At 35.0% G+C, this 72089-nt stretch overlaps 2 protein-coding genes, 1 long non-coding RNA gene and 3 pseudogenes across 3 annotated transcripts; 3 read left to right on the forward strand and 3 right to left on the reverse strand.

Moving 5' to 3' along the window:
• Positions 1-4332: 4332 nt before the first annotated feature.
• Positions 4333-5879, reverse strand: LOC120189513 (annotated as a pseudogene).
• A 13355-nt stretch (positions 5880-19234) lies between these two features.
• LOC120189645 (BUD13 homolog) lies at positions 19235-26194 on the forward strand (the record flags this gene model as incomplete). Its single annotated transcript, XM_039192865.1, has 10 exons — positions 19235-19325; positions 20040-20231; positions 20341-21271; positions 21846-21911; positions 22000-22063; positions 22231-22334; positions 22479-22551; positions 22623-22803; positions 23185-23296; positions 26096-26194. Coding segments are annotated over 9 exons (1788 nt in total), but the record flags the coding sequence as incomplete, so codon positions are not given.
• LOC120189572 (protein FANTASTIC FOUR 3-like) lies at positions 24117-25340 on the reverse strand. Its single transcript, XM_039192820.1, has one exon. It carries the CDS (start codon positions 25278-25280, stop codon positions 24441-24443), a length of 840 nt encoding a protein of 279 aa, XP_039048751.1. The 5' UTR covers positions 25281-25340; the 3' UTR covers positions 24117-24440.
• A 3537-nt stretch (positions 26195-29731) lies between the features above and the next one.
• LOC120189571 lies at positions 29732-33133 on the reverse strand (annotated as a pseudogene).
• Positions 33134-43678: 10545 nt separating this feature from the next.
• Positions 43679-45471, forward strand: LOC120189646 (annotated as a pseudogene).
• Positions 45472-45670: 199 nt separating this feature from the next.
• Positions 45671-46141, forward strand: LOC120189461. Its single transcript, XR_005522520.1, has 2 exons — positions 45671-45752; positions 45950-46141. It is a non-coding gene; the product is annotated as an uncharacterized LOC120189461 (long non-coding RNA).
• Positions 46142-72089: the final 25948 nt, after the last annotated feature.

The following is a 72089-nucleotide window of genomic DNA, read 5'->3' on the forward strand; positions in this document are numbered from 1 at the left end:
TCGGTCACGTGTTAATCGAGCTTTTTTCTAAACACGAACCAAATATTATTAATAATTTAATTTAAAACATTAAAAATTTAATATATTATTTTTTCGAGTTGCTCGAGAGTTTTTGAGTCGGGTATCAAGTAGCTTACTTTGACTCGTTAAGAACTCGAGTCGATTCAAGTGACAATCGAGTTTTGATTATATCGAGCTCAAGTAGCTTAATCTGTCTCATCTCCTTTACAACCCTAAAGCTAAAAGTTGAAAATCTCAATGGCTTACCTAATAAAAACAAAGCTTAAATATACATTTGGTACTTTGAAATTAATATTTGAAATAGAAACATTCTTGTAAGTTATTACTTTTAATAATTTTATACAATTTTTATTTTATCAAAAGTCGGCATTGTTAATAAAAGTATCAAAACAGTGAATTAAATTAAAGTTTGAGTATCAACTTGAGAACAAAATTTCTTTAGGTGCCAATTTGGTATATATTTAAGCCTAATATTAGTGACAAATTGTTTTATTAGTCCATGCGTTATGTTATGGATTTAATCTTTATAGTCTAATTTGATCGTTTTTAGTTCCAAGACTTTTAAATTTTTAAAAATTTTGGTTTTGATCAATAGAGTAACAATTAAATCTAAGTTCATGATTTAATTTGGTACCTGAATTTAATATTTTTATTCATGTATTAGGCTTAAATTATGAATTAAGTATTTAGGTAAACTTTAATTAAAAAAAAGTATCTAGGTACGCTATTTTTTCTTTTCAAAATCATATCTAATGTTATGTTTTAGTTTCAATTTGGTCACATGCCGTTAAAAAAACAGAATTACTGACGTGATCATTTTTTTCATGATGGTGACACGACAACATCACCGTTAATGTTTTTAATGATGAGTGACCAAAACGTAATGCTAGGTATGATTTTGAAAATAAAATAGTATGGTGACCAAATTGGAACCACTAGAATAGTTAGGTGATTAAATACATAGTTTATCCTAAGTATTTATACTCTAAATTCATTTCTTGCTCTCCACTTGGTCTATTTCAAGTGTGGACACTTTCCCTCCTTACCCCCATATATTTTTGGTGGGTGAAACTCCAAGTTTCAATCTCAACTTAGTACATGAAGAAGAAGAAGAAAAATTCTATGTGAGAATGAAGAGATATAATGTATGTTTCATGTAAACTATGCCGCAACAAGATTTATTCCTACAAAAAGAAAGTTGGTATCAATTCTTTCCCCATTTTTAAAAGGTGGCATTTGTTCTATGAATTTAACCAACTTATTAGGGACAACAATTTAACCCAATATCGACAAATTTTGACTTGAACTAATTTGATAGAGTCAATTTTTTTAAAAAAAGTCAAATTCGAATCGGATCGGGTCAGTTTCTTTAATAGAGTTAAGTCAGGTCGGGTTCAGGAGGAGGGTGAAAAAACTCCAACCTGACCCGACTCGGGGTAGTAGTGTAATTTCTTCTCTATTGTTTTTCCAATTAATTCCCTATTTTATATTGGGTTGGATTGAGTCGGATCGGATTTATACTCTAAAAATTTGAGTCGGGTCGAAGTCGGATGGACGATATATATTTTTCAGGTCGGGTAAGATCGAACGGAGAGTATATATTTTTTAAGTAGGGTCAAATCGGGTTTGGGTGGAGGATATATATTTCCAAGTCGGATCGGATGGACTAAAAAACCAACTCAACCCGATTCGTTGTCATTCCTAATTTTCCTAATTTAAAACCTTCCTTTTGCACATAGTTGCAATCTTCAATAGATCCTTGTATCTTTTTTAATACTCTGTGTAAGTATAAGATAATATCTGTTTAAAACAAAATTTTATTATTAATAACGTATATATATCCCGAAGATACATCTATTTAAACCTAAAATTTAAAAAGAATAATATTTTCTTCTATAACAGAATTCATGGGAGTTATATATAAACACTCAAATGAAGTGATCAAACGATGCATCAGATTTGAGAAATGGAAAGCCAGCAATGCAAGGTGTTTTCTCCTTTCTGATGCGTCGTTCGAGCAAGCAGCTGAAATACCTTGTGACTCTAACTTGGATCATATTCTGAATTCAGTGCAGGAACCTTTGTTGCAGTCAGCTTAGCAATGTTTGCACTGGTGTTAGTTGGAAGGGCAGCATTGTGTACCCACTAGCAAACTTCATGAACTGTACTAAGATACAGGATTGTTCGAATATCGAGTTCCCACAGCAGGTGCTAACAGAAACCATCCATGAATTTAACTGTTGTCAAATGGTTCTAATCCGAACTTTTTCTAAATCTTTGAATCCTCAGTTTGTAATGTGGTGGGCGGGCCTCATGAGAGGTGCTGTCACTATTGCACTGTCTTACAACCAGGTAAATGTTCATATTCCTAGTTCTGGTTTAATAACTTAAAGCTCTTATTTCTTAGTTGATATCAAGATCAAGAATACTTGAATGCAGTTTTTTTCGAATTCTGAGAATGAAAATACCGAAGATTCTGCATTGATGATCACTTGTACCATGATTCTAGTCATGTTTAGCACAGTGGTAAGCTAATTACTTCATAACTCCGCGATCTTGTTTCTGCAACTTGTTTAACCCGTCATGTCGGGAACATTGATACTATAACGTTGCTGTGGAACAGTTGATGGGTTCGATAACAAAACCATTGATCGAAGCATTAGCGCTATTAAGACATGCGAGACAAAATGTTTCAGACGCTACTGATATTTCCAGCCTCGAAGACTTGAGAATTCTGTTGATTGAAAGTGGTGCACCAAGTGACATGTTGGAGAATCAATTGGCTGCGGCATCCCGTAGAAGTAGTACAGTTCATCACTTGTGGAGGAAATTCGATGACAGATTCATGAGACCGGTTTTCGGTGGAAGGGAGTCTGTTCCATTTGTACCTGGTTCACCCACTGGTGCAGCTGATGAAACTTCAGGAACCTGAAGAACCATGTCTACCTACGTTGCTTCTACTCCGTATTTTTCTTGAAGTACTAGTGTCTGCCTGTCCGGTGCAAATCTTTTCATGGACATGAAGACATGACCATTTAGAGATCATCCAAAAACAAGATAAAACTAAGCATACCCATTCCGGAGACATACCCATTGGATATGTGATATGGGCCATATCGGATACTCACACTCGAATCCGGGTAGCATAGATCTACATGCATTAATATTTTCGACGATGTTATCAAATTTACCTGCTGAAAATCCTGCTAGCCTCTGATGCTTTGTATTTAAGAAATAGCCAATATAGGTGTCAGACGAAGGAAATCTATCAAGAAAAGTAAAGTATTGCCCCCCAAGTAATATTTTCTTGCATCAAAAGTAAAGCATCAATGAAATGAGTTAAATCTTCCCTCTGTTATCATTGGCTGATCAAATTTATAAAACAACCAAACGCCATTTTAGAACCATATCCCACAAAAATGGATCAAATCTTTCTCGGCCTTTGCCACAAGCTCTACAATTTCATCAGGAAATATCTAGCAACATATGCCAAGAAAAGAGTCACTTTAGGCCAAGGTTCTCATCAGAACTCAACTCATTTACCTTCTTCCGGTTCTGGATCGGTTATATCGAGCTCCATCACCGATCAAGCAATGCCTCCCGTGGCCGTTGAAACTTCGGTTGAAGATGCAAGTTTGCAGGCCAAAGTAGAGCCAGGGCCAATATGTAATCATAGTGAAAGCGGCATTTCTTCTGCAACACTGAATGAGGAGAAAAATGAGGATGAAGCACCAGCAACGTCTGCTATTCGACCAGAAGTTCGACCTCCGAGGAAAATGGTTAGCATAAATGATACAGTAGAGGAGATGACTGCAACAGCAAGCAAGAAGCAGAAAAGTAAGAAGAAAAGAACAGAAAAAGTGGGGTCGTTCGACCAAGAAATAATAGAAGAACCGAAACCTTTGAAATCGATTCTAAAAGTAGGGTCAAAGATAGATGAGAGCAGCAGTTTAGGGTCTAGCTGGAATTACCTAGCTGATTTGTTCTTTGTATACTATTGGCTAAAGCCTGGGCAGATGGTTCATTAGCTAAAATCGATTCGAATGAATTATTGCAGCCTTGATTCTCCATGCCAAAAGCAAACAAGGAGAACTCAACACAATTTGATTTAATTCTTTATCTTTAAACAAATCCATTTGATTTCTTATTGACATATAGTTTTCATCAATGATGATCTTGCTAACATATAGTTGCTATAAAAGAATTTTATTTAAAAAAAAAAAGTGAAAACGAAAATACATTTGCTAAATCCATCTATGTAAATGAACATTCCCATGGGGTATCATGAAATACAAGTTTCGCATTCAAAGTTTTTTTAAATTTTTTTGAGAATGGATATCAATTACTTTCAACATCATCTTCTGAGTCTAATTCGTCGAAAAATGACCTCAGATACCAGGTACAATGATCATTCCAATCAGTCTTTTTGCCGGTGATTCGCCATTTTTGGTCTTGTATCATATCCGGAGAGAGTCCCCATTCCAGCATCTCTTCATCTGTATGATTCATCGCCAAGCTATATTCTCCGCCCTGTCCCAACTCCATAACTCGGCACTCACAATTCTCGGGATTATTTAAGAACTCGAATTGCTCGACCGTCCATTTGAACCACTTCATTAGAAACACCCGTGATGCTAGACCGTGAGAGATTATCATGAGATTCAAGTCTCGACAAGGATCTTTGTGAAGTCTATTCAAGTCTATGTCTCTCCAGAGGGATTCAAGAAAATCTGCAAATTTCAAAGATTTTTCTTCGGTTTAGCAACCACAGGCACGAATTACATATCAAAACCGACCATTTCGATTCATTCTCTATAAAACATCAAACCACAGATTTGGGATCTCTTTCCAATATCATTGAAAAGATAAGTCATATGAAGTTCAATCTTAGGGGAAAACAACCTGAACTTATTTCCTTATCTTCTATCAGCATTTCTCTACGCGGAGATTCGAAAAATACACATATGTCAAAGAAATCTATGCTCATTACATGGTCAAGGAAGCAATTAAACAGATGCTTATATCACAGTAGAACCCAATTTTCATCCAAAAAGTCCATATCTTTCTAAGTTGCAAAGCAAGTCGTTACCAAACAGTATCACTTCAAACAAGAAACATATTGATTTCAACAATCTTCTTTAATTTTTGTTTTCCATATTGATTTCAAAATCAATGAAGAAACTTTCCCAGTCATTAGCTTCTTAGAAAACTACTTTAAATGTCCATGAACCAGTTCACAAATCACATTTCTTCTTAGAAACTCAATATCCCAAACAAAATTTACATACAAAATAATGCAAATTTTGTATATAACAAAACTTGACGATGAAGAACAACTTACTTGAAACACGATCAAAAACATCAGCAGCAGATTCACCTTCAGGGAACCTATAAAAGAACCTCCCGAACTTTTTCCCTCGTCTCCTTTATAACCTTCATCCTTTCCTCAACCTGAAAATTCCCAAAGTCCTGTTCTCGAATCCTGCACTCTTCCCTCACCCCAATCACCCTCTTCTTCGAAAACGACTTCCCTATCTCCCGCAGCGTGGATCGGGTGCGCTCGTAAGGGGAAACGTAGAAGTACACCCGCCAATCGGGGCGAGACCCATTACCGGAAATGAGGTCCCGGAGGTGCGAACCGGCGAGGCGGGCTTGAGCACGGCCTTCTTCGGTTAAGGAGATCTTGTAGTCTGGGGTCTTGGAGTAGGCCGAGGTGTCTAAGTTGCCTTCCGACTCACCGTGTCGGACTATGATTATCCGCTTCGGTAACACCTTCTTCTTGGCTGATTGGTGGCTGCTATGATTGTTGTTCTGCATTCTTGGTGATTTGGGTAAGTAAATTTTGTTTTTTTGTTGAAATTTGGAATGTGGGATGGATGTATATCTCGAATTTCTACCCTTTGAAAGCTCCTATAAGGCTTAGCTCAGTTGCTTGTTGAATTGGAGGCTAAAGACAGAGATGTTTTGGGATGATTCCTTTTATATTTGTGAACGTTCAAATTATTTTCTATTTTTCTTGAAATATGTTTTACGATATATAATTAAATATCTGATTATATTTTATTATTAATAATTCAGTTAATTGTATTTTACGTCCTCAAACTATGACCCATATTTTAAATTGGTCCTTTAACTTTTGAATATTCTAATTTCATACCCAAGCTATGACTCATTCTAAATTATTCCTTAAACTTTTTAACATTCTAATTTCATCCCCAACCTATGACCCTCATTTTAAATTAGTTCCCAAACTTTTGAATCTTTTAATTTCATTCCCAAATTCGTCCAAATATGTAATTAGATTCAACCATATTTTAACCTAGATTTAATTTTTTTTAACATATAATAATATAACTTGGCCTAATGATTTTATTAACAAGGGATGTGATTAGCATATACATATAGTTTTGGGATAAAATTGAAATGTTCAAAAAGTTTGAGGATTAATTTAGAATGAAAGTAATAGTATGGGAATGGAATTGAAATGTTCAAAAGTTTGTGGACTAATAAAGATGAAATTCAAATGTTTAAAAATTTAGACTAGTTTAGTATGAGAATCACAATTTGTGGACATCTCATACAATTAATTAACTCCTGATAATTTCGTTTTTTAGATTAATTTAAAATTTTCTTTTAGATTATTTAATTAAATTCATATTCTTCTATGTAAATAGAAGCAAGCCCTCAATTTCATTAAAAAAATATAAAATTTTAATGAAGATTTACAATTAAACTAAAATTTAACTCATAATTATGACATTTTTTTTAACTATTGATATAAGAAATTAACAGAGAATTACAATATAGATATGACTAAATCGATAAATGAATTCTAATAGGGGATTAAACACTAAAAGACCACCGACAATCGTAAATCAGAATCGAACATCGTGAGAAAATTATCTTTAATAATAAATTATGTATCTACATTCAATCCGAGAGTCTAAAGTAAGAAAACTAATATGATAATAAACAATAGTCATCTTGATCAGTTGAGGCGACGCTAAATCCAATCATGAAAAAATTAAACAAATATAATGACCAAAACGATCCTTAAACGTACTGAAGTTATGTCAAAAGATAGATAAAAACATATCATAAAGAAGAGTTATTAAAAATAAAATTAAGAAAAATAACGATGTAATATAAAAATAAAGGGAAAATAATAAATACGGGTTATCGATTGAGAGAATTTAACCATATACTCTAGAGATTAAACAATTAACAGATTCTTTTAAAGTTTAAGAGTTTTTTTATTAATCTAAAGTGATTACGATATATATATATTAAAGTTTTTCAACTATCTGACAATGAAAACTCATACTCTTATACCTTCTGATGTTTGAATCTAAAACCTTTAGAGATAATATCGTATTTTAATCACTAAATAGTTTGGTTTCTACAAAGAAAAGAAGAGAAAACTTTCATAATTTAATATTATGATCCGGATGCCTTGGAAACTGAATGTAACGTCACCACGTGCATCCATTTGTACTTAAAAACACATGCAAATTATTGGTACGTGAACGTAGATGTTTTGCATCTACAAGGAAGGATATTTATGTGTTCTTTTAATGGAAACGTGTAAGGTTGGTGGCTTGGTTTGAACAGCTTATTAGTAATTAGAAATCGTCGAGATATGAAATAGAAAGTCAGAAATGACAGTGCCACTTTCACGTTATTATATTATTTTAGTTTTGGGATGGAATAGTAGTAGAAGATGGCGACAAGTGTCTGATGTGTCCACTTGCTTTATTTTGCCAAAGTTGTTGGTTGAACGCAAGACTCTTAATCTTTTGGTCGTGAGATCGAGTATCACGGTGTGTAATTCATAATTTCTAACTGTCGGAGGTCTTCCACGAAAGCTGCTCTTAACCTGGCGTTGGGGACAACCTACTACCTTACTTCTCCCTCACCCCATTACATATTGAAATAGGGTCAGCTAATTTTTTGTTGGTGAAATGATCATGTGCGGTAGTTTTAATATACGGTTAAAAAAATATTTTCGGTTTTGTTATCATTTCAATAATAAAATTGGTAAAAAATTACCATAAATATTATTATTTCTATCTGTTTTGTTAACAAAACCGGTAAGCGCTATCTGTTTTGTTATTTTTTCTACCGGTTTTGTTATTGTTGAGCACTTTACCGGAAATGTTAAAAAACATTGATGTTTTAGGTTGAAATAATAATGTTTTAGGTAATTTTTTACCGGTTTTGTTATTTAAATAATAACAAAACCGATAACGTCTTTTTTTAGTTATATATTAAAGGTGCCGCACTATAGAACTTCCCAAACTGTTGTCTGTCTTCAATTAACGTATTAAAGCAGCCATGGGGTTCGTACTTTCAACAACTACCGGTGCCTCTCTTTTTCATATTGATGGAGTGAAGATTAAGAAAATCAAATTTACATATTATACCGTGAACGATTCTGAATGCATCAACAAATCACTATAAAAGAGTATCTAATTATACAAGATCGTCGATCTTTCCTGATCAGGAGATATATCGCAATGAATGTAACACGAAATACTAAACTATCATAACAATAGAAAAATATGTGCTTTTTTAAAGTAGATAAATAACCGTACCATAAAAGCAGAAAAAAATACTTTAAGAATATGTAACTAAAAGGAAGTAAAAAAGAGAAAGATATTTATTTAGATCTAAATAAATAAAGAAAAACATGTAAAAAGAGAGAGAGAGAAAGAGAAAAAAAAGCTCAACAACACTAAGTCGTTACCCTGCATGCATTATTATATTACATATATAGTCTTGAGTGCACCAAGAAACGTTCCATTTCTTAATGGATGTACGTCAACGATGATTGAAGCTAACTATTCACTACTGCTATCTGCTTCGTGTTCGCACATACCTTTTTCGTAAACAATTGTTGAACGGTGGCATATAAATCAACTTCCATGAACTATACTTCTTCACCGTTAGTTGATTGTGATCCATCCTCGGACAGCGTCTTATGATTACTTCTTCCAACGTAGGAAATAGCAAGGCATAGTTTCCTGAGCAGAAGCTTGATAGGTACGGGAGACTATCAAGTTCTAATGACTCCAGCTGGTTAAGAATGATGACATCTGTGACTTCATCAGCTGCAGAAGCTATGATTTCTTCAATCATATATTTGGCAATCAGTAACACTCATTATCCTTTGAGTTGCACCATGCAGCAATCAATCTTCATACAAACATCTCCATTTATTAAAGCCTTTGAAAAGATTTTATCCCCGAGCATAAGATCTCTAAGTCAACTATAATGCGTGGTCGAGATCTAGACAATACTTTTGACATGTCAATGTGAATTATTAGATCAAAATTAAAGCTTAGACGATCAAATCTGCCTAATATATCTACCTACATATAGTTATGATAATTTTATGACTGACACTCTCGTTAAATATCACTATATAAACTGTTGGTCAGTCTTAACGAAATCATGAATTGGTTTTTGGTTTCTACCTAAAATCTCTCATCTTCTTCCTTCTCTGTCATTTCTTAGACATTTTTTATCATGATCCTTGCTTTAGTGATATTCTAACCTGGTATCATTAGCTGAAGGTCCTGTGCTGATGCAGATTGGGGTAGCAGCGTGGATGACAGAAGGTCCATATCAGGGTAGCAGTGTGGATGACAGAAGGTCCATATCAGGGTATCGTGAAAAGCATTCATCTACGATGCACAAGGAATCAACTCAGAGATGGCCTCTCCAACTCTTCGATTGAAAGCTGATTGTCCATTAGTTTCTTTTCTCTGTTTCGTTACTCTTTCTGTGATAAAATACATTACTTTCTACTTCGTTTCATGAATATTTACTCCAGTTTTCTACTTTGGTTATTCACACAATCAAGTGAATTTTGCTCTTTTGTCGGTGGCATTACCTTGCTGTGGGAAATTAATAGGTAAACTACAATGGTAATCACTAAACTTTTAGAGCGCTTTCATTTTAATCATCAAACTTCTAAAACTTGTATTATAGTCAATAAATTTTTAATTCGCTTTAATTATGTCCACTGTCGTTAGTTGTAGAAAATAAATGCTAACATGATAAGATAAAGTCTATTTCCCAAGAAAATCCTAATTTTCAAGTTCACCTTCCTCGCAAAGATCGATTTTTCGATAAATGGAGCACTCGCTAATCAATTTTAACAATGGAAAGGCTTTGTTTAGTTAGAATATTAACATATTTATTTTAAGTTGATCCACTAGTGAGTCGTGGTGGATTGAAAAGTTTTAACTTTTAGTTTCTATTAGATTATCAACGTCTTTCGCATCATTTTTGCTAGTACCATTGGGTGGTTTCTTCAGTAAAAAAAGATCACCAAACTACTACTCTTTATTATTTCTTTCTTTCGGTTCAAAATCGTTGGAAAATCTTTCAATATCATCAAATTCCAATTAAATCCCTACTGATACTAAGAGTTAAATTTTTTTAGCATCATTCTCAACCGTCAGATTAACTTGAAACCGAATTATATTAATCATATGATGATCGTTGACTGCTCCAATCGTTGGAAATCTGGATTTTGCGACGGCTTCAAATTTGAAACCTTAAGGTTTTGTTTGGGGAGAAGACTTTAACGTATCAAATTAGTTTTTTTTAACATCAATAACCTTAATGAAAGCCAATTAAAAACTGTGACTGTAGGAAAAGTTTTAAAAGTTCAGTGACGAAAATAAAAGCATTCTAAAAGTTTAGTGATTACCAATGTAGTTTACCCTAAAACCATATGAATACTGTTTTCATTTATATATGAGCCTTTAAATCAGTATTTTTCCCATACTAGCTACATCCTCCTACTTTATAGGCTGTTCATGTTGAAGAGTTGCAGTTTCTATATAAAATTTGAAAAATAGAAAACATAAAGCATTGTTGAAATCGCGATCGTGTTTTCGGTCATTTTGAGTTTACCGTGATTGTGACCGTCACGGGCGCTATTATGGGTGTAGCGTGTAACTCAGACGACGGAAAAATCACTATTTCGCGGAAGAAATCACATTTTTGGACCGTGATTTGAAACCCTAGCAACAATATAATGATGATGTGTGAAAATTGGCGCTGCCAAAGAGAGCCACTGTTAACTGTCTAAAGCATGAACCCCATGGCTGCAATATGGTATTTGGAGAAAGACAACAGCTTCGATGAATTTAAGCTTTATCCCTACACCGAAGCAAGTGGATATATACATTTCCTTCGACGCTTGTCCTCACCCGGCCACCCTTCCTTCTATTACTATTCCATCCAAAAATTAAAATAATATAATAACATGAAAGTGGCACTGTCATTTCTGACTTTCCATTTCATATCTCGAAGATTTCTAATTACTAATTAGCTGTTCAAACCAAGCCATTAACCTATATGCTTTCATTAAAAAAAAATTGAATATCCTAAATAATAATCGCTTAGGGGAGGCTAATGGACTCTATTAACTTCCATCGGAGAGGCTATCTCTGATTTGATTCCCTGTGCACCGGAGATGAATGTTTTTTTTAGTGTGGGACAAGTTTCTATACCAAGACTTGTCAACAAGGGGAATTCAAAGTAATTTCCATGGCAGAATCTCGTCACTTTAGGAAGGTCTTTGAGCAGTAGGAATTCTAGTACACGGAACAATTTCTGGTTCATCATTTCTTCTTTGCCTGATCCTTCCACAAAGATCACACTTTCCAGATTCTCACAATTCTCAATGTTTAGCTTCTTGAGTTGCACGAAACTTTTCACCATAGAGGTCGGAAATAGGCAGTTCAAATTATGACAGCCCTCGATAGTCAAGCATGTTAAATTTCGGGCATAAGACTGTGTGGCCAGAAGCTTGTGGTTCCATGCTCGCTGAATGTTGATCGAAGATAACTCCAAATCCTCCTAGCTCGGGATACCCTGCATGCATTATATATATAGTCTTGAATGCATGAACAAACGTTTGGAAATTCTACATTTGGAAATAAGCTCCAAATGACTAGATTACTGATCTATTTAAAAAACTTCAAAAATAAACTTCTACATTTGGAAATTCTTAATACGTCGATCTCCTTGTGTTTGGATGATCGTTTGAGAACTAGATTATTGGAAGTGCGACACGCCACTGAAATATTTAAATGATGGATTATCATCAAGTTTTGAAATAACAAATGTGTCTGAACCCCAAATGACTAAAATAACCTCGAATACTGAGATGACCTAAATACTTTTATGCCTTGGATCAAGTGAATGTCTTTGGATAGACTATGGGAACACATATGAACCTAAATGATGTACTTCCTTTAAAGGTTATAAAGCACAACCCAAGTAGGCAGACATTTTGGATACTATTACAATGTGAAAATGAAATAAATACCAAAGGAATACCTATTCGTCTCCTCAAGAACTGATCAATGATGATTATGATATTGATCAAATCAATTGGTGCAGTCAGTAATAGTAAGTGAATCATAGTGAAGTATCACAGTCCAAATGCTTGAAAGTATAGCAGTATTAGGATCTGTAGTTCAATCAGACTCGGAATACTGATAATTCAATACATACTCTTGAATACCACAAAATCATCACTCTGTCCTTATTGAGTTAAATTACTGAGAATTCTCCAAGAATCAAAATGTCTGAAATACCCTGTTTGTTTGAATAATGGAATCACTCCTGTCATATTTGAAATCTTAAGTAACTCTGATACAAAAGATTATGAATACCTTCCTGATCACTAAGTAGCTCTGAAGAATATTTGGATCCTCTAGCGTGTTCCTTATGTGACATGTAAATATTTTACCTGTTTTAAAACGTGATTTTTCGAAATTTCAAATTTACTAATGTTTTGATTTACTTTTAACTAAACTATGGCTACCCAATATGTGTCCTCTGATTACCTGTTTTCACAAGAAAATATAATCGCTCCTGATTTATATATCATGGAATCTACAGGTTACTACTTGAACTGTTTTATTGGGACATTATTTGGATAGGCTAAAGTATGGAGGTTCAGCTCTGATCAAGTTGGTAAATCCTTATAGACCTAAGGTGATCATTGGGTAGGCTCGGAGGCCCCGAGTAACTTTCTTGGGTAGGCTCTCAGGCCCCAAAGCAATCCCTTGGATAAATCATGGGATTGCATATGGTGTACAAGAGCAGAGCAATTACGTGATTTATTTCATGGTCACTCTTACGAGATTTTACTGGATCATGATCCTGATATTACTGTTTACTATTAAATGTGATTTCTACTCGATACTGTATGGGTATGATTCTGGAGTATGGAGGTTCATCTCTGATCAAGCTGATAAATCCTTACGGACTTAAGGAGATCATTGGGTAGGCCCATAGGTCCCAAGGTACTCCCTTAGGGTGGATCCTTTGCTGTGTGCATAGGGTAAGTCTTTATGGATGCAGTTCTGAGGAACTGCAAACGGTGTTCGGTTGGAGGGTATTATTGTGTTTTTAAAATATGTTTTAAACTACAAACGTTTTTAAAGGATTTATATATGTTACTTTTTTTTGTTGGAACACACTAGACATCCTATTCTGATCTCCAGAACTTGGTTCTCTGAATGTTTCCTCTGGACTGAAATCTTCATGGCTTTTACTCGAAGAAATATCAGTGGAATCTCAGCTCATTATGAAAACCTGTAGACGGCTGAGTTAATAAGGAAAATTTATTGCTTTCCAATTATTTGCATGTCCTTCAGCATCACTTGGTAGTTCTGTATTACTGAGCTTTTCAAAGCTCATTCTTTTACTCTCTATTTTAGGTTAAAAGAATCGATCCAGCGTATCTATCAACTTCAGTATGGGGAGTTCCATTGGCTTGGGTTGAAAAGTACGGTACAAGGGAAAACTTGGGGGCATGTAGATCACATTTGACTTATTTTTTTTATAATGAGTTTGGAATTTGTATGTATTTATAAATTGTTTTACGATTTTACATGTTTTAACAAAAAATTTAAATTTTCCCAGATTTTTATTGTGGGTCGCTCCGGTGTCCCTAATGTGACACCTTAGATCGGATCAAGTCACCTTCATCGGTTTGTGGGTGTTACATAAATTTTATAAGTTCAAGTTCTCTCCTAACATAAAATTTTGTGTCCGTCCCTGCATGCATGTGTTATACTCCTGCCTATTATATATTCTCTTATTCATGCTTACGTTTATGATGCATATAAAGTATATCGGAGTAGAAATATGCTAATGAGCAAATAAAACTCAATGTTCAAATATTTCCATTCTTATGTTAATAAATTATGTTTGAGTTAGAGAAGAATCGTCTACACATAATTTTCGGCATTATTTCTTATGGTGAAATGTCCGATTACATTAGTGAGCATGTTTATTCAATAGAATCTTACCTTATTTTTTAGAGTTTGTAATTTTATTATACTTTAATATATTTATTTATAATATTTCTATTCGTACATAAAGTTGGAGCATCCAGTCTTTATTACTGGAGAAAATAAGTTTTTCTTAAGTCGGAATTGCAGGATATCCCTCTTTATTCGATGAATTGTTTTTTCTACCAAAACCTTTATGCTCAGAAATGGAATGCATTATGGCCAGATTTTGGTGGCAAAAGTAAGAGTCGAGAAGGGGTATCCACTGGTGTACTTGGCAAGCTTTGTGTGTTATGAATGACTAGGGTGGAATGAGTTTTCGGGACTTGGCTCGGTTTAACATCGGTTTGTTGGCTAAGAAGGGTTGGCGAATCCTCACAAACCCGATTAGTTTGGTCATCAAGATCCTTCGTGCTAAATATTTTCCAAATGGGGATTTTATGAGCTTTAGGTAGGGATCGTAACCTTCTTACATATGGAGAAGTATTTGGTGCTCTAGAGGACTACTGGAGAAAAGGCTTCGCTGAAAAGTGAGATCGGGGACCTCAATATCTATTTGGAAAAACTTTCGGCTACCAGAGGAAGAACCGTGTCGCATTAGCTCTCCCGAACAAACTTGGTTCATCGAGTATCTGACCTTATAGATGGGCACTCGAGGACATAGAATGAAAGCCTCATTGCCTCTATTTTCAATGATGACGAAGCAGAAAAGACATTGGCCATCCCAATTGCATAATTTAATCAAGAGAACTATCATGTCTGGTGTGGGGAAAAGTCATGAATCTACAGCATTAGAAGTGGGTATAGACTTCTAGTATCTAGCTCAGATTCCAACCCTTCTACTGTTGCATTTTGTAAACATTTATGGGTGTGTTCGTGTCAAAGAAAAATCAAGATCCAGGTTTGGAAGTTCATCTCTAATTTTATCCCAACCAAACTAATTAGTGCTTAAATTATATGTTATTTTGTGATTAATTACTCATTGGTTAGTTATTTTAAGTTGCTAACTTGGGCCTTTTCATTCATTTTCAATGCAGGAGAGTAGATTCCAAAAATGTTGCTAAAATTGATGGAATTGTGCAATTTTTTATTTTTTGGAATCATGATTGGATTAGTCGGCACGACTTCACTGATGTGGCATCCAGTCAGCAACTTCTAGAAGGTCCAGTAAGCAGTGCCGTGAAGACTAAAGACTCAACCGAATTTTCAAATTTAAATTAGGATTTTTTAGGAATTATCTTTTTAATTTTGAATGTGATTTCTTAGGGTTTTTGAGGACTATAAATATCCCATTATTGGGATCTTTGAATCATTTACTCTTGAACTCTTTGTTACTTTCTTTAGTTTTTATAAAAACTTTCTTTTTCTTTTTAAGTTTACTTTATTTTCTTTTAAAAATGCTAAGTATAGTTTTTGCCACGCTTAGCTAAGTTTTCCATAGCCAAAGGCTAAAGCAATGACTCGATTCTAAGTTGTGACAATCGAAAAATGCATTATAGCCTTAAAGGTTACATTTTCAATTCTAGGAAATCAAGGATCGGTAATCGACCATCCTTTTACAATCAAAACGATTTCATTTCAAAAAGTGCACGTTGGAATTGAATTTCGGTTTCGATTAATAGTTGGGAGGAATGATCGACCTGTAGCATGATCGACATCTTGTGACCACACTTAACGGTGATCCGCTAAGGAAAACTGAAATCGGGTTAGATTCTCAATTGAAACGGTACAATCCGAGTCGGGTTTTTCCAGGATTTAAAGGTGTTGAATTAATTAACAATTGTCGTAATTAATTCACAAAGAGTTGAGATCTGAAAATTAATTTTAGATTATCGATTCATTTGAGAGAAAAACAAGTTACGTGGGTTGGGTGTAATACCTCAAATTTTGGTTAGTGACTAAATATAAGTTTAGAAAGTTTAGTGGCCAAAGTATAAAAGTGGGAAAAGTTTAGGGACCTAAGTGGTAATTTTCCAAAAAAAATTATTCCATAAATAGGTAGTTTAATCTTGAGAGTGGGTTTTTATTAAAATCAGATTCTTGATCCAGAATTTATGTTGAAAACTAGAAAGTGTTAAAGTCCGATAAGAAATCAGTAAATCGGATCGAATAAAAATTTCGGAAAAAATTGAAGGATGATAAATTAGGCTTAAAAATATTATTTCTACATGTTAAAATGATGGAAAATAATATGGACCATTGGATTTGAGGATTTAATTCCATGTTAAATTTGGATTGTTGGATTAAAGTGGCAAGATTGTAATTTTTGGAAAGTTGCATGGACAAAATGGTAAAGGGTGAAATATTTTGTTCATCGATGATAAGGTTGACATGGCTTGGTTTAATGGTATATATGAAGTTTCATTAAGGGTAAATTGGTCTTTTCAATTTTTTAAGCAATTTCTTTTGGATTTTGGATTATGTCGTGAAATAGAAAATTATTCTACGTGAAAAACGCTATCTTTTGGTACCATTTATGCTTGGTCATGTTGCTTGATTTCAAAGATCCCAAATTTTAGGATTTATGGAATTGATGAATCTTGATGTTTTTCAGGTTGTAGATTCATTTCCAAGCTTGTTTGATGATTAAAACATGTTCAATCCTCCTAGAAATGCTTCTTTAAGTTTATGCCAAACCCTAAAGTTAGGAGAACATTGTGTTTTGGTGAATTTTGATTAGGAATTTGATTGTAGAGATTTTATAAGGTTGGATCGAGGTTGATTTCATGCTCGAATCGAATCAAAATCGAGTAAAATCATGAAAAACCCTAGCCTTGAACTTTTGAAGTATTCAGCCTTGGCTTAAATGAATGAGAAAATTTTTGGAAATGATTTAGGAAGTATTCTACAAGCTTTAGAAAAAATTGGGGACCATTTGGTAATTTTTGAAACGTTGAGATACTTATTCAGAATTTTTGAAAAGTTATGGGTTGAATGTGTTATTATCCAATAGATGATGTACAGTGCTAGAAATTATTGTTTGAGGGTTGAAATTAAAGTTAGAAAGTAAAATTTAGCTATTTTGGAAAGTTGAAAAATTTTAAGTACGAAATGACAAATATTGGAAAAAGTTAGTAACTTAAATGGTAAATATGACATTGTTGAGGTATTGGGCTGGAAATTAAATGCAAAAAATTTATTGGGTTTGAATTGAAGAATTAATGACAAGAGCCCAATATGAATAAAAATGAAAAGTTAAGATGAATTTTAGAAAAATTCGAAAACAATAGAACTTTTGGAGTATTTTTATTAAGTATGAAATGTTAGTAAGAATGCTAACATGTATTTTATATTTGCATATACTTTGTATGGATGTTCATGTAGATTGTGATCGAACTCATTATACGTTGTCGGTGATCATTGCTTCTAAAGAAGTGATCTCCTTAGGTGAAAGTTTAGGAAACATACCGCGTAAGGAAAAAGAGTCTGTCCTGTTGGCATCCTCCCGGTGAAGTTTGACAAAGAAAGCAGTTGCTTCCGAACGTAGGGTATCATCGTCAACACACCACTCACCATACTGAATTTGGAGAGCCTGAATATGGTTGAGGCGCCTTCTGCTAATCGCTCGGTTGTGGAAGTACTTAGTATTCCGATCATCATAATATATATTCACATCAAGCATTTATCCATAGTCAAAATGACATAATTACATGCCACCATCTTAGGAGTTTTGAAATAAAGAGGATTACATCCGGGACGAAGCCATGATTTTAGTTTAAGGGGACAAAGTATAATTAACAATAGAAAATAGAGAGACAAAATCAAAATTTAAAGACCTAAATAAGTAATTATCCATTAATGAATTATTCAATAATTTGGGTTTCCATATCTTTGGAGGTTCCCAACTTTTAGACTTCAAAATGAATTTTATACTTAATGATATATTTAGCACCAAAAATCATAATAATCAATGATATTTTTAAATTTTGATATTATTTATTTTTATTTTTGATATATTTATTTTTTGAGTATTTTAATATTTTAAATATTTTTTTAATTTGTTAGAAAATAAAACACGTCCTCAATTTTTTTTAAATTAAATTGGTTTTTAAACTAAACAAAAATATAATTTAAGTTTTCTTTCAATTATCTTTCTCCATAAATTGTTACATTAGCATCGTAATAATTAACATCTGTTAGTCAAAAAAATCAAATAGTGGAAAAAATAATTTCAACAATCATATTACTTTTTCAATAAAAGTTTGAGGGCCTCGTATACAATTAAACCTAAATTTTGTTCATAATGCTTTTATCACAATCTAATTATATATTAGAAAATGTTCTCCTGAAGTTCCTTTTCGAAATTCCGACCGCCAAACAAGCCTGAGCTCGCCACCGCTCTGTTCCAGCCTCGTCTTTCTATTCCTCCTATTTTATCCGCCTCCTCTCCCTCCTCCTCCAGTCGCCGGTCCAACCCCGCTTCTGCCTTCAAGTTTCCGACAGACCAGGATATTAAATAAGGTAAAATTTCAAAACCCTAAACTTAACCTGAACATTGATTCCTACTTGATTCATGAGAGAGATTTAAGTTACGTGCTCTATGCCTCTACATCATTCTGTTATATTTTTCGTTTATTTTAAATTACTCTGCTATTTGCGGCAGCCATCCGCTGCTATTGATGCGAAATTTGTTAACACCGATATTGAGGTCTTTTCCTGTGGCGGACGGTGCGGCTTCTGCAAAATAGCGGCCTTGCCACTGCTACGCACTGCTATTTGAACCCTAACTTAAGTTGGACACTGATTTCTGCTTAATTGATGAGAGAGATTTTGAGTTATCTGCTCTCCGCCCCTGCAGAATGGAAATCAGGAAATTCCGTTCTTTTTAGCAATATGGATATGTGAATCAGTAGTTATATTACAATTGATGATGATGATGTGTGACGTTTCGGGCTGTCGGGAGTCACAGGACAGAGCATGGAACCCTATCATTTGGAAAAGGGAAGCACTACCCTTTTGTGCAGCCTCTCCCGTCTTGTGCGCACACATGCACGCTATAGTATAAGTTGGTTTTTTCAGTAATTGAAACGATCTATATGATCAAAATGATAGAGTCCAGTGTTTGTTTTGTCCTTAAATTACTGTCAGACAACCATCACATGATTTGGCTTTCCTCAATAGAAGGTTTCTCTATTACAAGTGTTACTTTTATCCAGTATACCTACAGGTTTGAATTGTCTGTATCTGTTTCTTTCATTGACAGTTGATCCTAAAATGGCTTCATTTGATCTACTTACTAGTGCTATTAGTTCTGCCAATTTAAAAACTTCTTTTATTGATTGTTGTGGCTCTTCAGCTTGTTGGACTAAGCTTTAAGCACACAGGTTGCTAGGAGGTCTAGTGAACCTGTAGATTTGAAAGTCTAGATATCATGTCGGTAATTTTCTCTTCCTTCTATTATTCATCTAACTCTAGGCATCAACATGGTTAAGTTGTTAGGTCATTTAGAAGATTGATGGAAACAAGGTGATAGTTATAGAATTATGGGGTCAGTTACTGTTTGAAATTGTGTTATTCGTAGTTTTGTAACAAAATATGCTTAGCCCTCTAAGACTTTTTCTTCACGTAAAATTATTCAATTGTTGAGGTGCACATGGCAGGAATCCAAAGGCTCAAAGTAGTGAAAGATTACAGAATTTGCGTTTTGCTCGCAGTATTTGAAACCCTAATAATCTTATTGAATTTGTGTAGTGAAGGCAACTTCAAGCTTGAAGGAATATCTAAAAAGATACGAGACCAAAAATGAAGAAGAGGATCAGAAGAAGAAAAGGAAGAAAAAGAAGAAAACCAAACTCGAATCCTCAGGCGTGTTGGTTGTTGATCAAGATCCGGTCTGGCAAAAACCTGTTAAGGCTGAAGACGATGATGGCAATGATTCACCTGGTTGGTTCAATTTTTTTCCTCTTCTTTTTATATTGTAATTATTATTTATTTTCAGTTTAATGAATTTATAGTTGATAGTTATTGATTATGAACTTTGTTATTTTCCTAGATGAGACACCCGTAGTAGATGAAGATATCGAAGTGAAAAGAATGAAAAAGCTAGAGCAGATTAGGTTGAGGAGGGGATACAATACTATTGCTGAAGACGGTAGTGGATGGGTCTCGCTATCTCCTAAACGTGCTAACGCAGTGGATCCTAATTCTGATAGTTCCCCTCGTAGGCAGCGGACACGAAATGACACACCTTCTCCAGAACCTGGGTTGAGGCATTCAAACTCTGAAATAGAAGTTAAGGATTTGTCACCAACACGGAGAAGTAGGGATGATTTATCACCTTCTTGTAGGAGGGCAACTAGGACTGATTTACCAGAACCTCGAGTCAAGGCATCTAGAGATGATACTGATTTATGTCCTCTGCGAAAATGGAGGGTTCAGAATGACACACCATCACCTGAACCTTTAGTAAACAGTGCAGATGGTACTGATTTATCTCCTCCACGGAAACGGAGGGTTCGGAATGATACACAATCACCAGAACCTTTAGTAAACAGAGCAGATGTTAATGATTTATCTCCTCCACGGAAACGGAGGGCTCGGAATGGTACACCTTCACCAAAACCTTTAGTAAACAGAGCAGATGCTGATTTATCACCACCTCGGAAACGGAGGGTGAGAAATGATACACCTTCACCGAAACGGAGGTTGAAGCCTTTGAGAGAAGGTACTGATAGTGATATGTCACCGCCACGGCAAAGGTCAAGACGTCAACATACACAATCACCGGAGCCTGATATGCCACCTCCTAGACAATCTCGTCGTCAAACATCTGAGTTAGTTCATGATTCAGATCTTTCCCCTCCAAGGAAAAGTAGGGAATCAACCGGTCCTGCTTCTTTGAAACAAAAACCAAAAACTGGTTTAATTTCTGGCAGTGAGATCGGAGAACAAATTTCCAAAACAAAGAAGGATGATTGGTTAAGGTACCTATTCTGTTTGGCCATCTAGATATAGTTCATCTTTTAGAAAATGGCTCTGTTAGCTTTTTGCATTTTTCATCCTTGCAATGTTATATAAATAGGATAAAATAGGTACTCAGCAATAGATGAGTAGTTTTGAGTTCAATGTAGGCTTCAGTCAATAATGTTTTTAGACCAACATCAGAAGCTGCTTTTTCTTTGGTTGAAACAATTTTTACATGTGGCTGCCGTTATGTAGTGATCTGCTGTAGGGACACTTGGCTTTTTCCATGAGGACATTGGTAAAATACATCTGTTGATGAAATGAGAGAGTTAAAGTATTCTCCTGTATTTTTCTTTTGCTCTGGATGATAGCATGAAGCAGTGCTTTTAGTTTGACTGCATATATCTGATTACAAATTTGAAAACATTTAAAACCAACTTTATGTAATTTCCAATTTGATTCTATCATGTGTGCTTGCATACTTGAGTTCTGTTTTCTAGTGGAGGGAAGCCCTTGGGTTTTATTTATTTTTTTCGGTTTTAGTTGGTTTGGCTTATGCGCTTCATTTAATTTCTTTGGTCTATTTTGTGTCAGGTTTAAGGATATGGATCCATCTGTGAGCGGACGAGGTGCTGAACCTGTATTTCGTGATAAGATAAAGGTGAATGACAAGTCATTATTAAGTAATATCTAGTTGAAAACTTATGTACATTTGCATCCGGCTCACGCATACCTCGTGAATCCCCGTAGGAGAACGCATGTCAAAAGAAGAGTACCTCAAGTCAAAACGAAAAGGAGAAGATAAGCCCAAGGTACACGGAAAAGTTACCTGTAGAGTTTAGAATTGCATCATTTTTCCTTCTCAGTTATGATCATTGTAGCCAATTCTGGTGCGGTGTTCATGGTCAATGTGAACTTTATTGTTTACTTTGTTCTTAGTGAGCAAGAATTAATGGTTGCTTTTAATGTTCTTTATCAGGAGAAAGAGTTGGAATGGGGCAAAGGCTTGGCCCAGAAACGGGAAGCCGAGGCTAGGTTGCAAGAATTAGAACTCGAGAAGAATAAACCATTTGCTCGAACCAGGTAAGATAACAAATTATAAACAATGTCGAGTTGTAATTCTTGTATTTGTTACTTCATTGTATCATCCTAGGCGATTCAGATTATTTTTCCTCTCCTATATTGGTGCATGTTGCAATTTTCATATTTTACGGCTTCAACTTGCAGGGATGACCCAGAGCTTTTCAATATGTTGAAGGATAGACTAAGATGGGGTGATCCTGTGGCGCATTTGGTCAAGGTAATTAACTGCTTTGATGCTAACAAGAATTTGGGTAGTTTAGTACTAAGCGTGTTTATGAAATAATGTAGAAAAAGCAACCTGAGCCAGTTCTTAAAGACCTAGGGGATACTGAGAAGATGAAGGAATCGGGGTTTATAGTTCCTCAAGATATTCCTCCACATAGTTGGATAGTAAGAAAATTAGATGCCATACCAAATCAATATGGTATAAGACCAGGAAGACATTGGGACGGAGTTGATCATAGTAATGGTAAAGTCATTTTTGTTATTGGTTCACAAAGTGTTTCATCATTATTTAAGTCTTAGGGGTTGTTTGTTTGCCTCTTAATGGAATCATTCAACGTTTGTTTCGCACCTCTGAATGATTCAGTGCTGACTGATTCAACAAAACAGTGATGAATGATTCAACAAAACATTACTGAATGATTTAGCACAGAAATACATTCTGAATGATTCAGAGCCATTATCAAACAGCATGTCACATTCAGAGCTAATTCATACAGAGTCTCTGAATCATTCAGCATTTGAATCATTCAGCATTTGAATCATTCAACGCTTAATCATTCTGAAGTAAACAAACAGTCCCTTAGTTTGACAAATGCTAATCGGCTACTGCTGGGCATCTATGTAGGTTTTGAGAAGAAAATGTTCACCAAATTGAACGAGAAACGGGTAACGGAAAGGGAAGCATACCTCTGGTCCGTGTCGGACATGTAATCCGAGGCATCGATATTAGCTCTCTGGTTCGTGTCAGGTTCATAATTGCCTCATTTCTTTCGATTATGATTATTGACTCTTGGGTCTTGACCTTGGGTATCATCATCTCAAATTAGTTTTCATATACTTTTAAATGCCAATTTTATAGGTTTCTTGCTTCCATGAGCTATGATTTTGGCATCTATATTATTTGGTTCTGTTTTAATGTCTATCCAGAAAGAGTCACTATCAGTTTCTTTATCTTTTTTCATAAATTGACTGATTATTTAATAGGATCAATTTATAAAAGTTCTTTCCATCGTTTCCTGAAACTATGCCTAGGTATGGCAATTTTACCCGAGGCGATTGGATATTTTTTTAATTTATTTATTTTGAAAATTTGAGTTTGAGTTGGGTCAAGTTAGGTTTTTCTAAGATCAGATTGGGGTTTAGGTTTAGGATAAAAAATCCGATCCAACTTGACAAAATATTATAATTTTCTATTATATTTAGGGATAATTATAGTAATATCGATCAAGTTGGGTTTTACATAATAAAAATGAACTTTATATATATATATATATATATTTAGGTCAGGAGTGTGGGTTTTAGTTTAAAAAGTTGGGTTAGGTGGAGTTCTCTTACACCCGAATTGGATTGGATTTGAGTGGAGGGTTTCAAATTTTAACTCAGATTTAAGTAAGTCAAAATTCGACCTGGTCCATTGCAATCTCCTAGTGTGCCCAAATCTTATGTCTCCCAAAAAAAGAGGAAATTATTGTAACTTCTATTCCGAATCTTCTGTGTAATACAACAACAATAGCCTTATTTTACTATATATGTACACATAAAATTGTACCCGTGATTACACTGGAGTAAACTTTCACAACCTAAATTCTACTAATTTAGGCAAAAAGATAATAACAAAATTGTTGGGTATTTTTGGTATTCAACATCTTTATTGGAAAATCAAAGATAAATCTCCAGAATTTTTTTAAAAATCTTTTTTTAACAGTGTTGACGTTTGGAGATTCCCCATCTTTAACCTCCAAAATTAGCATATACACATCATACTTATCATGTCTCAGACGAAGACATCCATCTTCTCCCAAAACAAAACACAGACCATTAGTCGAGCTCGTCTTTTTTTCCTTTATTTTCACCGTCCTACATTTGCTAATTTATTAGTATTCACCTTATTGACACACTTGGCTGCCTCCACACATGCATGCTATGATGTCCATTGATTCCATGATGTCGATGATAATCTACCATCTCATGAAATCTACTGGGACCTCCACCTTCCACTCTAATAGTCCACAATTCTTCAACTTTTATCCCCCCTGCTTTTTCTTCTTCATGCAAGTCATGTACTTGTCCTTCATGTTCTCTCTCTTCATCTTCCTCTTCCTCATTGAATTTACAGCAAGCATCGCTACTAACAAGATGCAATCTCAATCGTCCATTTTCCCTAACAGCACATAAAATCTCTGGTCTATGTATCTTAACCTCGGTTAACTCCAACCTCCCATTTGCCCTTACAGGCTTTAGGTAAAAACAAGGCTTACCGTTTTGGTTCAATGAAGAAAGTGGTGGTGGAAACTTCTTATTCCTTTTATCCTCCAATCTCTTCTCTTCAACCCTCTTCTTATCCCTCCATCTACCCCTAATCTCCTCTTCACAAAACCCATTATATTCACCACCACGACCATCATCATCATCGATCTGTCTTTCGTTACAACTCTCAAACCCTAAACTCTCAGTGCATAAGTCCATATCATCCATAAATCTTATTACACCAGGGTCTTTCTTTGACGATGAAGACATAGGGTTAGTATTGAGCAATGGTAATGAGGAGGACTCGAAAATATTGGGATTGTTTTCAGTGCTAAAAATCAACCCTAAACCACATTTGGAATGAGGGTGAGAAGGCTTGTTTTGTAACCCTAAAAAGGAGTGAACAGTTTTCTTACCAAAGCAGTACTTGTTCAACATGGATTGTGCATAGTGATAGAGGTAAGAGTAAGGCATTATGAGTCTCAATGCCAAGAGGAAGACGGCTAAATAGATAAGACAAAAAAGTGAGAGAAACAAAGGGTCATAGGAAAAGTTTTAAGGAAAAGTTGGGATTTGGTTGTTGTTGTTGATATGATTGATTTGATAAAGAAGAATAATGGAAAGTGAAGAAGGGGGAGGAGAGGGTATTAATAAAAAAATTTACATGTTGAAGCCAAAGATAGGGGAAAGAGAATAAACAAAAGAAAAGGAAAGGAGGCGTGAGCGCTACTGCAAGAGCAAACGGTGCCGGATAGTTATTTGATCTTTAAGTGGTAATTAAATAGATGATTTTATAATAATATATGTTGATAAGATAAATTGTCTCGTTGATTGTTGGTGCCTTTCTTTTCTAATTAGGGTGAAGAGTTACGTCGTCGATTGATATTTTTCTGTATGAGAGAATGGTCATAAAAAAGGAGGATACTGAGTCTAGATTAATGAAGGTGTTGCGTCCTTATTAATGAAGGTGTTTCCACCTTAATCTTGACTGAGAATATTTATATATGCTTTTAGCAAGGTAACTATGTTTATTTATTAGTTAAAAGATTGATTAAAGCATTAATTTGGAGATCATAAGAGATGACAGTTTCTAAAATTTATTCTTCAAAAAATAATAATATACTCGGAGGGATATACTGCAATATTCCAAGAGATTATGATGGATGTATAAGAAGAATGATTTTTTTCATCTGTCCTTATATTTATAAAGACAAAATGTGCATGATTGTTTATATGAAAACAAAATGAGATAATTGAATTTAGTAAGCAGAAGCAACAAATCGGTGCAGGTTGAGGAAATGGAAGATGAAGACAATGATCTCATCTAATGTTTTACTAAAACGAACCACGTGTGCTGCAAGATTCTTGTCCTAGAGTGTTTGTGCTGATCCTCTGACACACAAAAAAGATCTTCTGATACTTTGTATGTTCTCTATGTGCCACCAAAGATTTGTACAATTTTAGTTTTAAACCAATCTCAAAAGCTACGTGGACCGCCCTTTCTCATATTATATATGATACATATCCAAAAAGCAAGGAAAAACCGTTCAACTGATAATGACATTTTCAAGTGTATATGTAGGGGAAATTGAGCCAGTTGGAAAATGTGGATTTTGCAGGCTAAAGTCTTCGAAGTAGGGCCAGGTTAAATGGATCTTTGCTTGGATTTTTCTTTTGGGATTTTGTGCAAAAAATAGGACAGAAATTATTACATAATTATGTGGTCTAGTTGTTAAGTTATATATATAAATATGTGTGTGTATCTGGTTTTGCCAATATCACTTTGAAGTTTAAACCAAAAGCTTAAGCAAAAAATATCTATTTAGTCTGTAATATTGATACTGCCTTGTGCATTCTTATCAGCCAAGCATTGAAAGATTCTATAAGATTAACAAGAATATATAGTAGAAGTTATTTGATGCATACTTGGTTTAGAATTTATACTCTACAGGTTTATCTATCATATTTGAATTATCTCTATTGATGGAAATAAATGAGTTACGATAAATATAGACAATTTATCTCTCTTGATTTGGACAGAGAATCGCAGTCAGCGATCAAATTATCACTAGCCGGTATCAAAATATTATTTTCCATGAGGATGTAGGAAAAAGATGAATGAGTGTGAGGTGGCTCCATCTGTTCTCTTAGCTTTGGTTCAGAGGCATTATAGTAACTCTTAGGGTGCGTTTGGTTCACGGAATATAAGATTACCAGTGGGAATGTAAGATTACCAAGGAATAGCATTACTGGGAATGTTGTATTTTGTGTTTGGTTGGCTTAGCAGGAATGTAAGATTACCGTGTTTGGTTAAAGGAATAAAAGATTATTGGAATGTATATTTGACCAAATTGTCCTAATTATATATTTGTGTAATATTACAAGTTGGAAAATATTTATATATTTTCTTTAAAAAAATTAAATTCATAATATTTATATATTTTTTACAAAATTAAAAATAAAAAAAAGTTTAATGAAAGGGTAAAATTTTATTTAAACCCTTGAACTTTATATAAAATTTTAATTATAGATTTTTTTTTGTAAATCTAAAATAATTTAAGGATAAATTTGTAATTTAACATTCGTAAAATTTTTATTATTCGATGACAGAATAAATATATTTTTGAAAAAAAATAAAAATTTAAGGGCATTTTAGTCCAAAACGCCGGTAATCCCAACAATACCTAAGGAAAGGGAGGTAATGACATTCCCGGTAATATACCCCAAAAAATCCACTATTGGTAATCTTACATTACCGGGAATAGGATTCCCGGGCTAACCAAACGGGGGAATGTGGATTCCATTCCCATGGGAATCCCACATTCCCCAATCCAAACACCCCCTTAGTGCGTGTGTCATGCATGAAATTATTATAGTTATTCAATCAACTAATAATAGATTTACTTTGATAGATCACGCGTGCCTGTCAGAGGTCATGTCGAAACATCGTTGCTTCGTGATAGTGAGACTTCGGAGGATCTCTCTCCGAAGATGTTCTCACGAGACCTTGATTGTGGAAGGATTCTCCGGGGACATCGAGACACGAAGATAATATGCGAAGGACAGGTATAGGAACATTAAACTTTAATTCAAAATTTATATACTCTAAACTTTAAATTTAAATCTTAAACCGTTAAATTTATAACTCTAAACTTCTAACCTTGAAGAACACAAATGACATCAATACAATCCACATGTATATTTTTATGAGTACCAATTAATTATATTATAACCCATTTTTTATTATACTAACGGTATTTTTTATAAAATTAAAACCATATCATATATTTTGATGTATATTTAAAATTTTGTAAATAATTAAATAAAATACTTATCATTATTTTAATTTTATTTATATAAAAATTATTGATAATATATCTAATAATCATCCTTTAATTAATATATACGTTAATATCATGTTGTCAGTCCGTCCTTTTCATGCATGGCTGCCGAATGAGTGGAGCACACTGATGTAGTGTATGGTAAGATAAGTTCTAAATAAGGATAAATCATTAAAATGGTTACTTTCGCTTTATTTTTTTTCATTTTTATTATAAATTTTAAAATATATTATTTTAATTATTTATAATATAATTTTAGTGTATGGTAAGATAAGTTCTAAGATAAGTAATTTTCATTTTTTATTTTTTTCACTTATTAATTATACAATGATAGAATGCTTTGCTAAACATTCTGATTATATCGGCAAACGACCATTTACAAAAGAGGAGATCTGACAATACGTGTCCACCGATAAACCAATCAGAAAACAAATAACGTAAGGATCTTTGTGGAAGCACCAACATGACAACAGAAATATAAGAAAAACTTACCAAAAATGATAAAGAATGTGCCACAAGATCAGAGAAAAATCGTGCAACGAGAGCAGAGAAAAGTGTGTCACAAAGACAGAGATTCTTATTTAAAAGTGAAAAAAGTTAAGAAAAAAATCATAATATGAAAAAGAACAAGAAAAATAATAATCACCGACGGTCGGCAATCAATATTAAGATTGATGTCGTCTTTGACTAAACAAAAAATAAAGGAAGAGAAGAAGACGACACAAGAATATTAAAAGAGAAAATTAGGTTAAAGAAGACGGCTCGATATAAATGAATCTTAAGTCATTTAGAAAAAAAATATTTTTTTATCTAATCTATTGAACCTCATTGACAAGTTCATTTCTTGTTTTATATATAATGTATTTTTCATGCACGTTGAAGATAAAGTTTTAACTTTACGATGCCTATTGACTTCATTTCATAGCCATAAATAATGAATTTATTATGGAATATTTCTCCCTTCTATTCATAGTATACAGTCGAGACGGAATCAAACAATTTAATTTATGATGTCATAATTTAAAGTGAATAAAATAAATTATGGATATCGATTTATTTGAAGGGCGTTAATTTTAATTTTAATTTTTTTTAAAAGAATATTAAAAAATAAGTGAATTTTACATATTTTCAGTATTTTTTGTGATAAATATATCAATAATTTAATCAGTAAATATCATGTTCTATTCACATAGATTATGCATATTAAATTTTAAGTAAAATAAAAATATCTAATATTTAATTTATATTAAGAATTCTATCATTAATACATATTAATGAAAACAGTAAATTGAATTAATGTGACAAATATATAGATTGATTCAAAAAATTACATATTAGTACAACTATATATATATATATATAGTCGGGATCCACTTAGACATTGTGAAACTAATCGAGTGAAAATAGATGACTGATATTAAATACTATATATATATATATATATGAGTTTCGATCCTATCCCTATATATATATATATATTCCCTAGGTTTCACAAGGAACACAAAGACAAGCTATTTGCATGGTCCTGCAATAAACTCAGTGGATTGAGATACTAAGAAGAATTGGATCCAATAAACAGGTGGAAACCTATGTACCAGACCATGGGCTTGGCAACTTTGAATTCATGAACTCAAATATGGCACTGAAGTTAGGACTTTGAATCGCTCGGTAACTGTTTGATTGATTGTTCATGCACCATCTACTCATCCTATGAAACCGGATTCAAGGACGCTTGTATTTCTTCGAGCGTCCGTCCCCTGGTCTCCGGCACCAGCTTCGCCACGAACAGAACAGTCGAGCCACACACGGTAGCAAAAATGAAGAATGTTGCTGGAAGATGGTGTAACATGGGAAAGAAATGTCAAGATTTTGTACCTAAATGATCATGTTGACAACATCAGATGCAATGAATCTCTCACCTGTTGAGCTCCATTTCATGAGGAAGTTAAATGCAAATGAAATAATCCAAGAGCCTAACCAGCTAACCAATGTCACAAGGCTCCCGGCTGAACCTTTCATGTTTATGGGGAATATCTGAAATACTAACCTTCTTTTTTCAGTTCACATAACACTGAAGGCTGCAAATTAATCTAGATCAGGGTTAACTTACCTCGGACATTATAACCCAAGGTATTCCTCCCATGCCTAACGAGAACGATCCTGTGTACACCTACATCGAGTCTAACGTATCAACACGAAGACGATTCTGTTCATGAAAGCTACTGCCTAAAACATTGATTCATTGGATTTACCAGAACACCAACAAGTGATAAAACAGGAGTGGCTTCCTTCCATTGTTGAAGGTCCTGTATGCGGTCGAGCTTAATGTTTACAGGAAAAGAATATAGAACATGAAAAGCATTTGAATTCGAGACCGATAAATCTCGTCGTACCTGCAAGAAAAATGATAATCCGACGAGGAAGCAACCCAAGCATGTTCCAGCTGCAGATACCTGTAGATATAAGTAGATTTTAGCAGGGACATTTCCACAATGTAACATACATAGAAGATAAATTTCAAGGATTTTGTACAAGTAAAAGCGGTCTTCGACCGGATTTATCAAGCAATACTACTCCCAAAGCTGTCATAGGAACCTGCAGAAGATTATTCCAGTCATAAAGAAAGGCATATTAATCAAAATAATATGAACTCTGATGATGGTGCAAGTCATCATGATGAGCTGACCTGAACAACAGCCATTGCTATCATTCCGACGCTACCGGAAAATCCTGTCGCAAAGAATTTAAGATAAAAAGATTATCCAGTTTGAACTTCCTATACAGTTCTTCTATTGTTTCATAAACATAAAAAAGTTCTTAACATACTAGCATAAAATGCAATGCCATTGACTCCTCCGAATTGTTGCAGAACCATTAGGCCAACTCCAACCTTAACCAGTTTAGTTATACATTAAAAGAACAACTCATAGCAAAGGTCAATTATATGCATAGGATTTACGAATTCGTACGGTGAGCGACCAAGCATATTCCTTCTGGAACAAGTCAAACACGCTAGATTTCGAATGCTGTTGAAGTTGTTCTGTATAATCCTGCAAAACAAAATACAATAAAAAGTATAAACCTTTATTATTCTGGCACATGCCGTACAAATCCAAGGGACAGAAACCGAAGCTTGCTTGGACTCCAAGCTAATAACCTACTTTAATCTCATTTGCTTCATCAGAAATATCAGCATTGTTTCCCCTTAGGAACTGCAGGGAAGCTTCACACTCTATCCATATACCTATCTTTGCCTGCAAAGATTTGCGTTCACTAATTCAATGCATTATCGATGCTTGAATTTCCTTTGAGGCATAATTTCGGAAGAAATCTGATTATTTAGTAGCATGAACCACATGTTTATGAATTTTTGTATAAACTACTGCCTTAAAGTTACCTGCCATCTAGGCGACTCGGGGATGAAGAATAGACCCAAAAGCTGCATAAGGCATGTTATAGTTCCTGAAATCATGTCATATAGGGGAGAAACTGTTAGAGAATCCTTTGAAGTTCAATGTAGCACCATAAAATCCGACACTTACCGATTAGAGCCAAAGTCCGCCATGTGGCAAAAGCGCCTATGAGGTAAGTTAACGACACACCACAACAGATCATCAGCTGCAGAATTGATGGTCACCAGGAACATAAGCAAAACAATATTTTGAACTCCATCAATGGTGCTTAGCATTTACCTGATGGACTGATGTAAATCCCCCTCGAATATCCTTCGGTGTAACTTCAGCAATATACACTGGAACCTATAGAGGATAAGATTAGATAGTTTTTCTTCAAACATATGAATTGTTAGTTGAGTATGACCGCAATATGTTCATAGCTTACCACATAGGAAAGGAGTCCCATCCCACATCCTACCAGCAGTTATCCAAAGTCGAGCCAAAATGCAGCCTTTTCACATGCAGTTCATATGAATTGAAGCCATATAAGGTACTAGAATGTTGTTTTTTCTTAGAAGAATGAAGGCAAGAGTGTAATCAAGTTAAGCAGGAAAACACCTTGGAGAATAGTATACCAAGCCATCCTACAATGCAGAATATCTCCGCAAAACCCATCGTCTGCATCAAACGTCAATCAACGGTGAAGAAAGTCCAAGACATGAAAAGCTGTTTTGAATTAAAATCTTACACATTTTCGACCAATGTATTCTGCTATTCTCCCACTCATTACTGCACCTATCATTGCTCCAATCGTCAATATCGAACCGAAAAGAGAATACTGCAATGATCAAAGCAGGAAAAATGCTGAAACTGATATATGTTATCCAGTTTCATTCTAAAGAATATGAATACCATGCTAGATATGCCAGCTTTTGAGCTTTTCATGCCATGGATACAATTTTACCTAACATTACCCTGCAGCTCAGTAACAAAGTTGGCATAAAGGCATTTGAAATAAAATTCTAAGGTAAAAAATATTGTATAAACACTTTACCTCAGCCACAGAGAGGCCCAAATCAGTTATGATTCCAGTCTGAGCAGGTGATGAATATCCAATCTGGTAAATCAATCATATTAGTTCATCTTTTGTGTGACAAATGACACAGTCTTATTACCATCAGGCGAATCAGAATAAAACCCGAGTTCCTTAAGAACAAGAACAGTACTGGCACGGTGTAGAATTAAGGTCAAACTTAGCCATTCAACAGTCATTGTAATCAAAATTCATGGTCAAGCAGGAGAAGGGGAACCCCTTTAGTTTGCAGATTAAGATCATAAGTAAAACTAATCATTTCATTATTGAAATTTGCAAATAACATACTTACAGCAGTCCCAAAAACATAAGATCCACAAACAGCAACAAAGGTGCTAAGAACAACCATAGTTGTTGCAGAAGTAGTAGTTCTAATCCCACCTTGTTCTTCACCAGAACTTCCATGTCCACCTCCATCCCCAGGTTCTCTTTAACTATCAAAGAACTTGAAAGTTCACCATCTTCGAATTTTTCTCTATTCATCTATCAAAAGTTCAAGCGAGAGCACTGTAGCCAATAATTAAGCAACAGAGGAAAGCAGTGAGATTGAAGAACAAAAGGACTAGAAATTAATCTTTCAGTTGGAAGAAACGGTAAGAGTTATTCTTTGGGTCTGAGGGGTTCCCACATGAAATGTGATATTTGTTGGAATGTTTGAATATTTCATACATCTTCACACATGCAGCTGTTTGTTTGTATAATACAGGAAATACAAGTATATATGTTTAAAAATAATTTTTAATTATTTGACATTAAACGTTCACATTTTTAATATTATTGGTGCTCGAATCTTGAATATCCAATAACAACAACAATTCCTTTACATTGAGATCACTTAATTCGTGTTGAATAAATGGTTGTTGTTCATATGAACTTGTGGCTCATCTGTACTTAAATGTTCAAAAAGTCAAAGGCAACCGAATAAAGAAATACGTAATCGAAAATGTTGTAAAAAATATAACATTTTCGGTTGGACGTAACTTAAAATCGTATTTTTTTCTTAATATTTGGATATTTATTAATTTCAATTACTTGATTGGCTGAGCTGCCTGCAAAAGAAAATTCCAAATTTAGTTGCCATTTTCCAAAATTAACTCAACTTCCAACTTTTGCTATTTTTTAAAAAAAATTGAACGTCTCAATATCATACAAGTGTACAGTTTTCAATTTAATCCAAAATTTACCTTGAAGTTTGCAAAATTTCCAGTTCAATCCTAAATTCAAGGTTTTAACACACAGTTTCCATCGTCGAGAAACTTCAGATCTTTGCAATTATCCAAAGATTGTGGTAGTGACACTTTTTCATCAAATTTAATGGAATATATAATACACATACGCTACAAAATATATATATATATATATATATATATTCATAACCAACCAGATAGGATTTAATGTCAAATTATACACTTCTTTTCATGTACCAAATCCTAATAGTTTAAAGTATAAAAATGTATACATTTTTAGTAGGTAAATCCATAATAAGTCATGGGTTAATCCATTTCGCAAATCTTTGTTGAACTCTCACATAAATCCTGATGAACCACCATGGTTTTTCAGTTCTGAATACGATGTATCCCATGCTCAGTCCCAACACCAACTCACATCCATACCCCATTAATATTGAGAATTTCCATTTCAATCCATCATCATCATCTCCATCAAATCTGGCTGGATTGACTTCATTATCACAACTTCTTGATAATGGCAATCCACATAAACCCGAGTTTCCTACGTAGGAGTCATTAGTGAACGTAGCAAATTGTTTTCCTTGAGGAATGAATCCTTTAAGATCATTATGAGAAAGGTTTAACACCTCTAAGAATCCAAGATTTATTAGCTCTATTAGAATTCTTCCATGGAGCTTGTTTGATGAGAGATCTAATGATTCAAGCTCCGAAAAATTACCTAATGATGACGGGATAGGACCCGTGAAACAGTTATGAGAGAGGTTTAAAACAATAAGTGAATGAAGCTCACCAAGTGTTTTAGGAATTTCTCCGCAAAACTGGTTGTTCGAAAAGTCAATTGCCGTCCAACTAGTTAATAAGTACTAAAACTCTCTTTCCAAACCTTTTGTTGTAAAAGATAAACCTTGAGCATACCACACCACTCCATCAAGTGATGGAAATATCATGTACAATGATTCATCTTTCTTTTCATGCCCTTCTCTAATGGCATGCAGACTTTCAATAAAGTTTAATGATGAAATTTGTAGTTTACCCTTATCATTAGAACAAGGAAAATTCAGTTAGCTCATTTCAAGTTGAAAAATAAAATAAAATATTTTGAATTTAAATAATTTTGGAAATGATTTATTTGAGTTTTATATTTAGGTTATTTATGTTTGGACCCAAAAGGACACACCAAAATGTAGAAACAAAGAACCGTAGAACTAATTAATAGATATATAATAAAGTAAAAACAAGAAAGAAAGAAAAAAATGATATTATACCTGTTAAGTTGTTATTGTAAAGATTAAAAAGCTCGAGAGAAATCATATTTCCTGATGAAATATTACCTGAAAGATATAAATAGATCCCACAAAATAGGTGAGATAACAACGGTGAAGTTACTAAAAGAGGCCGTTAATCGAAAAATTATTAGATGATCATGGCTCACCACGTCATCTATAGTCTCAATCAATAATAATTTTCCATTTCATTTTTTTCTAAGGTGAATCTTCATCTCTTTTTTACGTGTAAATAAAGAGTGAAATAAAATAATTTGATTCTCATTGAAACAAACTCTTTGGAATTCTACCGGAAATTTGATTCTCATTTAAGTCGAGTACTTGCAATTTAGAAATGTTGTCAAATATTTCGGATGGTAGATGATCTGCAACAAAATAATTTAGTGATCAAAATAGAATTATGAGAATAGTTGAGTGATTCAGTACGTAGTTTATCCTTTTTTCTAATAAGAGCATATTTGAAGATTTTTTTATTATTATTCTAGGGTGCTTACATACCTGCAATTGTTGGTTCTCAAACATGAGATCTATAGATAACAATCATCCTTTAACCACTGAATTCGTTTGGTCCATATTCAAGATAAATAAATATGTGAAACCTAAAAGGTAATTGTGTTCCAAATATAATCATATCAGGTTTAAAAGATTTTCATTTGTTATAGGAATCTGACCTTTGAGATTGTTTGTGTACAAGCACAACACTTCTAATTCTGACAGATTGCTCAGATTAGTTGGGATAACACCAGTGAAGTTGTTCATGTGCAAATACAAGCTTCGAAGCTTAGCCAAATAACCAAGCCACGATGGGATTTCTCCAACAAAGCTGTTGTTTCCAAAATTCAAATACTCCAACCGATGCAAATTCGTCAACTCAAGGGGTAAAGCTATGAAAACTATTGTGATTGAAGTCGAGCGAGGCAAGGAAAAGTAAGTTTTCCAATTGAGATGGGATGGTGCCAGTGAGATTCGTACTTGAAAGATTCAGAGCAGTGACTCTGTGGTGTCTGTATCCACAGAGTCACTGCTCTGAATCTTTCAATTGCAAATAGTGGTAGAAGTGGACCAGGTAATTTCTATGAGGTTGTGTGGATCATGAGTTATATGAGATTTTAAGGCCGAGAGGGCGGATTGATCAGTGGTGATGTTTGGTGAATTCGAAGATAAAGTAGCCCTAAAGGGTGAAAACAGCAGCGGAAACATAAGAGGTGGGAGGAAGCCAGTTTTTGCCATGAGGTTGGGTGTGGGTATAATGCAAATCATGAGGAGGAACAACTGAGTTCAATGCCTCTTATTCTTAGTTCACCAACCTTCGACAATACATGGCACAAAAGGAAAGGCTGAAGTCTCAAGCTGAAGGATAGCACTAATAATTGAGGCCGCGACTGAAATGGTCATGACACCCACTGAAGACTTGAGAAAAGTCCTACCCTTTTACTAGTGAAAGCCGAGTTATTTTCCTTGACAAAGAGACAAGTGACCAATGGCAAGGACAAACATACATTGTTCACACATTTTTTTCCTTATATATCGTTTTCTGGTGGGATCAAAGTTGAAATATCACATTGTGGATAAAGACAATTAAATTGAAAACATTATCTCTATATCAATTGTTCAAGTTATAAGCAGTTTAATATAGTTTAAATAAAATCTCATGTTCGAGTCATTGTGTATGCAGAAAATTCCGTTGGGAGACTCATCCACTAAAATCAAGTGTACGACCCGAGTCAATTCAAATTAATCAAAACAAAATCTCAGAATTTGAGTAAAACCAAAAAAATATATTATTTCTACGATAATTAATTATAATATTCTATTCAAATTAATCAATTAATAAAATAAATATTTGTGATTATAAATTAAATAATATTATTTTATATCGTTATCAGTCATCTATCACATTTAATACAAAGATTTTTCTCAATAAAATACTAATTAAATTTGAAGTCCATTTTTTGGATAATCATGTCTATATATATATATTTACTATGACCGGCACCAAGGTCCAGGTCAAGAGTAAACACTAAAGGGTTGTTTGGTACAAGGTATATCTTATTACCGGGGGAATGAAATCCTCATTCTCACGTTTGGTTGGCCAATATTCCTAGCCCTCAGTAATCTTTTGTTACCAACAGTGGATTTTTTGGGGTATATTACCTGGAATGTGATTACCTCATATATATATATATATATATATATATATATTTACTATGACCGGCACCAAGGTCCAGGTCAAGAGTAAACACTAAGGGGTTGTTTGGTTCAAGGTATATCTTATTACCGGGGGAATGAAATCCTCATTCCCACGTTTGGTTGGCCAATATTCCTAGCCCACAGTAATCTTTTGTTACCAACAGTGGATTTTTTTGGGTATATTACCGGGAATGTAATTACGTCATTCCCTTAGATATTGTTGGATTACAGGCGTTTTGGACTAAAATGCCCTTAATTTTTTTCTTTCAAAAATATCCTTATTCTGTCGTTGAATAATAAAAATTCTACGAAGGTTAAATTACAAATTTATCCTTAAACTATTTTAGATTTACAAAAAAAAATCAATAATTAGAATTTTATATGAAGTTCAGGGGTTAAAATAAAATTTTACCCTTTCATTAAACCTATTTATCTTTTCAATTTTGTAAAAAAAATTATATAAATTTCATGAATTTAAAATTTTTAAAGAAAATATATAAATTAATTATAATAATATTATAGTAGAATTAAACTTGTTAAAAAAAACAAATATATAATAAGAACAAGTTGCTAAAATATACATTCTAATAATATTTTATTACTTTAACTAAACATTGTAATCTTACATTCATGTTAAACCAACCAAACACAAAATACAACATCCTCAGTAATCCTATTCCCCGATAATCTTACATTACATGAACCAAACACACCCTAATGATAATACAACCTCATTACCTCACCAAAAAGTTGCCTTAGAAAAATATGTCAGTTCCAGATGAAAACAAATATGTATTGAATTTTAAACGGTTAAAATGGTAGTATTTTTTCTCATATTTTTTGTTTAAGAACACATCATCTTAACCTGAATTCCCAAAAAATAGTTTAGTCTATCAAGATCTTTTTACTAAAAAACACTGTTCAAATCAGAGATGACCTTCTCAACCTCAACTTCAGAACTTCCGGTGACAATGATGCCGTCGGCATACAATAAGAGATAGATGAGCTGACCACCCTGTTTCTTGACAAACAAAGAGACATCAAATTTTGACAAAACAAAACCCACAGACAAACCAATCCCTAGGTTCTTGTTTCAAGCCGTAAATAGATTTGTTAAGCTTACACAAACTACCTGTTAGGTATGGCTCATAAATATACCAGTAAAGAGGACAGGAGATGGAGCGGAGTGAGCGAAGCGAACGCAGCGAACATCAACTGTCCTTACAAAGAAAGTCTCTTGTGGAACCTTACATCAATATGTTTAGTTCTAGCACGATACACCTGATTCTTAGCCAAGTGAATAACACTTTGATTATCACAAAGCAACTGAACTCCACCTTGTTGAACACACAACTCCTTCACTAAACCAGTAAGCCATAAAGCTTCTTTTGCAGCTTCAGCCGCTGCCATGTACTCAGCTTCAGTTGTAGATAGAGCCACAATAGATTGAACAGTAGACTTCCAACAAATAGGCCCTCCACCAAGAGTAAAGACATACCCTGTCGTAGATCTTCTATTATCCAAGTCACCTGCATAGTCTGAATCCACATATCCTACAACCAAAGGATTATCCCGCTGACTCCCAAAAACAACTCCATGTCCCACAGTACCCTTTAAGTACCGAAAGATCCACTTGACTGCTTCCCAATGTTGCTTACCAGGTTTAGACATGTACTTACAAACTTGACTAACAGCATGAGCTAAATCAGGACGAGTAATACCATCGCATACATCAAGCAGCCAACAGCATTAGAATACGGAACCTTTGCCATATCTTCAGCTTCCTTATCTGTCTTGGGGCACTGTTCTGATGAGAGCTTAAAGTGATTCGCCAATGGAGTGCTAACTGGTTTCGCGCTGCTCATCGCAAACCTTTCTAGCATTTTCTCAACATAACCCCGTTGAGATAGCCGCAGTTTCCTTGAGTCTCTGTCCCTGCAAATTTCCATTCCAAGAATTTTCTTTGCAGCACCTAAATCTTTCATATCAAATTCCTGACTCAATAAAGTTTTCAAACCGATAACATCATCCATGTTCTTCGCAGCAATCAGCATATCATCAACATACAGTAATAGAAAAATAAAAGAACCATCATCAAGGCTCTTAACATAGACACAACAATCATACTCACATCGGTTGTAGCCAATCTTGATCATATAGGAGTCAAACGTTTATACCACTGTCTCGGAGACTGTTCAACCCGTACAAAGATTTCTTCAATCTGCAAACTAAATGCTCGTTTCCAGGTTGAGTGAAACCTTCAGGTTGCCGCATGTAGATCTGCTTCTCTAAATCACCATGCAAAAGCAGTTTAACATCCATCTGCTCTAAATGCAAATCCCAACTAGCCACCAATGCAAGTACTGCTCGGATTGAAGTGTGCCTGACCACAGGAGAAAAGATTTCATCATAATCAACTCCTTTCTGCTGTGAAAAAACCCTTCGCTACCAACGAGCCTTGAACTTCTCCCCCTCTTTTTCTGTTACTATGGTTTCTTATACACCCATTGCAACCAATCGGCTTCTTACCCTCAGGAAGGGGAACTAACTCCCATGTGCGATTGTGATTCAAAGACTCCATCTCCTCAACCATGGCTGCCATCCACTTATCGTTTTCCTGACTATTAACGGCATCATGAAAAGTAACCGGATCATCACTGCTAACAATAAGTGCAAAAGATACCAAGTCTTCAAAACCCAATCTGTTCGGAGGCTTTATATTCGTCCGTCTCACCCTGTCTGGCGAGACTATAATCCTGCAAATCATCCGTAGTGGAACCACCATAAGTCGGTTGAGAAGTTTCTGGTTTCTCAACTGGAAACTGCTCGAAATCCACCACTGTCGTGTCTTGCTTCTGCTGCAACATGGATTGTTCATCAAAAACGACATCTTACTAATCACAACTTTCTTCGCAACTGGATCCCAGAACTGAATCCTTTGACACCTTTCTTGTAACCCAGAAAAATGCACTCCTTCGATTTTGCATCAAGTTTGGATCTCTCATCAGCAGGTACATGCACATAAGCAGGACAACCAAAAATCCGTAAGTTATCAAAACTAACATCATGACCAGTCCATACCTCTTCTGCAACTTTCCCAGCCAGCGATGCCTTGGCGATCTGTGATAAGGTAACACGCCATGTTAACAGCCTCAGCCCAGAAGTGTTTGGGAAGCCCCGCATTCAACCGCAAACATCTGGCTCTTTCATTCAACGACCTGTTCATTCGTCCGCAACACCATTCTGTTGTGGTGTCTTGCGCACTGTAAAATGCCTCTGAATCCCATGCTCCTTACAGAATTGTAGGAACTGTGAATCTGTGTACTCCGTACCATTGTCAGACCGCAAACACTTGATTTTTCGTCCTGTTTGGTTTTCTACCTCAGCTTTCCACAGCTTGAACTTCTCAAAAACTTCAGATTTCTGTTTCAAAAATACACCCAAACTTTCTGTGAAAAATCATCAATAAAAGTAACATAGTACCTAGATCCACCCAAAGACGATGTCGTGGAAGGCCCCCATACATCAGAATGCACATAATCAAGAATCCCTTGAGTTGTGTGCTTCGTAGTCTTGAAACGGACTTTAGTCTGTTTACCAAGAACACAATACTTGCAAAATTCGAGCTTACAGCTTTTGACACCATGCAACAAGTTTCTTGTGTAATTCTGCCATACCACATTCACTAAGATGAGCAAGGCGCATATGCCACAATTTTGTCGTATCATCACAGGACTCAACAGAGTGAACTCCACCTGCAACGGTACTCCCTAACAATCTGTAGATATTCCCTGCAGTCATCTTGCCTTTCATCACAGTCAATGCTCCTTTAACAATCCGAATGGTTTCCCTATCCTCGTCAGCCTTAGGGATAAAACCATTCTTGTGCAAAGTGCCCAAGGAAATCAAATTCTTCTTCAAGTCTGGGATATGTCGAACACCACTCAACGTCCGAACGGAGCCATCGTGCATCTTAATTCTGACATCACCAATACCAACAATATTGCAACATCGATCATCACCCAAATAAACCGAACCAGAATTAACCGGCCTGTATGTCGAAAAACCATTCCCTATTTGGCGTGATGTGATAAGAACATCCAGAATCAAGAATCCAAGCATCCGTCAATTGTGTCGTTGAAATAGAAAGCATATCACCCTCACTGCAATCAGAATTATCATCCTCGACCACGTTCACAGACTTGGATGAGCCATCACGCTTCTCATCTGTCTGCTTTTTCAACTTCGGACAGTCTCGCTTCATATGTCCCCCTCCTTGCACTTGTAACAGTGAATCGTCTTCTTATCCTGGATTTGGATCTGGAATTCCGCTTCCCGGACCCTGCCTTCTCTGGCTTCCGTCCACGATCTCGATTACCCTTGACATATAAGCTATCGGCTTGAGAGCTTTCCCCTGCATTCTGCTTCCGCTGGTTGTGAGCCAACAAGGCTGCAGTAATCTCCTCAACATTGATAGTCTATTTCCCATATGTAAGAGTAGTCACCATGTGTTCGTAAGAGGGAGGCAACGAACACAACAGAATCATCGCTCTGTCTTCATCCTCAATTTCACATCAAGCCGAGCCAGATCAGAAACGATTTGATTGAAGACATTCACGTGTTGCGCCAAATCGTGATCGTCCTGCATCTTCAGCCCATACAGCCGCTGCTTCAGATACAGTTTGTCGTTAAGGATTTGGACATAAACTGACTTTCCAACTTCCTCCAAATTTCGTCTGGAGACGATAGATGCATGACGTGATACATGACCTCGTCCGCCAAGCATAATCGTATGGTTCCTGCCGCTCGCTGCTGCAATTCTTCTCAATCTTCCATCCATCGACGCCGGCTTTGTAGATCGCAAAGCCTTCAAGATCCTTGCTGCGCCAATAGATCCTTCACCCTCATTGCCATAATCCGAAGTTACCCTGACCATCGAATTTCGTGACTTCGAATTTTGCACCTGACATCTGATACCAATTGTTGACGAAAACGGGTAAAGAAAACAAAAGAACACGAGAATTTTACGAGGTTCGGCAATGTGCTTACGTCCTCGGTGCCTAGGCGGCGCTAGAAGTTTTTATTCAATGATGTTTTAGGTCTAGGTTACATCTCTATTTATAATAGAAAACCCTGGTACATAATTACAAAATTAACCCTGTACCGTACCGCGGGGGCTGCTCCCCCGCACCCCCAACCCACATAATTCATAACCCCACAACGAGACTTTCTTTGTAAGGACAGGAGATCCCACTTTAAAATCAAGAAGTGTTGACATATAAACTTCTTCAGCAAGTTCTTCATTCAAGAAAATGTTATTAATATCGACATGTCTAAGATCCCACTGCCTTGAAGCTGTTATGGACAGAATAATCCATACGTTCACCAGCTTCATCACCGAACTGAAAGTGTCATGATAGCTTGCTGTAGATATCCCTTAGCAACAAGGTGGGCCTTGTGTCTGGAAATGATCCCAACACTGCAATATTTGTCAATCATTGGGACTGTGATACTTCATTATTATTCACTTCTTATTACTGAATTCACCAGTTGATCTGCTCAATATCAGAATCATCTTTGATCAGTTCTTGAGGAAACGAGTAGGTATTACAGTGGTATTTATTTCTTTTCTGTAATACAACGATATCAATAAATGTCGACTTGCTTGATTTGGGGTTTAAAACCCTTGAGGGTGGTACAACATACAAGTTTACCAACGTTTCCAAACTTGTCTGAGTCATTCCCCTAACATTACCCTGCAGCTCAGTAACAAATTTGGCATAAAGGCATTTGAAATAAAATTCTAAGACAAAAAATATTGTACAAACACTTTACCTCAGCCACAGAGAGGCTCAAATCAATTATGATTCCAGTCTGAGCAGGTGATGAATATCCAATCTGTTAAACCAATCATATTAGTTCATCTTTTGTGTGACAAATGACACAGTATTATTACCATCGGCGAATCAGAATAAAACCCGAGTTCCTTAAGAACAAGAACAGTACTGGCACGGTGTAGAATTAAGGTCAAACTTAGCCATTCAACAGTCATTGTAATCAAAATTCATGGTCAAGAAGGAGAAGGGGAACCCCTTTAGTTTGCAGATTAAGATCATAAGTAGAACTAATCATTTCATTATTGAAATTTGAAAATAACATACAAGTTACCTTTAAGCTATATTTTGTCAGATTGTTGGGATTTCTTTATTTCAACCTCTACCTAAAACTCACATGTACAGTTAGACTGATTCCAAGTTATCCATTGCCGCCCTTTACAAGCAGCCAAAACCGGCCAAAGTATCCAATAAAGGCTTGATGATGAAGTTATTGTTCTGATCAATTTAAGTGGAAAGATTGAAATCTCCTTCCATTTCTCTTCAATGTCCTCATCTCAGTTTACTTTGTTTGCATTAGTATCAATATTAACCTCTTTTGAGATCAATATGTCACCCTCATATTGCCTAAAGTTCTCAAATGAAACCCTTGTGAATGCCTCCTGTCCACTGAACTTTGACATCCCCAAAAGATTTGTGTATAGAGACCCTGCAGGGTTCACACAATGTCGAAACATCATGGAAGGAGTTGATTTGGTCCGGTCCGAGTATCTCCAGACGAGTGAGTACTTTGCTCCCCCTCCCTAAACTTCCGTGGCATGCCGAGAGTCATACCGGCTTCTACCAGGTGAGTTTGTAACCGATTTCGATATCGAAACTTCTTGCGGATATAACGTGGAATGGATTTCCGAAGCCTGCATGAATGTAACATCTAGAGCACAGTTTGAGAGCCTAATTCCTAGTGCCATATTGTACCAATTGAGATATTGCTGAACTCAGTCTCTGGATGATAGTTTTACATGTGGACTGTGTACTAGAAAGTTGCTCATAGTTAAGGAAGTTTTCCTCGATGGCATCGATGACGATGCTGCACAGAATATCTCGGCTTGTTCGGGGTATCCTAATATGTATACGGCTGCATTTGTTAACCATTTTGGTCCTGCTGATAGAGCAACCGCTCAGTGTTTGTTTTCCACAGCATCTAAACAAGAGAGATTGAGGCCGAGCCGTAGTCACTACCGAAGTGTATTTGCAGGGGCGACGGTTAGTTCTGTAGTTGGTATACTTGGGGCATTTTCTGCTATTCTGTTCCTTATGATGAGAAGATGTAGGAAAAATGTAGAGGCGAAGAATGATTCGGATACGGATGAGACTAGATTGATTTTCGGGTTCAGACTGTGTAGCAGAAGTACTAGTCTCAAAAGGTTCAAAATTAAGGAGATACAGAATGCTACAAAAAAAAATTCCGGAGAGAACATTATTGGAATGGGAAGATATGGGAATGTTTATATAGGGATACTACTGGACGGATCCGAAGTCGCGATAAAAAGGTTGAAGAGTTGTTCGGTCGTCGGAGATGCAAACTTTGTACATGAAGTAGAAGTCATTGCGCAAGTGTAAGACATGTCAATCTTGTTGCATTAAGAGGCTTTTGCACTGCAACGGTGCCGCTGTAAGGGCATCAAAGGCTAATCTTTTGCGATTTGATGCGTAATGGAAGCCTCTACGATCATCTTTTCGGATCGGGGAAGAAGAAACTTAGTTGGCCTATTCGTCTCAAGATTGCCCTCGGTACCGCAAGAGGCTTAGCTTATTTGCACCATGGGGTTCACCCTGCGATCATACACAGAGATATCAAAGCTAGTAATATACTTCTGGACGAGACATTCGAGCCGAAAGTCGCCGATTTCGGCTTGGCAAAGACCAAGTCCGAGGGAATGACGCATTTAAGCACAACGGTAGCCGGAACTCTAGGCTATGTTGCTCCGGAATACGCCTTGTACGGCAAGTTAACAGAGAAAAGCGACATTTCAAGCTTCGGGGCCGTGCTTCTCGAGATCTTGAGCGGTAAAAAGGCATATGAAAATGAATAGGGAAAGATTTTCCGGCTGACGGATTCGGCTTGGGAGCTTGTGGAAAAAGGGAGGGCATTAGATGTCGTCGAACAAGACATGCCGGAGATAGGATTGCCGGAAGTGATGGAACAATATGTTTTAGTTGCTGTTCTTTGCCCTCATTCTATACTATATATTAGGCCAACAATGAATCAGATTGTGAAGATTTTGAAAACTGGTTTTCAAGCTTGTTCATTTTTAACAGTTGCGTGGATCTCGAAATGATGGAATTCACCCAACATGAGGTATTGACTATTGATTGCTTCCATCAGTCAAGTGATGGTAAAGTGTGACGGGAAATGCATCCGAATAATAGTCAATGATACAGCGGAAGACATCATGTCCGAGACCTTATATGGAGATAGTGTCAGACTTCAACAGGTCGTAGCCGACTTCTTGTTGTCATCGGTTAATTTTACACCACAAGGAAGCCAGCTTCTTCTTGTAGCTAACCTGACCAAAGATCAACTAGGACAATCTGTTCACCTTGCACATTTGGAGCTCAGGTACTGATTTGTTTTCTTTAATATGCATGCATAGTTTCATACTCTGATAACGCTCCTGCACGATAATTAGATTAATCGATCCGTAGTATGCATACGAAACTGGTATGTATATTCCTTAGTTTTATGAACAAATGAACTTCACCTGTATATGAAGTCAAGCCGAAAGTAAAAGGCGTTTGGTATGTATTTTGGTTCAGGATAACGCACGCAGGTAGTGGAGTACCTGAAGCATTGCTGAACCAAATGTTCGGAAGCGATGAAGATGCATCGGAGGATGGTATTAGTTTGCTAATCAGCCGAAAGTTGGTAAAACTCATGAATGGAGATATCCAGTATTTAAGGGAAGCTGGCAGGTCAACATTCATCATGACGGTTGAACTCGTGGCAGCGAAAGGTCCGGATTCGAGAACCTAACTGATTTAATTGGATGTGATTTAACAATGTTGTACAGTTAAGGGAAACTTTAGAAGTTTGGCAATGCATTTTGCCAAAGCATGTGGCTTTTATTTGTTGCATGAGTTGCACTTGTTGACTGCTGCAAAGCAAACTGGTACTTGGAAATTTTAACATGTAATTGTTTCAGTGATGTTATTCCGTTTTCTGAACGAAAATGTGCAGATCTTTATGAAAATAACAGTTCTGGGAGAGTTTTATTCCCTGTTCAGGAGTATGATCTGATCCGATCATTGATTGGACCAAGTAACATAAAGAACCTTTCCAACATGGGAAAGTATAAACAACCCCGCTAAACCATGACGAACGGGACAATGTACTTTTTTGAATTCGATTGTGCTCTTTTGGTAAACAAGTTACTTCTTGACGATGAATAATTTTTTATCTTAGCTTGTCATCTTCGACCAGGGAAGGAACGATTCCAAGCTTGTCTTAGTTTTAACGTTTCACTTATTCAACAATCTTGTAATTATGTAGCAGATACTTTGGTCAAATGGACATCTATATTCTTGTCTTCATTATTTTTTAATTCGGTTTGTCCCGAGATTATCTCTTCAGATGTGACAAACGATATACAGTTTATTTGATTTATGTAGTTGGACACTCTTTTCCTCTCGTGGGCTCAGTTAGGAGGGGTTTACTATACGTTTAGATTCTACATTATTATTTTTATTCTGTTTTGATACTTATTTTTTTTAAAAAAATATATACTTACTATTTAATTTAGGTTTCATTTTATAAAACGTATAATACCAACATAGAGCATGTAACATTACAAAATCACATCTAAGGTTTGTGTTGACTATGACATCGTCTCTGGTTGATACACCCACCATCATTTCACATGTCAATTACATAAAGTAACATCAACTAGTATCTTACTCTGAAATTCATATTTTTACTGAGGTTGGGTGTTTTTGTGGGTTTCACTATTTATTTCAGCGTTGTTATATTTTTACAAACACCATTACTAATGAACAATAGTAATACTCGCAACATTTGCAAGCATTAACATCGTAAACAAAAATATATTAAATGTGCAACTTGATGAAATAACAACAACAAAATTATCTTCACCATGAACAATATTTGAAGTGATTTTATGGGCGTTCTTCTTTAAATGAAAAGTAGAGAGGTGAGCCACTTGAGAATTAAGTTTATTTAGTGCTTGAACTGTCATGTATTACAGAGACGGATAATCAAATTCTTGATGAAGTCTTCAAAGAAGAACGACACTTAATTTAATCAATGAGGTCACATGACATGTTTACTTGTGTTACGTTTCTAATCGTAAAACCAGAGGCTATTGAATTTCGTACAGTATGTTATTTGTTTATTGTTGTGTTAGAAAAATGTGTGAAATATAAAACAAGTTATTAAATTAAGAGAATATGTAAATAACATACACTAAACATGTGATTATATTAAAATATTTAACTGCGGTTAACAACAATTAACTCGAAGTGATCATAAGATGTATAAATGTCAAGATGACAGTGGACGTATTTTTATTTCTAGGCATGTGATTTTTGACAAATCTATTTTCCCTAGTGCAAGAAATTTTTGAACTGTTCAGGCTGCTGGAGAAGAAACTCCTGAAGTTGTTCCTTTAGGAATAGTGTCTCCCGTGGATGGTTCGGCTACAGTTGGGCAGGATGTCTTGCCTGTGGAACATGTTGATAGTTTTCCCATGGATTTACCAGACACTTCAGAGGACTTGACGGTTGGTACCTTGAAGCAGAGAGTGGATCAGTTTGTGGATACTACATTTTCTCATGATTGTGGTCAGGATAGACTTTCTGATAATGTTGTGCCATCTGTCAGTGCTGGTCCTGAGGGTGTCCTTGATATGGTTACAGTTGATGGGACCCTATTGGGTTGTCCTCGAGTTATTGAGCCTGAAGAACAGTCTAGGACTGAGGTTGTTTTGAGTATTCCAGTGTTGTTCCTATTGTGGATTGAAGTGTTGTTCATGGTCATCCCATTATAACCAGGAGTAAAAATGGGATAAGGAAGCCTAAGGTTTTCTTTACTCAACGTCTTGGGTATACTACGAAGCCGACTACTATTGAGGAGGCATTTAGTATTCCACAGTGGAAGGAATCTGTCACAGTTTGGGGGACTAAATTGTAATTTTTTAAAAGTTGTAGCTCTTTTTTGAAACTTATGAGAAATTCAAGAATTTGAACCCGAATTATCCCATTTTTATTAGGCAATAAAAAATACCCCCATCATCTTCTCCAATTAGAAACAAAACCCAAAATGTTATAAACCGATTTATTTTACATCTCCGTCGCCTACCGCTGATCTGACTCATCCGAGCACCGTGTCATGCACCATCGACACCATCAGCACCGTCACAACCTCTGGATCAATATCAGTCTAGTTGTTCATCGATTTTCCTTGCCAATTGTTGTGGAGGTTCGTTTTGAAGGCTCGTCGGAGGGGCATACTGTCGAAAAATTATTTTTGAGTTTTGTTGTCGATAAGTAGGTGGTGTTCGACACCGCCACCCCCAGCTAGAACGTCGTCGACAGGGGAACAAAGCCTAGTCGAGTTTATCATCCCTCGTCGTTGCCTCCGCTAGCAACAACTTGGGTAAGTTTCTTGTCAATTTCGTTTAATTTTTCTCTATGGTTTAGCTAGTTTTGGATTGATTTTTGTGTTATTTTCGGCAAGTGGATGATCAGGAAAGAATCAGGCGACTGCTCCGAGCCCGCCATTGACGTCACGCGCCGCCACCCGCACGTGGGGCTTGTTTGGTCCAAGGAATTTTCCATAACCGGGTTGACCCGACCTGACCCGACCCGACTCGAACCGCCTGGTCCAGTCCACTGAGTCAACTTGTTGACTTTGACCAAGTCAACTTGTTGACCGGTCAGATCGTTGACTTTGATCGAAAAAAATTAAAATTTCTGAAAAAGCCTTATTTTATGTTTTTAACGTCATGAGTTCGATTTTGAGGTTCGTTTTGCCAAATTCGCACCCGGTAAGTCGTTTTTCAATATTTATCTTTAAATTCAAATTGGTTTCTCAATTAAGTTCAGTTTCTGACGTAAATTCGGTTGCTTTGTATCCGAGGAATTATTGGACGTTGAATTAACGTCTGATGGTGATCAAATGAAGTTTAAATGGTCAATCGATATGGCACAAAAATCGAGGTAATACTCTACTACCTTTTGTATGCTTTTCGGAACTCATGGATAGATAGTAAATGTGTGATTGGAATGTTTGGTCCATTAAATATATTTAACTATCATCAGGCTCATACGTAAATTGGAATAAAGACCGAACATTATATAAGACTCAGATGATTCGAAAAAGAGAAATTGGTAGATCGATAGGAAACAAATCTAAGTTCAATGATTGAATCAATCAATCTCAGGACTCGTAAATAATAATTAATCTAGTTAAAGGTTAAATGTAGGGATTTATGTGGATAAGAAATTATCTAAAATAGCCCTAAGGGGTAAAATTACGAAAATGCCCTTGTATTGTAAAAGAACAAGACTTCTCCGGAAGGTGAAAAATAACTCCAAAAGGACATACTGGATCAATAATCAAAAAAATTGTATATGATTAAATTGAAAAGAATTATTGAATTGTCCTCGAGCTTCATACTAACTATAATAACCTCCAACGATCAAAGGAACAAATACCCTGAACTCTAAAGGAACTAGAATACTTGAAGCCTAATATATCAGAAGTAAAGTCATTGACAGATTGGAATGAAATGATGATGATACGCTTATAGTGTAAAAAGCACAATTGATCAATTGATGGCTATGATAATGGAGACGACCTAAGAATTCATATCTTGTTACACTTGAACCTTGGAATCATCGATTTAAATTTCGGATCTATATTGGAATGCGTCTAAAATGTAAAATGACCCAAGGAACATCTAAGTACTATAATAACTAAATCCTCTAGCTCTAAAATGAATAAGTCAACCTCAAATACCAAACGACCTAGAAATTATATTTTCTAAGATAACACTCAGAGACTGAATTATTGAAGGTACTTTACACGTTTGAATTTCTTGAAATCACTAAATTTATATGATCAAGTTGAATGGATTGGAAGAACTGTATGTATTTTAATTTCAGAAATGATTGAATTACTATGGAAATTTCAAAGTGATCGGAATAGACTTAACTACTAAATGACCTAAGTACCTTCAAAGGCCTAGAATTAAGGAATGACTCAGACAAGTCTGGAAACGTTGGTAAACTTGTATGTTGTACCGCCCTTAAGGGTTTTAAACCCCATATCTAGCAAGTCGACATTTATTGATTTCATTGCATTACAGAAAAGAAATAAATACCACTTTAATACCTATTCGTCTCCTCAAGAACTAATCAAGGATTATTATGATATTGAGCAGATCAACTGGTGCATTCAGCAATAAGAAATGAATAATAATGAAGTATCACAGTCCTAATGATTGACAAAAATATTGTAGTGTTGGGATCATTGGTGCAATTGGACTCAAAATCCTGATAATTCAATACATAATCCTGAATACCCCTGATTGTTTAAGTAATGAAATCACTCTCTGTAAATATGAATCTAGAATTATTCTGATATAAAAGTTCCTGAGCATCTTCATAATTCACCTAAATTATAACGGGGTTCTAGAGTATCAACTTTAAATGTATGATAGATCTGTTAGTAATCAATCTATTTTAATAGGACCTCGATCCTAGAATCCGATCAAATTACATAAGTTTCATGTTTTCTTGATAACTATTATGTGCCTCTGAAAAATACTTGGATCCTCTAGTGTGTTCCCCATGTACTACATGATTGCTTTATATATTTTGAAATGAGTTTTACCGAAATTTATTGATTTACTAGCTTATGAACCATGGCAACATGGTATATGTTCTTTGATTACGGTTTTCACTGAAAAATATGATTTTTCATGATTTATGGAATCATGGAAGTTACTGGTTTATGAACTATGGTTTTCTCTGTTTTCACTGGTTACTACTTCAACTGTTTTATTAGGACTTTATCTGGGTAGGATGAAGGTGCAGCTTTGATCAAGCTGGTAAATCCTTACAGACCTAAGGTGAACATTGGGTAGGCTCTAAGGCCTCGAGAAACTTTCTTGGGTAGGCTCTCAGGCCCCAAGGCACTCCCTTGGGTTAATCATGGGACTATATATGGTGTACAGGTGGAGGAAAATTATATAGTTTATTTCATTGTCACATTTATGAGATTTTACTGGATCTTGATCCAGATATTACGGTTTACAGTTAAGACTAATTTCTACTGGATTTTTATATGGGTAGGATTCTAGAGTATGGAGGTTCAACCCTGATCCAGCTGGTAAATCCTTATGGACCTAAGGCGACCTTTGGGTTGGCTTCGAGGCCTCGAGATATTTCTTGGGTAGGCCCTGCGACCCCGAGATCATTCTAGGGTAGGCCCCGTGGCCCCGAGTAACTTTCTTGGGTAGACTCTCGGGCCCCAAGGCATTCCCTTAGGTTGGCTTAATTTGTTGTGTGCTTAGGGTAAACCCTTATGGATACAGTTCTAGGGAAATGCATAATGGAGTTCGATTGAAGGGTTCTATTATGGTTTTTGAAAACATGTTTTAAACGGTTGTTATTTTAAAAATATCTATATCTTTTAATTATTTTTGGTTGTGACACACTAGACACCCTATTCCAATCTCCCGAAAACATGGTTTTCTGAATGTTTCCTATGTATTGAGAACTATATGCCTTTCACTCAATGAACTACCAATGGAACCCCAGCTCATCCTGAAATCATGTATACGTCTGAATAGGAAATGTTATTTCTTTTCATTTATTTGCATGTCCTGTAGCATCAATTGGTAGTTTTGTATTACTGAGCTTTCCAAAGCTCACTCTTTGACTTACTATTCCCGGTTAAAAGAATCAAACCTATGCAGCTATCAACATCAGTATGGGAGTTCCATCGGCATTGGTTGTAGAGTACGGTGCATGTGATTAAGGGGCACGTATGTTGTATTTTGTTTTATATACGAGCCTGATAATCTATTTTATTTCTAAATATTGGTAAATTTTACTTTTGTATTTATAAATTGATTTTATGAGTTTACATGTTTCAAAAAAACTTAATTTTTCCGAGATTTTTATGGTAGGTCGCTCTGGTATCCCTAATGTGACACCCGAGATCGGATCAGACCACCCGCATCAGTTTGAGGGGTTACAGAATCTGCTCAATTGGAGTATGACACTCTCATTAGAAATAACACTTCGTGTTTGGCTGAGCTCTACCTCATCGGAAAGCTACTGGGTGTAAGTGGATTTTTATGCTCAAAAGGAATATCGATGTGACCATTTCCAAATACAAGGCTCGCCTTGTTGTAAGGGATATCTACAACAAGTTGTCATGACTATTATGAGACTTTCAATCCAGTGATGAAGCTGGTGAACGTAAGGACTATTCTGTCCATAACAGCTTCAAGGCATTGGGATCTTAGACAAGTTGATATTAATAACGCTTTCTTGAATGGAAAATTTGCTGAAGAAGTTTATATGTCACAACTTCTTGATTTTATAGTGGGAGATAAGAAGATGGTAGTTTGTAAGCTTAACAAAGCTATTTATGGTTTGAAACAAGAACCTATGGATTGGTTTGTCTGTGGGTTTTGTTTTGTCAAAATTTTATGTCTCTTTGTTTGTTAGGAAACAGGGTGGTCAGCTCATCTATCTTTTGGTGTATGTGGACGGAATCATTGTCACCAGAAGTTTTTAGAGTTGAGGTTGAGAAAGTTATCTCTGATTTGAACAGTGTTTTTCGTAAAAAGATCTTGATAGACTAAACTATTTTTTGGGAATTCAGGTTAACATGGTGTGTTCTTAAACCAAAAATATCAGAAAAAAATACTACCATTTTAATCGTTTAAAATGCAATACATATTGTATCCGACACATTGCTACAAACTATCATGGAAGGTTCAAAAAGAATGATGAGCGCTAATTACTTGTGCACATGGGTGTGTGAAAATGTTGTTATTTTTTTCTTTCAATCATTTTCGTTTTTATAGAAACAAAGTTAGTAAGTTATACATTTGATGCTTAGGTTACGAACTACTACCTCAAACATTTGAGTCCATGCTTCAAGAGTTATGGGAAAAGAATGAGGAAGGTTACGATTACATCAGCCTCATCAATAAAGAAATGTGGACAAATTCATATGATTGTGGATATTGATATGGATACATGACGACCAACTTGACTGAGGCTATCACTTCGACCTTAAAGGGGGCACGTCATTTACCAGTAACGGCTTTGGTAAAAACTACATATTTTCATTTAGGAATGCTTTTTGCCAAGCTCGGGGGACAAGCTCAAACTTGGATGCAAAATGGTCATGTCTATCATCTTAGATTAGTTACAAATCTACAAAAAAGAATTGTTGCATCAAATGGAATGTCTGTAACAAGCTTCTCTAGAACCCATGAATTGTTTCGTATGACAAAGATCCCATGAACTCTTAAAGGGATTCAAGCTAACTCGTTCAAAGTTAATCTATGAGACAGATGGTGCGACTGTGGGTTTTTTCAAGCTCTGAAGTATCCATGCACTCATGTCATAGCAGCTTGCTCGCATACCCGTCAAAACTATAATCGTTTTGTGGATCCCGTATACCTTATATCAAAAGTGTTTAAGGTATATAAATTTGAGTTCCCCCATAGGTAATGAGAAAGACCCTAATGAGGTTCAGAATTGGCTTCCAATTGGACCAGATTCATCCTTATTGAGGGAGCCCGATCGTCCAAAAACCACTCAAATTCATTGTGATATAGATATTCGAGAAACATCAAGAGAAAACAAAAGATGTGGATATTGTAGAAACCCAGGACACAGTAGGAAAAAATGTCCATCTCTTTTGTCATCAAGTAACCGTTGATGTTGTGCTTGATGTAGTTCTTGTTTAAGAAAGATAAGTTTATGTAATTTAATTTTCATTTACTTTAAGTTAATGTCGTTTGATTATCAGCGATACAAGAAAATTGATTAAAAAGCACTAAATGATAAAATAATTCGCTTGAATTAAGTAATAAACAAAATTAACAAAATATATTAAGTATTAAATGGTAAATAATTAAAAAATTATAATTGTTTGTAAATAAAAAACTAAATACAAATATAATGAAATGTATGAATCTATTGATGTCTGCGTCTTAAATGTGTTCCGCAGGGCGATGACTGTCTGTCTCGATGAGGATTTCTTTGTATAACTTGTTATGATTCCTCACTCTCGTCATCATCACCACCATCATCATCACCATCACCATCATCATCATCATCATCAGGAGCATATACATTTTGTTGATGAGGAACAGATGATAATGTAGCACCTCCATAGAATAAAGACCCTAGAGGTGTATGACTTATTATCTCACCGCTCATAGAAAACTGGGAAAACTAAGAAAAGACTGACATTGATGAGTGAGAAAATTGTACGAGAGGTGTCTGTACGGTGACCATCGGTGGTGATGTTGGACCTGTCAAATAACCAGCATATGAACCCTAAGTTAGATCTGTAAACATAGAACCATAATATCCTCCATCATATAACTCTGCGACGGTGGTGACATCTGATATGAGAATGACAGTGGCGACATCTGATATGGCTGCAGAGCCATAGGAAATGGCTGCAGAGTGTACATTGGTGTACGCAGTGGTTGCTGTGAAGGTTTCGGTGCTACATTGGTGGGCATCTCTATCGATATTGATGAATTCTCCCGCCTCGTGCTTCATCGGAAAGTAGGAATGGGAAACTGTTCCTGTTGAACCACTCGTAATAACCATCTGCAACCGTCAAATGGTCCACATAAATGGGTTCTCTATGGGGAATGCACCCACGTCGATCCTCCCATTTTATGACCCACTCATAATGCTTCCGCATCAAATCCACATCTTTTTTGCCACGTCGATCGGTGTTATGCAACTCGTCGAGATTTTGAGGTACTTCCGGAATTAATTGTATAAAACCAAATTGTCGGAACACGCGATTAGTGGGATGCCACTCGACAATCGCATAATAGATCAAAGGGACCACTACCATCCAAATATCTAATGGGCCCCTTAAGTCGTGTGGGATGTAAATCCTCTATTGAGTTAATCGATCGATGGAATCGGCCAAGAGGGGGTGAATTGGCAATTAAAATTTTGGTGGAAGCTTTTATAGAAAATTGAAAGTAATTGCACAGCGATTTACAGTAGTTCGACTTTCTCAACAAAGTCTACGTCTACTACCTTAGCTATCCACGCTAAGGATTTTCCAACAAATTCACTAATTTGTTCTTTCTTTTAAGGCCAAAGAGATAACCTTACAACTCCCTCAAGAATTATACCCTAATTCTTGAGAACACTCTTTCTCAAAGAGAAGATTACAAATTTCGCAAACTTACAAGAAAACCTCACAAGATAAGATGTTTGCACAATTCTAGAACAAAGAAAGAACACTCAAGAATAAATATAATTGAGCACAATAAGTGTTCTTGAAAGCAAAATGAATATTGAATGAAAAATAGGCTTGAAATGCTCAAACTTGAGGTTTGATGCTTTCTCTTTGATTCTCTCTTGATTCTAGTTGCTTGATGTTTCTTGTTGTTGATCAATGGCTTCTAAGCTTGTTTAAATACACATTGAATCACTTCTGAACGTTGTGGATCATTAATGAAGTTATTGGAGCCATTTAAGTGTAAAAGCAATTAATATTTATGCTTGGAGCGTGGGGGGAATCGGTACCCTCTTATGGGGAATCGGTTCCCTAAGTGTAAAATTCAAATATTTCGACCGTTGATCAGGGGGAATCGGTTCCCTCCGAGCATACTGGAATTTCTCGGAGCCAAACCATTCAGGGGGAATCAGTTCCCTCTGGACATACTGGAATTTTTGGCTTTGAAATGGTTCGAAATACTTTGTAAAATTATTTTGAAATTATTTTAAGATTAAAACTTAATTTTACACTTGAGTAAGGATTAAAAATGACTTTTGAAAAGATTTGGAGTAATATTTTGATATTCGAATAATTATATCAAATATACTTAGAAAATCTTTAGGAAAATCTTAAAATTCATTTATCTTAATTTGTTATATCGAAATATCAAAATGTATTCAACAATCTCCCCCTTTTTGATATAACAAAACATTTTAGTAATTTTAAGATTTTGAAATCAAGTTTTGAAATTACTCCCCCTTACTCTAACACTACTCCTCTTTAAAACGCTTTTAACATTTCTCCCCCTTTTTGTTAAATTAAAAAGACTCGTAAAAGATTTTAAACAAGGTTCTGAAATCATTTAGCCAATTGATTATATATATATCTTAAACTGCTAAGATCACAATCAAGAGAAACGTTAGCCATTAGTTTCATAATAAATATTCATAAAAAAATGTGACATGGCAAAATTGGTCATATAGCTAACATGATGTAAATGATGCAATAATGAATAAATTTAACCACAGCAAATATATAGAAATATAAGTTCAAACCATCCATAAATCCAAACAAATTCAAAGTCAATCAATCCACAAATTCAAAATATTCAAAATGTTAAAACAATAAGCTTTAAGTTCAAAGTACTAAAGCATAACACAGAATCAAGCATCCGTAGGAGGATCGGGAGGAGGAAAATGAGCTCGCATAGCGGCCATCTCATGTGAGAGTTCATCAATGCGTTCATTCATAGAAGCGTTGTTTTTGCGCATCTCCCGGAGAATTTCCAATTGTTGAGTTCCCATTGTGGATAAATAAGATTCTATGGAAGTGAAGCGAGAATCCATGGAAGCATATCGAAAATCGAATGTCTCCATAAAGGATCGAAATTATGGAGGCATTTGATCCTCTAGTTGTGCTTGTTCCTCTACTCGTGCTTGTTCCTCGTGTTATTCTGGTTCATCGTCGGAGTCGTTAACTTCATACGGTTGCTCACCGGTACGAACCCAAAGACCAGTTTCTTCATTGATCTTTCATCCTGATTTAGTTAAAGAGAATAGATTGATTTGGTTTTTAAGGGGAAAGAAAGCATCAAGACCAACTCTAAGCCCAACATTCTTAAACAGATTACTAAAAATACAACCGTAAACTAAAAAAGAACACAATTTCTTATTGGGAACAAGATTTACGATTTCGACAAGTTCAACAAAAATAATCTATGGAAGGTTAATTTTGTGATTATTTTGGACATAATGAAGCCAAAATAGATCTAAGGCGCGAAGAGTAGAGTAACGGCCCCTGGCGAAACCACCAAGAGATCATTAGGTGAAGAAAACGGTCATGAAGGTCTAGAACACTTGCACTATCCCTTCGTTTATACTGAGATCCTACCGTAAGTTTTTCATTGTCTAACCCTTCATTATCTAATCCTAATGCTTTGGCAATGGATTCCGAGTCAAGATGAAAGAATCGTCCTAAAAGATAGGATCGGATCCCTATGGTTAAGGTTTCCTCTCGGTTTTTAATGCAAACAGCATTAGAGTAGAAGATACGAACAAGTTGATGGTAGACAATTGGTTCAAGCTCGAAGAGTTTGTCAAATTTCCACTCATGAAGAGTAGGAAGATGACGAAAATTGATGTCTAGCATGGCTTGAAGAGATGGGATACGTTCATCCCGGATTTTGTAGGACTCAATGTATTGACAAAACCTATAGTAGAGATTTTGTTTACGACCGGGTTCATTGAAACAAGAATTGCGAATGGTCATATTTGGATCATCGGGATTAGGAATAGGAATTTGTGGGATAGGTGGAGGATTTTGAGGTGAGTTTGGAGGTTGGCTAGAACGACTATAGGAGGCCCTAGAACATTTATGAGACATGGTTTAGGATAATCAGAATGGAAAGATAACCTGTATTTTTTTAAAAACATATGTATGCAAAATAATCAATCCCAAAACTCAATTAAGTCCTCAATATTTCAAGGTTCTCTAAACCAATCCTAATGGGCAAAGTTTTTGAAAAACTTATTGAAAAATAAGGTTTTAAAAATCAATATATGTATAGTTTTCATAACAACAACGTAATTCAATCAAAACACAATAATTTGAAAAACAAATTTTTTTTTTATTTCAAATAATTTTGGAAAATTCTTGTGTTTTTGATGAAATTAGTTGTAAAATCTAGTTTCTAATCACTAAACAATCAATGCCCGATCTAAAGCTCAACCTAGAACTAAGTAAATCTAGTCCTATGTTCAAAAATTGACAAAATAGAAGTTTTAGAAAAATACCTTGAAGATTTTCGGATTTTGTGAGAATGTGATGATTTTTGCACTAGTTTGATGATTCCAACAAGTTTAGGAATGGAAAGATGAAAAGATTCCGAATAAAAATCGATGTTTGAAGCAAAGTGGAGATTTTGAGTGATGGAGAGAGTGAGAGGTGGCAAAGAAGAGAAAGAGAGATAAAAGAGGAAAAAGGGATTCTGGCCGAGTATATCCATAACCCTTGGGGGTATCGATTCCCCTAAGGGGGAATCGGTTCCCTTTCATGGGGGTATCAATTCCCTCTGCCCTATAATTAAAAAATCTGTATTTTAAACCTTCACAAATGCTAAATTAATTTGCTCTAGTGGTATTGGCATCTCATATATAGAAAAATTAATTATGTTCAATCAAACGATTTATCCTTAAACTACATTTGAACATAAAATTAATTTTAACTAAGAATCATAAACTCCCCCTAACTAATAGCAAAGAATGCAATCAAAAATTATTATTATTATAAGCATTTTACATTTATTCTAAAAGTGCTACAATTGATTTAAACACTAAGTGAAGATAGGTCAGTTAAACCTAATTATCTCCTAAGTGTCCAAAATCTTTCTTTGTCTAAAGGTTTTGTAAAGATATCCTCTAATTGGTGCAAAGTATTAACAAATTCTATAACTACATCTTCCTTAGTGACATGGTCTTTAATGAAGTGATTTCTTATTTCAATGCGCTTAGTTCTAGAGTGTTGGATGGGATTTTTAGTGAGACAAATAGCACTAGTATTGTCACACTTGATAGGAATAGTACCTACTTCAATTCCATAATCAAAAAGTTGTTGTTTCATCCATAAAACTTGTGCACAACAACTACCGACTGAAATGTATTCCGCTTCAGTGGTAGATAATGCAACACAATTTTGTTTCTTTGAAAACCAAGAAATCAACATATTTCCAAGGAATTGGCAAGTACCGGAGGTGCTTTTCATATCTAATTTGCATCCTCCATAATCCGTATCAGAAAAGGCATGCAAGCTAAAGCTAGAGTCTCTAGGATACCAAAGTCCTAAACTAGGAGTGTCCTTAAGGTATCTAAAGATTCTCTTAACAACTAGTAAATGTGATTCCTTAGGGCATGATTGAAATCTAGCACATAAGCAAACACTAAACATAATGTCCGGTCTACTTGCAGTTAGATAAAGTAAAGATCCAATCATTGACCTATATAATTTAACATCTACACATTTACCTCCTTCATCTAAGTCAAGCTTTGTTGAAGAGCTCATTGGAGTGTCATGAGGCTTGCCATTTTCCAGTCCAAATTTCTTGAGCATATCTTTGACGTACTTAGCTTGATTGATGAAGATGCCATCTTTTCTTTGCTTGATTTGGAGTCCCAAGAAAAATGAGAGCTCCCCCATCATGCTCATTTCGAATTCGCCATGCATTAGATTACAAAATTCTTGGCAAAGAACATCATTAGTAGAACCAAATATTATATCATCAACATAAATTTGAACTACTAATAAATCTTTACCTTTATGCTTTAAAAACAATGTAGTGTCAACCTTCCCTTTTGAAAAACCTTTTTCAATTAAAAAGTTTGACAATATTTCATATCAAGCTCTAGGAGCTTGTTTTAAACCATAAAGTGCTTTTGTCAATTTAATAACATGATCCGGAAATTTTGAATCTTCAAAACCTGGAGGTTATTCCACATACACTTCTTCTTTTATAAAACTATTTAAAAATGCACTTTTAACATCCATTTGATATAATTTGAATTCATTGAAACATGCAAATGCTAATAACATTCTAATTGCTTCCATCCTAGCTACGGGATCATATGTTTCATCATAGTCTAAGCCTTCTTCTTGAGTATACCCTTGAGCAACAAGTCTAGCCTTGTTTCTCATAATATTACCACTTTCATCAAGCTTATTCCTAAATACCCATCTAGTACCTATAGTAGATTTATTACTAGGCCTTTCAACTAATGTCCATACTTTACTTCTCTCAAATTGATTTAATTCTACTTGCATAGCCATAATCCAATGTTCATCTTTTAATGCTTCTTTGATGTTCTTAGGCTCTATGCATGAAATAAATGCAACATAATTACAAATATTTCTAAGAGAGGATCTAGTTATTACCCCTTTGGGTGGATCACCTATAATCTCACCATCCTTGACATAGTTGTACTCTCTTGGATAAGATACTTCCCTTTCTTCAATGGTTGGATTCTCGAGAGAATCATGAGTTTCCTCATCTTTCATTTCTTCCTTTGATGATGATTCTCCAACGTCATGTCTAACGGCATTTGCTTGTACAATACCTACATCATCATTAACACAATAATCCTTCCTCGGAAGGAGATTATCATCGAAAACAACATGTATAGACTCTTCTACAACTAAAGTTCTTTTATTAAATACTCGATAAGCTTTAGAATTTAAGGAATAACCCATAAAAATTCCTTCATCACTTTTAGCATCAAATTTGCCAAGGTTTTCTTTACCGTTGTTTAAAACAAAACATTTACATCCAAAAGGGTGAAAATAGCTAATGTTAGGCTTTTTATTTTTGAAAATTTCATATGGAGTTTTCTTTAAAATTGGCCTAATCATTACTCGATTTACAACATAACAAGCAGTATTTGTGGCTTCCGCCCAAAAATATTTTGGCAAATTATTTTCACAAAGCATGGTTCTAGCCATTTCTTCTAAAGTTCGATTTTTCCTCTCAACAACTCCATTTTGTTGAGGGGTTCTAGGTGATGAAAAATTATGGCTAATACCATTAGAATTACAAAACTCATTAAATCCAAGATTTTTCAAATTCAATGTCATGATCACTTCTAACACTAGTGATAGAGTAACCTTTTTCGTTTTGGATTACTTTTGAAAATGTGATGAAATTTTCTAATGCTTCATCTTTAGTACTTAATAATAGAACCCAAGTATATCTAGAATAGTCATCTACCAAGACAAAAGCATATTGTTTTCCACCCAAGCTAGTAGTCCTAGTTGGCCCAAAAAGATCTATATGGATCAATTGTAATACTCTACTAGTTGATACGTCATTAATGGATTTAAAAGAAATTCGCTTTTGTTTTCCTTTAGCACAAGCATCACAAATTTTATCATTATCAAATTTAAGCTTAGGCAACCCTCTTACTAAGTCTCCTTGAATTAGCTGTTGCAAAACACTCATACTAGCATGTCCTAGTCTCCTAGCCATAACCAACTATCATGTTCATCATTAGCAACTAGGCACAAATTAGTCATATCAATAGAATCTAAATGAACCATGTGTATGTTTCCTATTCTATGACCAACAAGCATAATCCGATTAGATGCAATGCCAATGACTTTACAACCATTAATTTTAAACATGACATTGAATCCCTTATCGCATAATTGACTAATACTCAATAGATTATGCTTTAATCCATTCACATATAACACATTTTTAATTTGTATGGAAGAGGTATTACCTATAGTACCAATACCTTCAATGTGACCTTTTGAATTATCACCAAAAGTCACTTCTCCTCCATTTTTGGCGTTAAGCTCTATGAACCGGCTTTTGTCTCCGGTCATGTGTCTCGAGCATCCACTATCAAGGTACCATGAATTTGGATTTGTTTCCTTGCCTTGTAGCAATGCTCCTTTTCCTACAAACATAGATTAATTTCTAATTTTTGGTACCCAAATTCTTTTGGGTTCATATTCATTAGTTTCTAAAATCCTTGTCCCCTTTGGTATCCATTTATAAAGGACATCCTTATCTTTAGCAGTAATGAATTCTTTAGGAACCCATATACTCCTAATAATTTTACCATTCAAGGTTCGTTGAGGACTTCTATGATTGTAGCTTCTAAAACTTTTCTTAACAAAGTTGGATTTTGAATTCTCACTTTTTTAAAACTTTTTGTTCCAACCTTATTAAAAGAAGTTTTAAGATCATCAATCTTCTTTTGATGATCATCATGAACTTTTGAAAGTAAGTTATGCAAATCAGTATTTTTCTTTTCAAAATCATTAATTTTGATTTGCAATTTTTTGATCTTACTTTCAAGCTCATTGTTGGTCTTGGATATAAGACTATTTTTCGTTTTTCAATTTTGAAATATCATTTTTGTATTTTGAAAATAGAGTCTTATAATCCGAAGCCAACCCATTATAATCCTCTAATAACTCATCATAAGATAATTCATCCAAATCGAATGAGTTAGAGGTTACCTTAGAATCTTCCCCGATAGCCATCAAGCACAAGTTTACAACTTCTTGTTCCTCTTCATCGGAACCTTCTTCATCTCTCCATGTAGCTACATGAGCCTTGTGTTTCTTTTTGGATTGACCATTTTTCTTCAATTGTGGGCAATCATATTTGATATGCCCCGGTTTTTGCATTCATAGCAAATGATCGGGTCTTTCTCCTTCGATTCAGTTTTGAAGCCTTCATGACATTTGAATTTTCTTCCTCGGTTGGGCATCATCAACTTTCTGAATCGTTTGGCAAATAATGTCATTTCATCGTCATCATCATCGTCATTCGAATCACTCTCATCTTTTATGGATTTGAGAGCAACTCCAATGTTTTTCTTCTTCTCCTTCTCCTTTGGTGTCTCGTCAATCTTATCGAGGTCCACTTCATCTTCAAGCATCATTTCATGAGTGAGAAGGGAACCGATTAGTTCTTCAAGAGTTAAGGACTTTAGGTCCTTAGACTCAATGATTGTCGTCTTCTTTGATTGCCACGATTTTGGAAGGGAGTATACTAGCTTCCTCAAAAGCTTTTCATTTAAAATGATCTCTCCATATGATTAGAGACCATTGACAATCGTTGAAAATCTATCTGTCATAGCTTTGATATCTTCATTTGGTTTCATCCTGAAATTTTCATAGCTATGCGTTAGAATACTAATTTTAGATTTCTTTACCTCATCGGTACCTTCATGAGTGACTTGAAGTTTGTCCCATATTTCTTTGGCGGTTGTACAAGATGAAACTCTTTCGTATTCATCTGGTCCAAGAGCACAAAATATGATATGGATGGCTTTGGAGTTGAGATGGAACATTCTTGTATCTCCTTCACTCCACAATCTTGGATGAGTGAGAGGCTTGATGTATCATTCTTCTACGACAATCCATGCTCCCATGTCACTTGCTTGAATGAAGTACATCATCCTATTCTTCCAATAGGCATAGTTATCTCCATTGAAGAAAAGAGGCTTGTTGACGGGCATCGAATCGAGACCGGAGTCGAAATTTGAAGCGGATGCCATTGATGACTTGATAATCGATGTAACTCTTCCCGAATCAACTCAATAGGCGATTAAACCTTTAAATGAGTGAGGCTCTGATACCAATTATTGATTTAATCGATCGATGGAATCGGCCAAGAGGGGGTGAATTGGCAATTAAAATTTTGGTGGAAGCTTTTGTAGAAAATTGAAAGTAATTGCACAGCGATTTACAGTGGTTCGACTTTCTCAACAAAGTCTACGTCCACTACCTTAACTATCCACACTAAGGATTTTCTAACAAATTCACTAATTTGTCCTTTCTTTTAAGGCCAAAGAGATAACCTTACAACTCCCTCAAGAATTATACCCTAATTCTTGAGAACACTCTTTCTCAAAGAGAAGATTACAAAATTTCGCAAACTTACAAGAAAACCTCACAAGATAAGATGTTTGCACAATTCTATAACAAAGAAAGAACACTCAATAATAAATATAATTGAGCACAATAAGTGTTCTTGAAAGCAAAATGAATATTGAACGAAAAATAGGCTTGAAATGCTCAAACTTGAGGTTTGATGCTTTCTCTTTGATTCTCTCTTGATTCTAGTTGCTTGATGTTTCTTGTTATTGATCAATGGCTTCTAAGCTTGTTTAAATACACCTTGAATTCTGAACGTTGGGGATCATTAATAAAGTTATTGGAGCCGCTTAAGTGTGAAAAAAATTAATATTTCTGCTTGGAGCGTGGGGGGAATCGGTACCCCCTCATGGGGAATCGGTTCCCTAAGTGTAAAATTCAAATATTTCGACCGTTGATCAGGGGGAATCGGTACCCCCTTGGGGGGGAATCAGTTCCCTCCAAGCATACTGGAATTTCTCGGAGCCAAACCATTCAGGGGGAATCGGTTCCCTCTGGACATACTGGAATTTTTGGCTTTGAAATGGTTCGAAATACTTTGTAAAATTATTTTGAAATTATTTTAAGATTAAAACTTAATTTTTTACACTTGAGTAAGGATTAAAAATGACTTTTGAAAGATTTGGAGTATGTAACACCCCAACCCATACCCGACCCGGATACGAGTCCGAGGTGTCACATTGACTTTTCAAACTTTGACTCTTATAGAAACAAATAGGGAAATTTAAAACTTTTATAACATTAAAACTTATTCAAAACGTTTACAAAACTATTCAGAGCTTATACAATATATATATTCTTTTGATTACATGCCAACTAAAACTTTATTTATTAAAATACGTATTATTCACCTCTTTTCTGATCTGACATTTGGTAAGGAGAACTGACCTGTCTTGCTCCACATTGCTCGTTACTCTTCTCGAAACCTACGTGTGAAACAATCACACGCTAAGTCGTTGACTTAGTGAGGCATATAAACATGTAATACAACTATAATTCATATCAAATGCATGAGCAATTAGTATTACAATCATATCATATAAAAGCACACATATAGAATTTCTGCAACATGTACACACATGCACACATATATCATTATCAACACGTTTAACATTTCTCATTCACTATCATTAATCTTTATAATTTAACACTCTTATATAAACATTTGTCTTTACCATATCATGCATTAACCAAGCAATACACCATTATGTAAATCATGTAATCTATTCCATATAACAAGTCACATATACATATCACATTTAGTATACTTGTTTAATCTCTTTATTAACCCATGTACACTATTGAGAACTTAAGGTATGTGAGTACATTGAGGTTGTGCACACATATGCTATCACCACAGCTCGATCAATGTCCCGCAGGACCTATCCAGAGGTCATAAAGATCCTCGGTAACTATCCAGAGGTCATAAAGATCCTCGGTAACTGTCCATAGGTTCCGAAGAACCTAGGTGAACTGTCCATATGTTCCTTAGAACATAGGTATATTGTCCATATGTCTCGAAAGATATAGGTAATTCTGTCCATATGTTCCGTAGAACATAGGTATACTGTCCATATGTCTCGAAAGACATAGGTAATTCTGTCCATATGTTCCGTAGAACATAGGTACCCTCGACTCTTGGCATGCCAACTATACCCCTAGCTCTCATGACACATAACATGGGTATTATCTTTTATATCCTTTTACATATTCATGTAACCATATCATATATTCATATAAGCTCATGGTTTCATTCACATATACATGTAATCACGTAGTTCATGTCAATTCTCATATGAGCTCATATTGATATAAACATAGGATTCACCCTCATGTATCACATAAACATATCATCTTACAATACATACAAAACACATCAATACATATATTCACATATACCTATCATTTCATTATCCTTATTATTATTCTTATCATCACCATTAATCCCTTTTACTTACCATATTCATATCAATAACACATATACTCATGCGCAAATATAATTCATAACAAATACATACTTCTATGAATTCATGTTTTTCACTATTGGAAATAAACTTATCACAAGTCTTATTTTCCCTTGAACCTCATATACTAGAGAATGTGCACTCACCTTAGCTTTGCTTTGATTCGATTATAATCCTTCAATTGATCCGGAATGGGATCACGTTCTATATCTACATCATCATACATAGATCTATATTAGTATTATAACTAATATACTCTAATGGTTCACTCTTTAGACTAAGAGAAAAGGAAATTTCATCTTTTAATGAAGGTATGCATCGATGCACTACTGATGCATCGGTGCATAAAATGCATTCGATGTTTGTTTATTACTGGGATGCATCGATGCATGCCTTATGCATCGATGCACTAATTGCATTCGATGTATTTATTTTAAAAGAGTGCATCGATGCACTACCAATGCATCGATACACCTTCAAACAATTTATGGGTTTTAACATCGATGCATCGGTGCACAATGAATGTGCATCGATGCACATTGCCCAGAACTGACATTTTAGCACGAAAATCATCAACTCTTCCCTTAATTCTTCTATTTTAAGCCCCTCCTATGACATTAAACTCAACTACCATTACTTGAACTAACTTATATCCATGTAAATCATCTTTAACCTCAAAATCCTATCTTCCTTATGAGATTCAAGAATCATACCAAATTTTCTATATGTTCTAAATCCAATTCTATCACTCCAAATCTCTTAATTTAACCATTGACAAGTCAAATTTAACTTCCAATTTAAGAAATGAACTTTATTCCAAGATTTCATTTATAAACTCTAAATCTTTAATCTCTCCTAACTCCACCATCCTTTGCTTTTAAGATGATTTAAGCTTTCCTTAAGCTTAGTTATCATCTAATAATCAAAACCCAACCTTAAAATCAACAATTCAATTATAAACAAAGAAACTTACCTTTGAGCTGGAGCTTCCCGCACAAAGAAGAAAGGAGGATAAGAGAATTCTGGAAACATTGTTTCCCTCATTTCCACGTGTAAAATATATATATCCCCACTATCACATTTATTTAATTCCTTAAATGATCAAATGACCATTTTACCCTTTATTTCCTTTAATAATTACTAAATAACCTTCATCATATATATCCCATAATCATTGAACTATTTCTTTCTTCTACTTTAGTCATCAAATTCTAAAACTTTACAATTTGGTCACTAACTCATAATTTGGGATGTTACAAATCTCCCCTCCTTTTTAAAAAAATTCGTCCTCGAATTTTCACTGCACCTCCTAAGAAAAACATATCTTCTAACGTTCTCATGCTGCTTTCTGAACTTAATCTTTTGTATCATCTTTAATAACTTGGTTATTATCTTTTCAATTATTCAACTACCTTTTTACTTTATATCTCCTATCATGTCACTTATCAGATAGACAATAACATTAATTCTTATGACTCAAACTCATAAATCAATCAAATTCCTTGTCAATCTTCAATTATCTTTCAAGAATAACCAAACTTTTATTTCATTCATACTTGACTGACTCCAAAACTTCCTTAATACATATAAATCTTTATTCATTTCTCTGACTACATCCACTTGACCAAGAAACATAACCTTAAATCATCATCATAACCAATTAAACATACACTTTGCATAACTAAACAATTTCTCATATTACCTGACATACCTTTCTTACTTCTGGTTAAACTTATAATCTATATCTCAACATAACTTTTATCACATTTGATTCTTTAAACTTCATCCTTTCATTTTCTTCATAAATCAAAATCTTCTTATACACCAATCGTATCTTTCTTTCATGTTCACATACTCTTTTCCTATCACTTAAACTTATCTCTGATTACCAGTCTTTATTATATCTTTATAACTTTACTAATCAACTAATCAAATAAACATTTAATCTTATACACCATGTCACTTCCATTATTCAAGCTTAACATTCTAACTTCCTTTATTTATAAACTGATCATTGATGTACCCATACTTAAACTCTTCTTATCAATCCTTAGTTTTACTCAAACGTTTGAATTCTCACTTCCTTCACTTTATCACTTTACTATAATCACAGTATACAACTGTATCCAGATTCACTTCATATTTGGTTATCATAACCTACCATATCTTGAAATTTTGTAATTTCAAAACATTCCGTCCCATAATCTTGTTAGCCTACGCTAACTCTTTCCATCTTAAATACAAAAACAGTATCTACCTCACTTGATACATTTAAAATACTTCTTATCCTTCACATTATTTAATTTCTAGCAAAACACTTAATTCATTCCTTGGTCTTTATCCATTTATCATTTTTATAATCCTCATTGTCTTATAACTAAACCATATCATGTTCTTCATACTTCCATGCTCTTTTATATCACATATATTTATCCTTAACTATCACTCCTTATCACGCTTTCATTACTTTGATAGTCAACTTTACTTGCACAAAACCTTATTCTTTACCATTATTATACTTATGTTTTCTCCACTTGTTAAAAAAATCACCAGATTTCAATACTCATCTAATCCATTTAAAATACTTTTTCTGCTTCGATTTACATAACTTCTAAAAGAGCTTTTAACCCAATTCACAAGGGTTGTTTTTAACCTGACTTATCCTCAATTAACTCTTTGTTTAATCTTTCAAGATCAAACCTACTGTTGGAGTCTGTCGAACTCTCATCTGATTTGATTCTCTGACGGAGAATACAACTAATTCATGTCTGGTTTAAAGTTGAACCATAATCTCTACCTTTCTTTGATGGTGCTAAAATTCTATGAAGCACTAATTCTCTTAATCATCTAAGATTTTATTTCTCCAAACTTTTCGTTCTGAGCTTTTTCTCTTTAAAGCTTTAACACAATTAAACATTTCTTGGAACGATAACAAATTCAAAACCAGTAACACTCTTTTAATTTAAGGCGCAAGTCCTAACAACAAATCACATGTATCATTTTCAGTCGGAATTAACTCAGCAGCAATTCTGCTTAGCTTAATAAACTTATAATCATACTCATACAAGGTGTAATTCCCTTGTTTCAAGCTCGTGTATTCCAGTTTCATCCGTCTTATAAACTGGTCATCAATGCACTTATTCTTGAACTCTTATACAATTTTAATCACATCATTTAATCTTTTAACGTTCTTATGGTGACAATTGTCCACCACACTCTAACTTACCAAAGTAGTAACAAAACTACTCAATTCAACATCTCCACTTTGAAGAAATGAAAACCTTCTATCATATCATTCAACCAAAGGTCTCTAACAATAGAGCCTTCCTCAAATCCACCCTTGAACTTGGGTGCTAGCAACTTTATCAACTAATTTGATACATTCATTCTATGAGTTAAAGAAGTATAAATTGAAAACACATCAGAACATTCTTCAACATGAAGAATAATTTTCCAAATTTTATACAGGCATTTCCTGAGGTGTTCGCTCTTCTCCCTGCCTGGCCAGGGCAGGTGAATGTTATTACCTTCAGGTTTATTACCTTTCACTTCTTTCGAAGCTCTTATTATCATACTTCTATTATCACATAATAATCTATTTTTATTAGTAAGACAGCATACTCCTCACACTATCAGATCAGAATTTTTTACTTTGAGTTGGTATGTACACTTTTTAAAACACTTCTGACTTCGATTTAAGCCTAGAATCGGCTAAACCGTAGCTCTGATACCATTAAATGTAACACCCCAACCCATACCCGACCCGGATACGAGTCCGAGGTGTCACATTGACTTTTCAAACTTTGACTCTTATAGAAAAAAATAGGGAAATTTAAAACTTTTATAACATTAAAACTTATTCAAAACGTTTACAAAACTATTCAGAGCTTATACAATATATATATTCTTTTGATTACATGCCAACTAAAACTTTATTTATTAAAATACGTATTATTCACCTCTTTTCTGATCTGACATTTGGTAAGGAGAACTGACTTGTCTTGCTCCACATTGCTCGTTACTCTTCTCGAAACCTACGTGTGAAACAATCACACGCTAAGTCGTTGACTTAGTGAGGCATATAAACATGTAATACAACTATAATTCATATCAAATGCATGAGCAATTAGTATTACAATCATATCATATAAAAGCACACATATAGAATTTCTGCAACATGTACACATGCACATATCATTATCAACACGTTTAACATTTCTCATTCACTATCATTAATCTTTATAATTTAACACTCTTATAAACATTTGTCTTTACCATATCATGCATTAACCAAGCAATACACCATTATGTAAATCATGTAATCTATTCCATATAACAAGTCACATATACATATCACATTTAGTATACTTGTTTAATCTCTTTATTAACCCATGTATACTATTGAGAACTTAAGGTATGTGAGTACATTGAGGTTGTGCACACATATGCTGTCACCACAGCTCGATCAATGTCCCGCAGGACCTATCCAGAGGTCATAAAGATCCTCGGTAACTATCCAGAGGTCATAAAGATCCTCGGCAACTGTCCATAGGTTCCGAAGAACCTAGGTGAACTGTCCATATGTTCCTTAGAACATAGGTATACTGTCCATATGTCTCGAAAGACATAGGTAATTCTGTCCATATGTTCCGTAGAACATAGGTATACTGTCCATATGTCTCGAAAGACATAGGTAATTCTGTCCATATGTTCGTAGAACATAGGTACCTCGACTCTTGGCATGCCAACTATACCCCTAGCTCTCATGACACATAATATGGGCATTATCTTTTATATCCTTTTACATATTCATGTAACCATATCATATATTCATATAAGCTCATGGTTTCATTCACTATACATGTAATCACGTAGTTCATGTCAATTCTCATATGAGCTCATATTCATATAAACATAGGATTCACCCTCATGTATCACATAAACATATCATCTTACAATACATACAAAACATCAATACCTATATCACATATACCTATCATTTCATTATCCTTATTATTATTCTTATCATCACCATTAATCCCTTTTACTTACCATATTCATATCAATAACACATATACTCATGCGCAAATATAATTCATAACAAATACATACTTCTATGAATTCATGTTTTTCACTATTGGAAATAGACTTATCACAAGTCTTATTTTCCCTTGAACCTCATATACTAGAGAATGTGCACTCACTTTAGCTTTGCTTTGATTCGATTATAATCCTTCAATTGATCCGGAACGGGATCACGTTCTATATCTACATCATCATATAGATCTATATTAGTATTATAACTAATACTCTAATGGTTCACTCTTTAGACTAAGAGAAAAGGCAATTTCATCTTTTAATGAAGGTATGCATCGATGCACTACTGATGCATCGGTGCATAAAATGCATTCGATGTTTGTTTATTACTGGGATGCATCGATGCATGCCTTATGCATCGATGCACTAATTGCATTCGATGTATTTATTTTAAAAGAGTGCATCGATGCACTACCAATGCATCGATACACCTTCAAACAATTTATGGGTTTTAACATCGATGCATCGGTGCACAATGAATGTGCATCGATGCACATTGCCCAGAACTGACATTTTAGCACGAAAATCATCAACTCTTCCTTTAATTCTTCAATTTTAAGCCCCTCCTATGACATTAAACTCAACTACCATTACTTGAACTAACTTATATCCATGTAAATTATCTTTAACCTCAAAATCATATCTTCCTTATGAGATTCAAGAATCATACCAAATTTTCTATATGTTCTAAATCCAATTCTATCACTCCAAATCTTTTAATTTAACCATTGACAAGTCAAATTTAACTTCCAATTTAAGAAATGAACTTTATTCCAAGATTTCATTTATAAACTCTAAATCTTTAATCTCTCCTAACTCCACCATCCTTTGCTTTTAAGATGATTTAAGCTTTCCTTAAGCTTAGTTATCATCTAATAATCAAAACCCAACCTTAAAATCAACAATTCAATTATAAACAAAGAAACTTACC

Source organism: Hibiscus syriacus, unplaced genomic scaffold (genome assembly GCF_006381635.1).
Source record: "Hibiscus syriacus cultivar Baekdansim isolate YM2019G1 unplaced genomic scaffold, ASM638163v2 tig00116958_pilon, whole genome shotgun sequence".
Classification (NCBI taxonomy): domain Eukaryota; kingdom Viridiplantae; phylum Streptophyta; class Magnoliopsida; order Malvales; family Malvaceae; genus Hibiscus; species Hibiscus syriacus.

Coding starts and splice junctions, on each gene's coding strand:
- LOC120189572 (XM_039192820.1), bottom strand. CDS start 25,280: ATGCCTTACTCTTACCTCTATCACTATGCACAATCCATGTTGAACAAG.